Source organism: Phascolarctos cinereus, unplaced genomic scaffold (genome assembly GCF_003287225.1).
Source record: "Phascolarctos cinereus isolate Bilbo 61053 unplaced genomic scaffold, phaCin_HiC Scaffold_3;HRSCAF=262, whole genome shotgun sequence".
Taxonomy (NCBI): domain Eukaryota; kingdom Metazoa; phylum Chordata; class Mammalia; order Diprotodontia; family Phascolarctidae; genus Phascolarctos; species Phascolarctos cinereus.
In genome coordinates, this window is record NW_027555736.1 from 142,440,724 (window position 1) to 142,512,812 (window position 72,089).

Below are 72,089 nucleotides of genomic sequence, written 5' to 3' on the forward strand. Positions count from 1 at the left end.
TTGGCAGCACTCAGTAGGTGCTTAATAAATGCTTATTCTCTTCCTTTCCCACCCCCTCCCCCTAAGAAAAACCTCTTGACTCGTGCACTCAAATTGTGGAGATACCTTTCTGACGAGTTTTCTATACATAAACATTTCTAAACATAGCAACGTTTCTTCCTTACTCCTAACCTCTCCCCTCCCTGAAGTCTTCCACTCAACACTGGTTCGTACCTTCCAAAAAATGGGAAACTTTTTTAGTTAACATTTTTTAAGAGTGCTTCTCCTGCTTCATGTAAGGGAAGGAGCACTAGACGGAAAGACTTCTACTATTTTGTGAATAGTGGCAAATGGATACGAATGGAGTACAGGTATTTCACGAAGATGGCCTTTTTGTCCTGCTGAAGAGGTTCGAAAGCCCCAAACTGCTCGGATCAATGGTTAAAATGTATTTAATATTTTTATGCTTAAAGTAGTCACACTTTAAGGCAGAGAATTAGAGGGGACGGGCATGGATCCCCAAGCACAGGATTACAGGGAGGATCCAATGTGCCCTAATTTTCGAACCTATCTCAAAAAAGAAAAGAAAAGCAGAATAAGGACTTACTGCACTATGCAAACTCTGCTGTTTCTTCAGACCTACGTGACCCTGACAAGTCATTTCAGCTGTATGCCGGTTTCCTCACTGTTTCCGCAAAAAAAGGGGACGTTGGCCCAGGGCAGTGGGCATGGATCCCCTTTGGTAGCGTGGCAGAGCCTAGGGCCATATTCTCAAAATAATATTTTTAAAGGCATCAAATAAGATGTCCAGGATTACAAAGGAAAGCAGTTATACTGAAATAGTTACCAAAATATTTTTATTAAAAACTAAGTTCACTAGGATAGGAAAATGCTTCTGCACGTCTAGCGCTCTCCGTTATCAATGCGACCAAGTTTCAGGAGTGGTAAGAGTAAAGGTAGCGACGAACGACACGTGACTTTCTCTCCCCCCCCCCCCGCTTCCTTTAGGGAGTGTATGGAGTGTAGGTGGCGTTAAGGGAGAAGGTAGTGACCGCACCGGGTTCAGAGACCTCCCCCTCCCCGTTCCCCGTGACGTTTCTCGCGGCGCATCTCTAGGGGGATTTCCCGCTTCGGGCCTGGGAGGTCGGGCAGGGGGGCCGGTGAAGCGCCACGTGGCGCGCGGGGGCGGGGTCACATGCCGGCCGCGGCGTGGGGAGGGCGCACTGCAGCCGGCAGTCTCTGGAAGCCCCGCTGCCTCTCCGGAGGTGGGGGTGAGGGGGGTGCGGTTGGCCGCCCGCTCACCTGGGCCCTGCCGGACACCGCCCCCTCCTCCGCCCCCGCCCCCGTCCCGCGCCGGCAGAGTACTGGGCAGCTCGGCGCGGCGCAGCCTGGACCGCCTCGAGCCGCCGCGCGCCGCTACGGCCTCCGCCTCCGCCTCCGTCCCCGCCTCCGTCCCCGCCGCCCCGGGCCGCCATGACGGCCGCCGTGTTCTTCGGCTGCACCTTCATCGCCTTCGGGCCGGCCCTCGCTCTCTACGTCTTCACCATCGCGTCTGACCCGCTGCGTATCATCTTCCTCATCGCCGGGTGAGGCCGAGGCTGAGGCGGCCCAACGGGCCCGACACGACCCGACCCGACCGCGGTCCCGCGGCGCGGCGCTGCCGGGGCCGGGCCCCTCCTCCGGCCTCTCGGACGGGCCCTGCCGGCCTTGGGCGGGGGGCGGGAGAGGAGAACGGAGACCCCACCTCCTTGGGGCCTCCCCGAGAGGCGGTGCCGGGCGCTTTGCCTCCTGCGAGGCCTGCTTCTAAAGAGAGGGTCGTGGAGTCCCGAGAGGGCTGCGGGTGTCAGAGCCCATCCCCCACCTCGAGGATACCTCCTGTAAACCCCGCGTTATCCCATCTCCTGGGATGTGAATAAATCATAATCCCACAGCGGCGGGGTCCGGATGGGGCGGAAATCTGCCTTCAGACACGCTCTGGAAAGAGTCCAGGCTCCTTTAGTCTGGAATAGATAGGTGTTTCAAACTCCCCTTTCCCCTTTATATATATTCTCAGGCATCCTGGAGCCCTGACTTCCAGGTTACCTCCCTAACTCAAGCGACTATATGACGTTTACTTTGTAGATTAAAGTGAATTAAAATTTAAAAATAATTTTCTAGGGATAAAGTTTTACAATAGTCGTTAGAGTAAGCGAAGACAACCTGGAGGTGTTTTAAAATTAAGAGATGGAAGTAAATCCTCTAGAGCATCATTCTACTTAAATTTTTGTTAAATACGGACTTCTCGAGTAGAATTAAAGGGTTTTTTTAATAGTGCATTTTTATTATTGTGAATATTTAAACTACATTTGTAAATTTTTGAAATTTTCAGAGCATTCTTCTGGTTGGTGTCTCTGCTGCTGTCCTCCCTCATTTGGTTCGTTGCAGTAACCCTTAGTAGCACCAAAGATGAATCAGTGCAGAAAGGTTTGCTTATCTTTGGAGTATTGTGTTCAGTCATAATCCAGGAGGTCTTCCGGTTTGCATATTATAGACTTTTAAAGTAAGTTAATATTTTGCTTTGCTTTTTAAAAAGTTGATGAATAGTATGGCAAATTAGATCCTCACTATGTTCTTGGGGATTCATACCCTCTCCCCACCAAATTCTTGCTATAGAGTCAGAGAATTTTTAGCGTAAAATATATTTAGTTAATGATCCTTAAGTTTTTTTTCCCCTGTCCCTGAACTACTTTAGCAGGGCAAAGGGCCCTCTCTATGGATTACCTGTTTAATTTATTTCCATTTCCTACTCCCATCCTCTTACACAAAGATTTAAAAGATTAAACCATTTTTGTGACTACATTTTGTGAATAAATGTCTATATAACAGAAAATAAAAATTTTAAAAATACATTGCTGATGTGATTTGTAGGATACAAAAAGACCATGCAGTAAATCACTTAGATGACCCTTGGAGGGACCTTAGTGGTCTCAAAAACAAATTCAGGTTTGCTGGTTAAACTTAAGCTTGAATTTAGAGCTATAGCCTTTATTCTATGAGAGTTTTCAAAGATTGGCTATGATTTACACAACAAGCAATTAACAAGAACCTACTATGTGGCAAAAACGTTTGCTAGGCACTAGGGATACAAACACAATTAAGGATCATATTGTATGAATTTACCTTTCCTGAAGTAAATGTTTTTGGGGTGAAGACTTTTCATGAATATCCTACAGTTAACCATACAAATTCCTAACTTTCTCCTTTGAGGGTTCTGCTAAGATCTTTTCAGTAGTTAATTTCTATTTTTAGACTTTGTCTTTTCACAGATGAAACAGTTTAAATCGGAGGTGGAAACCAGGAATACTTTGCTTATATGCAAAACTCTTGGAAAAAAAAGATTTAAAAGTTACGTCTCTTTTATCTTTAATAATATCTTCGAACAATGAACATATACCTCAGATAGGAATTTGATTGGAATTGTTTTCATTTTTTGACATTTAAATGATGGTTCTTATTTGGTTAAAAATATAGACTTTTTGTGGAACCATTATCACAGACTGTACCTCTGTAGTTCACAAATTAGAAACAGGATTTATGGTATAACTTTTTCCCGAAACTTGACTTTCCCAGAGTAATTGAGCAGTTTTGCCCATCTTACCGATGCCTTCAGGCCCTCGTCTACAATCTAATTTGGTATTCACCAAAGGTAGAATCTGTTTTTAGAGTTCTATAAACATTTATTAAGGCATTGTGCTAAGTGAGAAAACACAAATTTTAGGTAAGACCTGGGCACTTTCTTCATTAAGTGTTCAGCTAGCATGGAGAATGTTAAATATAAAGAAGTAACTGTAATGCTTTATAAAGATTGATGAAAAGTGCAGAGAGATCTGTAGGACAAAGTGCTCTGTCAAGTATGAGAAGGGAAATTACTGACCGGGATGTCTGGGAAAGCTTGCTAGAAAAAAATGGCATATAAGTTGTATTTTAAAGGACGGTTAAGAATTCAACCAACTTTGGGGTTGAGAATTCCAAGCATCATGAGCAAGTGCATTGAAGTGGGAACTAAGGGGACGTAAAATGAAGATGAGTAATGAAGTTCGGCTAGAGTGTGAAGTACTTCTAAGGGAGTAGTATATAATGTCAGAAAAGGAAATGTCACATGATGTAGAACTTTGAATGCTGATAGGAGTTTAAACTTTATTTGGTGGGAAGTGGAGCACTAGTAAGGGGTTTTGAGCAGAATTGTGACATGACTAGATTTGTACATAAGGAAGATTAGTGTAGCTATAGTGTAAAGCAGGCAAACAATAGCTGCCTATTTTTGTTTGACCTACAAACTAAGAATAGTTTTATTTCATTCAAAAAATGTAAAAATTGTTTTCAGTTTGCAAGCCTTACAAAAATAGGCAGGTGGCTGAATTTAGCCGTTGGGCAGTAGTTTGCTGGTGTGAAGGGGAAATGGAGTAGATGTGGGAAGACCTTTTTAGTAGGTTTTTACAGTGATTTAACTAGGTGATAATGAGAGTCTGTATTAGGTGGTTGTCAAGGGTGCTGAAGACAAAGCTATTTTGGAAGTAGAATGGACTTGGTTTGGATTTTGGAAGTAGTAGGACTTGGTAACTGACTCTCTCCTCTTGCCCAGTTCTTATAAAGCTTGCTTCACGGTTTTTAACATAGGAAACTGGGTAGTGCCACTGACAAATACTTCAGTTAATCAGTCATATATTTATTAAGCCCCTATTATGTGCCAGTCAGTGTGCTAAATCCTACAGATACAAAAAACAGAAGTAAAGCAGCCCCTGCACTCTAGGAATTTAAAGTCTAATAGGAGAGACAGCAGACTTATAGTCGTGTTGTGTGTGTGTGTGTGTGTGTGTGTGTGTGTGTGTGTGTGTGTAATACAAAGTAGTTTTGAGAAAGAATGTACTAGTAGGTGAGTGGGAAAGGGGAAGGAGGGTTAGGAAATGCCTCATGTAGAAGGCAAAACCTATACTGAGTCCTCAAGGAAGTCAGGGCTCCTAAAATGTGGAGATAGGGAGGGAAGGCATACCAGGCATTCTGAATAGCCAGTACCAAGACACTGGAAAGAGATTGGAAAATGAAGCATCATGTGTGGAAAACAGTGAGTACACCAGTAAGGCTGGATTATATATTTGGAGGGATGTAGAGTGTAATAAGACTGGAAAGGTAGGAAGAATCCAGGTTTTGAATAGCTCCTTGACGGCTGGGAAATGTCTTTGCCTTTTTTTGTATCCCCAGATCTCAGCTGAATGCCTGACACTTAGTAGGTGTTTAAAAAATGTTTGCTAATTGATTGACCTTAGAGAGAGCAATTTCAGTACAATATTTAGTCCTAATAGATAGAAACAAGATTATAAAGGTTTGGGGAGATGTGTTAGGGAAGTAGAAGTATCTTTTTTATTTTTCAAGATATTTAGTCATGAAATAGAGATAAAACAGCTGGATGGAGTAGAAACTTTGAGGGAAGGCTTTTAATGTTAGAGAAACTTATGCATATTCATTGGGCTGTGGAGATGAGGGAGGAAGCCTGATACAAATAGTTGCATTTTTCCATTTGTAAAATCTGACAAATTTAGGAAACATTTTACAGAATGCATGGTGAAGAAAGGGCTTTTCAGAATTTCAGGTCTGTTACATTGTGTGATAAAATAACTTAAAGAATTATTATAATGAATATTTTAGGACTAACTTACAACTACAATTTTAGTTCTGCTGTTTATACTATATAAAAACAAGGACTTTAGTTTTAAAAGTTTCATTTTAACTTATCCCTTTCTAAAGTAGATATTTCCTTCCTCAGTGTGATAGATTATTTGTGAATTGGTGGCATTTTCATTCAGGAAGAAGCTATTTCAACTGTAGCTAAAATGATTGTTAGGCAATAAATACAAAGATGAATAAGACTTTAGTCCCTCCCTTCATATAACTTAAATTTCAGTAGAAAGAATGCAACATTCACAAATAATTAAAGTATTAAATAGAGTATGATAAGTGTATAGAGAAGTAAAAAGTACTATGAAGTCCTGATAGAAAAAAAATTTGGGGGAGAAGTTTTGAGAAGGCTTCATAAAGGAGGTAGCATTTGAACTGGGTTAACATTTTCTGTGGGGGAGGGAGGAAAATAGTCTTCTAGGCTTAAAGAACAGCATCAGTGAAGACTTAAAGTGATAGAGCATGGTGTATATATGTATGATAGTAAGGAATCCACTTTGACTGGAGGGCAGTAATACAAGATAAGCCTGGAAAGGTAGTCTGGCACCAGATTGTGGTGGTCTTTGAATGCCAAACTAAAGGGTTTGGATTTCATTCAGCAAGATTAAAATATGAAGAATTTATATCTGATTTATTACAGATTGAGAACCAAATAGACATCTTCATTGTGCAGTCAACTAGAAGCTTTATTCATGGATCAGACTTTATGATATAATCACTTCACATATTTAAAAAATGAATAGTAGCTTCAACACTGACAGTGTTATGTGATGAGAATTCATTTGCCTTGTTGGCTGGGATCGATAGTCCTTTGTATCTGATTAGAAATCTTGAAGTATGTCAGTAGAGACAGCCCAAAATAAATAATGGATTTTTTATCCTTTGGGGTAGAGATGTTCATAATATGAGTCATTTTTGTCATATGATAAACCTTTTAGATTGACAGGAGCATTAAATCTCAGCAGTGCTGCTGTCATAAATGTTAAGTGTAGAAGGGAATCTTAAATTTAAAGAGCAAGGAATATAACAGTCAAAAAAAAAGCAAAAAAGGAACGATTGATTTTTTTCATAAAGACCTTTAAATCAGGTTCCTATAATGTTTTTCTTATTTATTTCATTGTCCTAGAAACATAATAATAGTACAGTGCCCTTGGAACTATAAGGACATATAAAGGACATATAAGGACATATAAACTATAAAGAACTTTCTAATATAGTAAGGTAGTCAAATTGAAAACATTGACATTTTCAGCATTCTTTTATTTGTATCATCAGAAATATAGAAGTGAATCTTCCTTTGTCCTTTTTCACTTCCTTATTTGACCATTAGGCACTATTGACGTGATAAATACTTTTCTGAGTAATTCATAAGATCTGAGTTAAAAAACAAAACAAAACGCCTTTTGACTGGATATATTTTAGTATTTTTTTCTCCAGAAGAAAACTTGAAGTATACATTTTCTAGCTAGAGTAGTTATTCACATGATGTGATTTTGTTGTTGTTGTTGTTCATACACTTTGCTACATCAAATAGATTCGTTAAGAATTTAGACAAAGGAGACAGTACTAGTTATATGCACGTATGTATTGGAGAGTTCGTTATTGTTCATGTAGCATTCAGCATTGAATAAATATTTTGTATTAGCTAAGAGGCCTTTATTGGCCTTCCTGTGATAACTAAATATTTATGGTTGGATAGGAAAATTGGGTGTTTAGATTGTCTATGGTCACAGGGAAGTCCTTTGAGAAATTTTTAGTTCTTTCTTACATACCTTCTACCAAATTTTCTTTGTTATTTATAATAGGAAATCACTCTTTTCCTTTTTATTACCATTATAGTTGAATTACATAGTGCTTACAATGTGCCAGGGCACTGTGCTATGTGCTTTCACAAATATTATCTCATGTTTCTCTTCACAGCAACTGTAGAAAGTAGGTGCTATTTTACAGATAAGGAAACTGAGGTAAATGGATTAAGTGATTTGCAGAGTCATACAGCTAGTAAGAAACTGAGGCTGGATTTGAACTCAGCTGTTCCTGACTCTAGGCCCAGTGCTCTTTCCACTATACCACTGAAATGAATCTTTTTTCTCTTTCATTCTGTTCTCATTGAACATCTCTTGGTAACTTGGGAAACAATCCTGACATTCATCAAGAGGAACCTACAGCTATGGTAGAGACCTAACTCATCCTGCAAATTAGTTATTGCCTATACTCTCCTGTGTGTAGTAATCTAGGATACATTTAAGGATGGAATTTATATCTTTTGCAACAAGTGATCTCAAATTTTAGGATTTAACATGGATTTATCTTCAGCTTCAAAAGATTCATTATTTCATTGCTGCAGTTTCTTCAACAATTCAGGATTCAACTTTTCCATTCTTTAATAGGTAATCTTGAATTAATGTGGCCAAAAATACTGAAAATCTAGTGTTCAGTTTTCTGTTATTTATTTAGCCTGTTAATGACAGAATTTTAGCATTAGTGTATCACAACCTTGTGAGTGAAGCCTTTACATTTGGTAGGACCTGTTAGAGCTTGCCCTCTGCTGGCATAGCCTTTGAGAATTCTTTGAAAAGGCCATGAACTGCCCAGTAGGCACTAATCTACGTTAGTAGAAAGATGTTACTCACTGGAAATTCCATGTATCAGTGAACTCACAAGTACGATTTTTAAAAAAATGATTATAATGAAAACTTCTTTGTTTCAAAGGCTGCTGAAATTAAGGTCACTGTTATGAGTACCCATTTTAATTATACTTTCTGAAAGAATGTTATATGAGCAAATTGTTACAGTTAGTCTACCCATACCCGAAAAAGGATCCGTTCTACAGCATAGGTAATAAGTGCTCTTCCTGGCTTTGCTTGAAGACTTTCAGTGAAGGGGATCCCATTATACCTCCTGAGACACTGCCTTCTACTTTTGGATAGATAGCTCTGATTGTTAAGGAGTTTTCCTTATTTTAGGTTTAAATTTGCCTTTTTGTAATTTATACTCATGGTCCCTAGTGCTGCTCTTGTTGCCAAACAGAACAAGTTTTATCCTCCTTCCATGTGACAGCCCTTTAAATAATGAAAAATGCTATCATGTTTACATCCCCTAGAATCTTTTCCCTTCAATCTGTCTTCATATGGCATGAAATCAAAACTTTTCACTGATATGATCATCCTACTTCACATACTTTTCAGGTTGTCATTGTCCTTTCTAAAATGTGATGCTCACAACAGAACACGAGACTTTAGATATTATCTGACCAGAGTAAAGTGAAACTGTTAACCTCTTAGGCCTGGACATATGCCTTTCTTAATGTACCTTCAGCTTACATTTCTTGGCTGTTGTATGACACTGTTAAATCATTGAGCCTCCTATTCACTAAAACATAGGCCTTTTTCAAGTGAATAGTTGTGTAGTCCTATACTTATAAAATTTTTTTTTATTCAGATATTCAACAAGCATTAAGTACTAAACACTAAAGATTAAAAAACAAAAGTCCTGGTCCTCAAGAAATTTACACTCTGTTGAATTGAAGTTCAAAAAATGTTACTGTGCTGAATAAAAATGAAGCATAAGACTTTCTATACTGAAGTGCCTTACAAACAGTTGAGGAGACAAGACATACTTTTTTATAATGATACTTCATAATATTTAGACAAAGAAAAGACTAGTATTTATTATAGTAGTCTGGAAAGACTTGCTAGAAGAGACACAATTCCATTAGATGAATCTTGAAGGATATAGAATTAGAATAGGCAAAATGTAAAGGGGAGGACATTCTGTACTGTAGGGCATAAATAAAATCGCAAGGATGGAAAGGAGTGTGATATGTTTGGGAGGTAGTGGATATAGATAGCAGCTTAAGAGATTGGGCTGAATTCAAGCTTAGACTAAAATTCATTTTCTGAATTAATCCCTGATAGTTTCTTTTCTTGTGCTGTAATATATTTTAAGTAAAGCATAAAAGAATATAATTAATTGATTATATATCCAGTTAAATATTGTAATTCATGACCCAGAGCATATATGTTTGTAAACCTGAATTTGAAATGTGTTTCAGATTTTTCTGATATGTTTTCATTTTAAAAAATTATACATATATATTTCAGAAAAGCAAATAAGGGTTTGATGACTATAAGTCAAGAGGAGACATCACCCATTTCTATAAGACAGCTGGCCTATGGTAAGTTAGAATTCAATCACAAACTTAGAAGTGTATAATTTGATTTTTTAAAATCTTACTGATATCTTTTAGTTTTATATAATTTACATTTCCCGACTTACTCCCTTCATTCTTCCTTCCCCAGATAGCAATCTGTTATAACAAAGAATAAAAAAGGGGGGAAAAAAAGTTCAACAAAACTTACCAACTTGTAAAGTGAGATAATATATGCTATGTTTTACACTCATAGTTCCCAGCTTCTGCAGATAAGTCAGGGGGAATGCATTCTCATGTCTCTAATTTGGGATCCAGCTTAGTCATTGTAATTTTTTAGCAGTCAGTTTCAGCTGTTTTGTTCTCATCATTTCTATTGTATTCATTGTGTATATTGTTTTTCTGGTTCTGGTTACTTCACCATGCATCTCTTTATGTAAGTCTTCTCATACTTCTCTGTATTTATTTTGTTCATTGTTTCTATAGCACAGTAACATTCCATTACATTTATGTATCACAACTTGTTTATTATCCTTTCTTCATGGATATTTACTTTGTTTGCAGTTCTTTGCTTCCATAGAAAGTGCTGCAATAAATATTTTGGTGTATATGGGGCCTTTCTTTTGGTCATTGACCAAAAGTCACTTTATTTGCATTATTCTAGTAGTAGGCATGTAATTTTAAAAATTATATTTAGTAACTACAGTAAAAGGCATATTTAAATACAGAAAGCAGCTAAAAATTACAATCTTTTTCACTCTTTTTGATGATGATTGCTCACGTTTGTATAGTGCTTCAAGATGTGTAAAACACTTGCCTCAGAAAACCCTGTGGAGTAGATAATGGAAGTCTTCTTTTCTCCAGTTTATGGATAAGGAAACTCAATTTCAGAGAGATTAAGTAACTTGCCCAAGATCACACAAGTAGTAAGTGGTAAAGCTAGGCCTGGAACCCAGGGTTTCAGACTCAAAGCGCCTTCACTTTAGTCAGACCTTTATTGTTGCCATCAGCATTTTTTAGTTCTTAAATCTAATGTGTCACTTATTAGATTTATTCTTCCAAATATTTTTATTATCCTATATCCAGAATATATTGCATGTATCTTCTCATCACTCCCATCAGTGTTTACCTGGGCTATCATAGAGAAATGACTTGGAAAACAGAAGGTAATGAGAGTACTTCATGAGAGGGCTTCTCCAAAACCAAAAGCTTGAACAAGAAATCCAAGTAAAATGGCCCAGGAGCAAAGAGAATCTACAACACCTGTGAACGTGATTGCCAGACACCATGATTATCCAGTCAGAAAGTATCCAAGCAGCCAAGAAGAGACAGATCATACACTAAGAAATCCTAGTCAGAATTACGTAGAACTACTCAACAAATATAAGAAAACAATATGACGTAATATCTCAAGGCAAAAGAGTTTTGTACCCAAGAATGACTTATACTGCCAAGTTGAACTTAGTTCTACAGAGGAAAAAATAGATGTTATTCACATAACCAGAAGATGTTAAGTAACTTGCCTAGGGTCACACAGCTAGTGTCAAGTGTCTGAGGCTGGATTTGAACTCAGGTCCTCCTGACTTCAGGACTGGTGCTCTATCCACTGTGCCATGATGTTACAACCTTTTAAACAAAAATGCAGGAAGTGAGAGTCCTAGAAAGGTGAATAAGTTTCAGTAACTTAAAAGGTCTAAACCAGTCCTGCACAACCTGTAGCCCTCAGCTTACGGCCTATGGGCATGCCAAAGGATTTTGGGTGGCCCTCAGGGCCTCAGGTTCTGCGGGCCTGGTCTAAATAGTGATCAAATATGTCCCTACAGAGAGAAACATCTTTTGTTCCTTCAGAAGTCCATGATCACTTAAGGGTCGATGAGAATACAGACATTTCTAGGGCTTGTTCTTTTTTTTTTCCCCTCCAATACCCTTAGGACTGAAGGAGAAATTTACTGTTTTTTATAATTGGGGCACCACAAGAGAAAAATATACACGTCAAGTGAATAAGTATTTATTAATTACCTACTGTGTACTATGTTGAGGACACAAAGAAAGGGGGAAAATAGTCCTTGTGCTCCAGGAGCTCTTTAACTAATGAGGAAGACAACAGGCAAATAACTATGTACTAACAAGGTATAGACATGATCAATTGGAGGTAATCTCATAAGGCAGGCCCTAGAATTAAGGTGATTTGGGAAAGGCTTCTTGCAGGTGGTATTTTAGATGGCTTCTGAAGGAAGTGAAGGAAGCCAGGAGATGGAGATAAGGAAGAAGGGAATTGCAGCCATGGGGAGGAATAACAGGGAAGTCAGTATCACTGGATCACAGACTAGAGGAATGGCATGGAAGTAAAATGTAAGAAGATTAGAAAGGTAGTAAGGGGCCAGGTTAGGAAAGGCTTTAAAGGATTTTACATTTGCTTCTAGAGGGAATAGGGAGTCACTAGAGTTTATTGGGTGGGAGTGGAGGGGACGTGGTCAAATCTGTACTTAAGGAAGATGTATATTAAATGTACTTTTCCCCTTTGACATATGGTTCCTTTATAATTATGTTGACAAGATTTTGGTCTGATTTCATATTGGTGTGGGTCTCTATGGGTTCATGCTGAAGATAATCTTGATTGAATCACTTTGAAGAAACAGCTAAGTTATAATATCAACCTGACTTTGGGAGCCATTCCTTAAAGGGTCTAGGCCCTTCATCTCCACCTCTAAACTATCAAAGTATTTATGTAGAAACTTACTTTAAAAAGTTAAAACTAACAGAAGTTTGCCTTTCATACTTTTTTCTCCTTACTTTCCTTTTCCTCCATCTTTCTTATCTTTTCCCTCTATTTTTTAAATATCAGTTCTTTTCTTTCTCTTCCCTCCCTTTTTTTGTCATTTTGTCTTACATGTGCCTCTCAGAAATGTACCTTCTGATCCTGTCCTTTTTTTACTCTTTTCCTTCACAACCAAGCTTTGCTCCTCAGCCTATGTTGTGTCAAGCAAAATTTAGATGTGGGCAGCATCTCACAGGGTTAAGAAAATATAGGATTATAGATTTAGAGCTAGACAGGACTATAGAGGTCACCCAGACCTGTGGTATCAAACTCTAGTAGAAACAGGGGCACTAAACCATTCCCAGGCAACCCTCTGGGCTTCATATTTACTCAGAAAACCACGTATTATATGTATTTTATTGTATTTTCATTTATTGTGTTACGTATTTCCCAATTACATTTTAATGTAGTTTGGGCTCCACTCAGGAGTGTTGTGGACCACATGTGGCCCTCAGTAGAGTTTTGACTCCTTAGCTTTCATCCAGCCACCTTATTTTTCACATGAGGAAAATGAGGCCCCTAGAGGTTAAGTGACTTGCCCAAGATCACAAAGGTAGTTAAGTGGCAGACCTGGAATTTGAATTCAGGTCCTGTACTCCAAATGCAGTAATCTTTCCTTTATACCATACCTTTCATCAACAATTAACAGACCATGTTTTTTCTCTTTCAGTGTCTGGCTTAGGTTTTGGAATCATGAGTGGAGTATTTTCCCTTGTTAATATCCTGTCTGATTCCTTGGGACCAGGAATAGTGGGCATACATGGAGATCCTCCTCAGTTCTTCCTTGCATCAGGTATGTAGTTGGTAGCTGTTGATACTGAAGACTTTCTGTCTCTGTCTTCAAACGTAATTTGTAGGTTTTAGCTATTTAAGTCTCACATCTTTTCTTTTCTCACAAAAATAGCAAAGTTAGTAACATGCTCTTAGAGTGAGTTAGGGCTAGATCTGCGATAAGAACCCAAGGCATCTTTTTTCTCCACTGGCTTGATAGCTAAAGTGAGTAACAGGAGAAAATGGTAACTTTGTTTTAAGTGCATTAGGATTCTGGGGTCTAAAATAGCTTGCATAGACTTAGTTTGCTTTAGGTGGGGAAGGTAGCTATGGAGTAATAGCAAGCAAGGGCTTCTGTTTGCAAAGAAAGAAACAAGGTTTTAGTCCCAGCCAAGGGGCATATTAGTTCTCAGTCCTTGGTCAAATAATTTAAAGTCTCTGAACTTTAGTTATGTATAAAATGGTGATGATGGTGTTTGTTTTGTGTCCTACAAAGGCTCATTGTGAGAGCCAGGCTTTTGTAATATTTTGAATAACTGTATAGATAAGAGTTATTTTTATTATGCCATACTATCAGCTTTACTGTGTTTTTAATTTTGGAAGTGAATATTGATAGGCAGCATACTTCCTTAGTTTTCATTAATTTATATTTATCTTCAAAATATTTCTGGGGCTCTAGTTGGTGTTTTTAACTTATTTCTGAGATACATAATGGTGAGTACTGGTCAGACTTCTCTCTCCAATCTTACAATATTGGGAAACAAAAGATTTACAGACATGAAACAGTGCAAAATAGTAGAAGACATGGGTGTAGATTCTAGCTCTATTATTTACTGCCTGTGCTTGACCTTGCACAAATCATTTTTCCTCTTTGAACCTCGTTTTTGCCATCTGCAAAGTGAAGGGCTTCGTCTCGTGATGAACCTTTCCATTCTCTGTCCCATGTTTAAATGAAGTAGAGAAAGATTATGGAATGAGTTATACTTTTACTTTTCTTTTCTTAACCTATTTTTATTACAGTGTTTTATTTTCATGTCAATTTCATTTATGAGTAAACCTCACCCCTGTACCATACCCAACAAGCCATACGTCATAACAAAGATTTAAAAGAAAAGCTAAAAAAGCAGTCAGCAAGACTAACCAGCATCTTGACTCTATCTGATGGGAGATGCATTATTCTATACCCCCCTCTACCTTCTCTGCAAAGAAGGGGTAGAGGAGCATCTCTCAGTTCTTTTCCAGAGCCACACTTTGGCAATTATATTTTCAGTGTCACACGCTTCAAAATGTTATTTGTGGGGTATAACTGCTGTTCTTTCATTCTTTAAAAAAAATTCTTTGGGGCAGCTAGGTGGCGCAGTGGATAAGCTCCGGCTTTGGAGTCAGGAGGACCTGAGTTCAAATGCAGCCTGAGACACATGACACTTACTAGCTGTGTGACCCTGGGCAAGTCATTTAACCCAGATTGCTTTACCAAAAAGTAAAAAAAAAAATTCCCATTGAAATCGGAACTAGTCCATAAGGGTGTTTTGTTTTGTTTTTTTCTTGGAATTATGAGTAACTCATTTGGAAAAACTTTGGCTCAGCCGATTAACTAACAAACTCTTCATCCCTGCTTATACCTCCCATGGCTTCTCTTCTTCTCATACTGAACACTCAGATGAGAACTTTGCCTCATATTTTACTGAAAAAATTCAGGCAATTTAGGGAAAGCTTCCTCTTTATGCCCAGCTTCCCATCTCGCATCACTCAGATGCCTTCCTCCACTTTTTTCTCCTTTACTGCTATCTCACATGAAGAGGTGACCTCTCTTCTTACCAAGGTCAACTCCCCTACATGCCAAATGTCACAAATGAAACAAACATATAGAAGTAGAAACTTCTGTGAAAGTATTATGAAAGTATTCATCATAGCCTCTTGAATAAAATAAGCTGCTTTCTTCTAGAGGACTTGGAATTGTTGAACCAGTTCAATCCATTTCTTTTAGTTTTTGATGTATGTAACTTTTGATAGTGCTGTACTTGCTTGTGGCTAGGCAAATATATAGATAGTAAGAGAGGACTATTCAGCAATTCTTAGTATGGACGGGAAAATTTTACTGTAGCAGTAGTCAGTTGAGCTAGTATGACCTATGCTGTCATACTTTGTTATTTTTGTGATAGTTCCTGGTGGTACTATACAAGATATTATCTTCCCCAAAATCCATAACTAAGCTTATTAGCAAAAATTAGGGATTTAAAAAAAGTAAAATTTCATGTTAAAATTTTTTGTTTCTTTTTTAATCAAGGTTCATTTATAAGTTGTCTCACCTTATAAATTAATTAAATATCGTCTTTGGTGGTTACTTCCAGTTTTTTGCCTTAGTAGTTATAATCAATGGTTATGCTGTCTAGACATTTAAAAATTTTTTTTGCTACTAAATGATACTTTCTTAATGAAACATTAACTTTTTCTAATGCCAACTTTTTTCACTAGATGGTGCTGACTTACTTTAGAAAGTCAGGTAGTTCTTATCATTTTAAATCTTGCTTTGGAAAGACAATAAAAATGTTTTTAAAATATGCAGCTCATGATAATTTTAGAACTTATTTTAATCTTATTAAAATTTAAGGCTAACATTTAAAAAAAATTTTGTTGCTGTAGAGTTGTGTCAGATTCATAGATCAAGAATAAATGATGGATTTTCATCTTGTGGTAATGAAAGTTTATCTACAATGAAAGTACCACACGAGTTTCTTGATAGTTTGCTGGATTTAGTTGTTTGATCATCTGAAAAAAAATTCGGGGTGGGGGGGTGTTAAGCCTTGAAAAATAATAACTTTAAATTCTTACACATCTCCAAATGCAAGTTAACTAATTCTTCTTGAAGCCTTGGTAAAGTAATATAATCATCTCAGTTAGATTTATTGGAACTGTTCCATGGACTAAACATATACTACAATATAGTTTTTGGGTTTTAAAGTCAGAGGAGTGTTCCTAATAGTTTATTCAGATTATAAAAGAGGGAGTCTGTCACTTTGAATTTCCTCCCCATTGTATTGATCATGTGTATGAATCATATTCTGTGGAAAGACATTGGAGCTAGAATTTTACAAAATAAACATAGAGCGCCATTTAATTTACAATATTGTTAGGTTGTTTTTTTTTAATTGGGTTAGGCAGTGGGGTTAAGTGACTTGCCCAGGGTCACACAGTTAGTAAGTGTTATGTGTCTGAGGCTGGATTTGAACTCAGGTCCTGAATCCAGGGCCAGTGCTTTATCCACTGCTCCACCTAGCTGCCCCCGAGAGTTTTTTTTTGAAACTCTGAGTATTCCTAGAGTCAAACATTAAAATGTTCTTTTTGTTGTATGCAATGTATTTATCGTATTTATTTTTTGTATGTAACATAAAGAGGATTCGTTAATCTGTGTCTTTTTTAAAGTTTCATTTAATTGTTATTTATGAAGATACTGTCAGTTTTAGCCACAGCGTTTGTAAGCTTTCTGTAAAATGACTGTGTTTAGAGGTTCTTAACCTTTTTTGTGTCGTGGACCTCTTTGGCAGCCTGTGGAAATCTTTGGATACCTTCATGGTAAATAATGTTTTTGAATGCATAAAATGAAGTAATTATTTTGAAATAAATATTTAATATTTCCCACCTAAGCTCATGGACACCTTGGGGTTATGGACTCCAGGTTAAGAACCCCTGGTCTAGGATAAACAATCAGTAAACATTTATTAAACATCTGCTATGTGCCAGACACTTTGCTGGGTGCTAGGATACAAAAAGAAGTAAAAGACAGCCCCTGCCCTCAGAAAGCTTAATAGCTGATGAGGGAGACAACATGCAAACAAATATATACAAAGCAAGCTATATAGAGGATAAATAGGAAATAATTTAAAAGATTTAATTTTTAAAAATAATTTAGAATTAAGATAGTTTGGAAAAGATTTCCTGTAAAAGATAGGATTTTAATTGTGACCTTAAGGAAACCAGGGAAATCATGAGGTGGAGTTGAGGAAGAAGAGCATTTCACACATAGGGGACAGCCAGAAAAATGTTTTATTCATAGAACAGGCAGGAGGCCAGTGTCATTGTATTGAAGAGTGTGTGATAAAGGTTAAGAAGACTGGAAAAGTGGAAGGGGGCTGGAATATGAGGGGCTTTAACCACAAAACAAGGTTTTGTATTTGATCCTGGAGTCAGTAGGGACCCACTGGAGTTTATTGTGTGTGTATGAGTGTGAGTGACAGACAGACAGACATGGTCTGACCTGCATTTTAGGAAAATCCCTTTGATAATCTAATGGAGGGTATATTGGAGCAGGGAAAGACTTGGGGCAAGAAGACTCACAAACAGGCTATTCTAATAGTGTGGTCATGAAGTGATGAGGGCATGCACTGGAGAGTACTCCTATTGTACTATAGGTTTAAAGGTAGGTTTGATTAATAAGATTTTTGGCATTTGTTGATTCTGACAATTTTGAACTCTGTCAAACTGGGAGGGAAAGTTAATGCAAAATGTGAGAGAATCAAAGTTTAAAATGATTAAAATATTGGAACAATCAATAGGGGAAGTAGTATATAGTGGAACGAGAACTTGACCAGAAGTCAAATGACAAAGCTTGTAGTTCTCAGTTTCTTTATATACAAAATGTGAGTTTGAACTAGAAACTTTCCAGTTTCCTTTTTAGTTCTGTGTTTTTGTTTTGGAAGTTTTATGCCAATCCTAAATGGAAATTCTAACAAATTATTTTCTAATAGATATATGTTGTAATATTGGCTAACATTTTGTAGCAAATTATAATAGAATAGATATTTTGATTGCCATTAGCAGAAATATCCACTTAATATATAAATACAGTTTACTAGCAGTTGCTTAATAAAATCTATTAGGTTTGGGCCCTTCATTAGGCAAGGGTGTCCAACTATTTCGATTTCCTATATCACTGCAAGTCTTAACCCATTCATGCCTGCCCATCCTTTGCAACTAATTCTTTTCCAGATCCACTTGTAAGTTCAACACAGTAGTTTCATCCAATATGCTAAATATCTCCTTCACTTTTTTCTGATACTGCAAGTCTATCAATGGAATTCATAGACTTTCTGTTAGCTATCCCTTATTCTAACTGTGTCACCACGCTATCATTTTGTTTCCAACATTTCTTTAGTGGCGTCTTTTATTCCTTCATAATTACTTTTTTGCCCTCATAATTATTTTTTGTAATGTGTTACTTCCCGCTCACACCCATCATGACCCTCTCCATTGTTCTCTGGATGATACTCATTTGCAGTTCTTCAGAGATGCTGGTGTGTCATTGATTACAACCATGCAACAACCGTAGTAGAATATTGGTCCAGCTGTATGTTCTGATGTAAATTTTCTTTTTTCGTCTGTATTTATTCACAGGGCCTAGTATAGTGCTTAGCAACAGTGAGTACTACGTGTGCAGTCCTAAAGGTGAAATGGACATTGGAATTCATCTTAATCTAATCTTCTTCCCTTTTAGCTTGAGGAGTAACACAGTTTAATGGGGAAAAAAAACAGATTTGGAGTCTGGGTTTACATAGCAGCTCTTCTGCTACTTACTACTTGTGTAGCCTCGAAGTTACAGCTACAAACCCCTATAATCCCATCCAGGAATCCTCTCTGTAAACTTCTTGACAGATGTTTATTTATATTATACTTCTGAATATGTCTGCTAATGAGAAGCTTACTTCTTTGTAAAGCAGTTCATTCCATTGTTGAATAAGTCTTAATTGTGACAGTTTCTCTTATATTCAATCAAAATCTGCTTCTCCATAACTTTTACCTGTTTACCTAATTTCTGCTGTCTTGGGCAGTACAAATTAAGTCCTGCCCATGACACCCAGATATTTGCTAAGTCTTCTCTTTGCCAACTGTGCATTTCCAGTTCCTTCAAACTTTCCTCTTAAGAAATAATTTCTGACCACTCATCATAGTGGTTGCCCTCTTTTGCAAGTTCTCTCTAATTCATTATTGTCCTTCCTAATGTGTGAATCCTACAATGAGCATAAACATCATGTGGAGTTGTTACTGCCTATTCATAAAACTGAATGTAATGAGAGTAGTATATCTTGCCCCAAAATTTTGTTTTTTAATTTTTCTTTCAAGAAAAAAAAGGATTTAGAATGATTTTGTCCCAAGAAACTGCTAGGCAGAAAGCAGCAGTGTGAAATTTAACATTAATAAATAAATTATACAGAAACGTGTCGGAGTCAGTGGGACCTTTTTTTTTCCTTTTTTGGGGGAGCCAATCAGAATTAAGTGACTTGCCTAGGGTCACACAGCTAGTAAGTGTCTGAGGCTGAATTTAAAGCCAGGTCATCTGACTCCAGGGCCAGTGTTCTATCTATTATGCCACCCAGCTGCCCCAGGGCAGTGCACTCTTAAACTTTAGTGGATCCATGTTCTCATAAATATGTGTATTCTTTTTCTAGTGGTCCAGATTACGATCCATTTATACCTTTTTATCCCGTATAATTCTTGTTCATGTACTTCTAATAAGCCCTACTATGGAAAGATCTACTCAACATGCTAGAAGGAAGTCTTTTTTAAAAGAAGTGTTAAGTACATAGCAGTTTAGTATTTTGACTTTCAAGTTTTCTCTTTTGCTACATGAAGATCTTTTTTGATCATTTTTTTTGCTTGATACCTCTTGCTTTTACACTACTTTTTAATGCGAGTTACCATTAGTATTATGTTGCAGCCTTGTATGTCCACCATACATCAGCATTTATTGCCCTTAGCCCACCCAGTTTAAACCCTGGCTCTGCCATTTAACTACCTTTGTAACTTCCTTAACTTCACTGAAATTCAGGTTCTTCATTTGTAAGATTAAAAGGCTGCATTAGATGAGCTCTAAGGTCCCTTATGCCTATAAATCTATCTGTCTTTCTGTGATCCTTTCCTGCCACTTCATCCCTGTTACTACAGAAGTCTGAAGACCGTTTTGTATTTTTGTTTATAACCTAGAAGCCAGCCTCCTTGTGATAAGCTCTCTGTTTAATTAGGTTGGTCCTTGGTAAGAAGACAAAGTATGTCCTTGAGATCATTATCAGAGCCTGTCCTGTTTGACAGAACATTCCAGAGCTTTAGCTCTGCCTTCATAGTCTTTGAGAAAACAATATCATCTCCACGACATGATGAGGCATCAGAGGAAGATTTTTGTGAGGGAATGAACAGAGTAGAATAATAGCAAGAGTTCTGGATTGGGTGTCAAGACACCTGGCTTCAAATCCTTGCTCTGCCATTTCACTACCTGTGTGAACTTGGGCAAATCATACCTTGTCTGAAGGGGATCAGTTTTCACCTATCTAAAGTTAGAGGGTTAGACTAGCTGTCCTTTAAGATTTCTTCCAGCTATAAATTTATGATCCTGTGAGTACAACCTTAGGAAGCATTCATAGAAGCTTTGCATTTCATATTTAAAATGTAAATGTGACCATCTAACCCTGAGTCACTCAGATAGCTGTATTGTTATTTCCAATTTGAAGTAGAAGAATGTAAGAGAGAGACTGTGACAAGCTAGAACACATCCAGAGAAAATTAGTTGGATGTTACGGGATTTGGAAACTATGTCACATGAGGAATAATTGAAGGAGGTAAGGCTGTTTGGCTTAGAAAAGAAAAGACCAGACAGGAACTTGATAGCTGTCTTCTCATATGGGGTATTCCGATAGTCTTGATGCAGTGTTAAGCAATATCTGAAAACTGCCTGAAGACTTTTGGAATGCCATTTGTTTTAAAAAGCTGCCATGTGAAGGAAAAAGTAGATTTGTTCATTGTTGCTTGTGGGAGCAAAACTTTTGATAGAAGCTACAAAAAGGCAAATTTTGACTTAAAATAAGAAATTATTTTTTAACAATTAAGAGCTTTGTGACGGTGAACAATGGCCATGTCATAAGATAGTGAACTTCCTGCCATCTACAGTATTCAAACAGAGGCTATGTTACTGTCTTCAGACATATGTCTGACCACATTGTTCCTTTCCTTAATAAGCTCTAGTGTCTCCCTATTGACTCTAGGATCCAATACAAACTCCTGTATTTGGCCTTTTAATCCCTGCACAATCTGGCTCCAGCCTACCTTTTAAGACTTATTCTGCATTGTTTACTTTCATACACTACAGTCCAGCCAAAACAGGGACTTGCTGTCCCTCACACTAGGCATTTCATCTCCCACCTCCATATCTTTGCACAGGTTGACCTCCATAAATGAACTCCCTTCTCATTTGTGCCTTTTAGAATTCTTAGTTCCTTTCAAAGCTCAGTTTTAAGTACCATCTCCTAGGAGGCCTGATTCCCTTTCCCTCCTCCCCACCAGCTACAAGTGTTTCTTCCCCCTTGAAATTATCTTGTATATATTTTGAATCTACTCATACACATTATTCCCAATAGAATATAGGTTCTGTAAGGGAGGGTACTGTTTTGTTTTTGCCTTTGGCTGAGCCTTGAAGGAAACAAGGAAACAAAGAGGCAGAGATGAGAAGGAGAGAATTCTAAGCATAGGGGGTGCAAGGAACAAGGAAGCCAATATTGACAGAATCACAGAGGATGTAGAGGGGAGACAGGTGGAGAAAGTCTAGAAAGGTAGAAAAAGTGAGGTTCTGAATGGCTTTACAAGCCAAACAGATGATTTTATATTTGATCTGGAGGTAATAGGGAGAGCTAGTTTATTGAATAGGGGACTGACATGGTCAGACCTGTGCTTTAGGAGAATCAATTGAGTGGAGATGGACTAAATAGAGAGAGACTTGAGGCAGGGACACCAACCAGTCCAGGCATAAAGTAAGGAGGGCCTGAACCAGGATGATGGTGGCAGTGTCAGAGGACAAAAGGGGAGCACATATGAGAGAGAGTACAAAAGTAGAACAGGAGTTTGCAACAATTGTATACGTAGGGATGGGTGAATGAGAAAGACTGAAAAGCCAAGGATGACATCTAGGTTATGAGCCTTGGGTACTGAGATGGTGGTTGTGCCCTGGATAGTAATAGGGATGTTAAGAAGAGGAGAGTTTTGGGAGAAAGATAATGAATTAAATTTTGGACAAGTTGAGTTGAAGATATACAGAATACCTAGTTTGGTAAGTCCTGTAGGCAGTTGGAATGTGAGGCTGAAAGTCAGGAGAGAAGTTAGAGCTGGGTAAGTAAATTTGGAAATCACCAGCATAAAGATGATAATTGAATCCATGGAAGCCAGTGAGATCACCACTTGAAATAGTAGAGAGAGAAGATGTCCTAAGATAGAGCTTATTTGTAGGTAATAGGAAAGCAGTTAGTGGAGAGGAAGAGACTGAAGATTGATGAGAAGTAGGATTAATAGAGGGGTCAGTCTGCTAGAGAAGATAGGATGGAGTGGGATCACTTGGCATATAGAACGGTTGGTGTTGGCAAGGAAAAGGGCCACCTCTTCATGTGAGATAGGAGTGAAGGGGGAAATGGGAGAAGGCATCATTAGAGTGATGTGAGATGAGAAGCTGGGTGTAAGCCATGAGAGGTTTGATGAGGGAGGAAAAGGTTTGGAATATCTCCAGCATGTTGGTTGGACCTCCTATCAATTTAACAGTCAGGATCACTGTAAAATGTGGGACATGAAGAAGTGGAGGAAATAGTGTTGGTGAGTCTATGTAGGAGTTTTTCAGTGAAAAGGAGAGAAATTTAGGACAATAGCCTGAAGGAATGTCAAGGGCAAGTGAAAAATTTTCATAGATAAGGAGAGATTACCATTTTCTTACATATATGTTCTTGAGTTAGTCATTTAACCTCCCAGGGCTTCAGTAAGTGTAAATGAGAGAGTTGAATTAAATGTCACATAAAGACCCTTCTAGCTCTAAGTTTGTAGTTCTTTGTGATCCTGTGACCTTAGTATGTTTGTAAGAAGCAGAGAAAGAACGAAATTATAGGGCAGAATTAAAGATGAGGTGCGGGTAGGTGGAGTGATCGATGGCACAAGCCCCAGAAGACATGAGAGGAGAGTGGGCCTAGGACACAAGTAGAGATGGTTAGCTTTGGCAAAGAGAACAAGCGGTCTCTTCCTCAGAGTCCACAACAAAAGAAAAGAGAATGAATGAAAATGTAGAAGAAGTAAGAGATGTAGAGTAGGATAGACGAGGGAACTCACAGTGGGTAAAGAGAAAAAGATTGTAAGTCAGGTACTCAACTCTTTTTAAGAAAACAAAATAACCTAGAAACTTATAGGTGACAGAAATCAATGATCTGGGAAGGATCATATAGACTGAGTGTACCTCAAAAGAGAGGAGAGGTTCATGAGTTGTGTCTGCAAGAAGGAGATAAGTGGCGTTGGTAAACAAGATATATGCTGCTTCGTTCTCTTGGACCAGTGTGTTGTGGCTCATAAGAGGAGTAGCTAATGATGTGAGAGTGGCCATTGATGAAGTGTCAGCCAAATAAAGCAAGGTTTCCACAGTCAAAAGAACCATGAAAGACTGTGAATTGAAGGAGATATAGGATGAAAGGGAATTTATTAACAGTGGTACCATCAGTTTCAGAGGACAGAATGGAAGTGAGGAAGCAGAGGAAGATAGAAACTGGGTTGAGATAGGGATGAGTTTGGTGAGATATAGCAGAGAAAAGTTTTTATTTTAGCAAATAATGATGAATCTCAGAATCACAGGGACTCAGAAAGTAGGAGGTGGGAATTTGTTGTCCATAGGAAAAGGATCACTTGATGATGTGATCAATTGATAAGAGTTAAAGAAGGGAGAGAGGGGAAGTTCAGTGGTAAAGTAGGTTAGGGTAAGAAGGAAGCAACCAGTCCTGTCTCAGTCACAGTCTTTGAGAGGGGCTGGAGCAGAGGACAGTAATAGCATCAAAGACTGTGTGGTAAGTTTGGCATGTCATCTGTGGCAACATGCGTCCACTTTATTGTCACAGTTCTGTCGTAGTCCTAGTGAGGGGCTGCAGCTCTGATATTGGCCAGAGTGATAACAACATCTCTTCTCTCTTATCAATAACAATCCCCATCTGCCTTCCTTTGCCACTTGCAGCGATTCTGAGAATGAAGGTTCAGATTTTCTTTCTTGATAGTAGGGAAGGGTGAGTGTGGCTTTCATCATTAGCAACTAAAAGGGCCACATGTAGAGGCATACTCCTACTGCAGTCTGTGAGTGGAGATGGGCCTTCCCACTCTCCTGGGCTGGCTGACTGCGTAAAGTGGTTTTGCCGTTGGAAAGGGACATTGTTATTAGCAGCTTACCCTTTCTTCTCAGCCACCATGGCTCTCACATGTCTGTTGCGTTCGTGGTGGCAGGGCTAAGATGTACTCCTCAGTGATCATTATCTTTCCCCATTGTTCTTTCATTTGTCTTTCTTCAGATGCTTAGTGGAGAAATTTGGGCTGAGCGATATTCATTGAAAATCACAATTATTTATTTTTACATTTTTATTATATATATTTGTACATCACCCACATTTAGCATTATTTTATTCTCCAGCTCTCTCCCTCTCAGAGGTCAATCCCTTATAACAAAAAATGAAAGAAAAGGAAAAAAAGATTTAATAAAACTAGCCGAACAACAGCAAAGTCTAATATTATATGGCTTATTCTATATCCAGAGTTTTCCAACCCTATAAATAGGGAGGGAAGGACATTCTCATATCTCTTCTTTGAGGCCAATCTTGCCGTTACAATTCCATAGCATCCATTTTCTGTTGTTATTCTTTCTGTTTACATTAATATAGTCACTGTGTGTATGTTATTTTCCTCCTTCTGCTTACTTTGCATCATACATACATGTCATCCCATGATTCTCTGTATTTATATTTGTCCTTTCTTAAGGCACAATAGTATTCCGATACATTTATGTACCACAGCTTGTTTAGCCAGTCCCCAATTGATGAGCATCTACTTAGTTTCCAGTTCTTTGCTACTTCCATTTTACTGATACAAATATTTTAGTGTGTATGTGGCCTTTATTTTTCATTGATTTCCTTGGGGATATTTGCTTTTATCATAGAGTATAAACATTTTATTCACTTTCTTAGCATAATTTCAAATTGTTTTCCAGAATGCTTGTACCAACTCACAGCTCTATCAGCTGTGCATTAGTGTGCTTATGTTTCTCTTACCACTCCAAATTTAACTCTTCCCATCTTTTTGTCATCTTTGACAGTTTTGTTGGATGTGAGGTTTTGTTTTGATTTACATTTAGTATTTTGGAGAATACTTTCATATCGTTAATTATGATTCTTTAAAAAATTGTTCTGTTAGGGCATGGCATTAGCCTTATATACTTGTATTAATTCCTTATTTGTCTTGGACATCAGACCCTTATTAGATATGTTTCATGCATGTATTTTCCCTAGTAATTCACTTGCCTTCTTGTCCTACTTATAATTTTATTCGCAAAAAATCTTTTCAATTTTGTGCAATCAAAATTATCTCCTTATGCTTATCAAACCACTATCTTACTGGGTTAAGAATTCACCTCTTAGCCATAGCTATAAAGGTACCAGATCTGTTTTTTCATAATTTTTTATGGTATTACTTTGAACCATATATTAGTTTTGAGACTATTGGGATATATGGGGTATATAAGATGTTTATAATTATTCTTTTTAGGTCAGGAAAATCTTTTTATTTATTGTAGACAGAGCTAATAGATAAGGGTATAGTTCTATCCAAGAACAAACAGTATTCTTTTTATTTATTTTTTATTCCAAAAAAAATTTTATTTTTAGGAAATTGGGATTAAGTGATTTGCCCAGGGTCACACAGCTAGTAAGTGTCAAGTGTTTGGTCTGAGGATTTGAACTCAGGTGCTCCTGACTTTCAGGGCCGGTGCTGTATGCACTGCACCACCTAGCTGTCCCAACGAACAGTATTCTTGAACCATTTAAGGAAATTGCGTGGAACTCTTGAAGTTTTCATTTGGAATTTGTCATTTTCTTTAATCCACACCCACACTGGATGTGAAGCTGCAACACTGTGCAGTGCATTTATTTAAACATAACTATAAGAAGGTAAAAATCATATTCATTGCTTTCTTATATATATATTTGGTGTGTGTGTGTATATATGTATATGTGTGTGTGTATGTGTATATATATATATATGTATATATATATATATATTTATACACATATGTCTTGTTATGGTATTCACTAATGCATAATGCTTACATATTTCTGTTGTGAGTAATAAGAAGCAGGATGATAGCCCAAGAAAACACATCCAAAAGAACATTTCATTCTGAGAGCTTTTATATCCTAATTTTAATTTCCTTTATAGGACTGTGCACTAATATTTCACTGTCTTTCAGCTTTCATGACTCTAGTTATGGTTTTGCTGCATGTCTTCTGGGGAGTTGTGTTTTTCGATGCATGTGAGACTAAAAACTGGTGGGCACTAATCGTGGTCATCGTGAGTCATCTGCTGGTGTCAGGTCTGGTGAGTCCAGTTTATGTGTTCATACTCTAGCCACTCTGTGGAACTATCTACTTCTTCATATGCCTAATGGAGGAAATGACATTTAGGAGTATGACTTTTTAAAAAATATGAGAAGACTCTGCCTTTTCATAATTTTTTTAACTCAGAAAATTATTAGAACTCATTTTATAGTTTCTTATGCTGTTCTTTTAGAATCTTTAGTTTTCTTTAAATTCCCTTCATCTGTACTTAGTTGGTTTCTCAGTTGGTTTCTCTTAGAATTAAAAGATTCTCATATATCTGTGCTTTATTCTAGAAAACTACCTTTTAAAAACACCATTCACTTCTTATGAATATTATTTTAACTTTAAATGAGAATTATTATTCATTTATTCCTGTTTAAAGAGGGAACAAAAAGTAAATTGGGACTTGAAGTAATTTTATTCTGTTTATTATTATTACTAACAACTACTAATAATAGTAATAACAAAAGACTTCTGAGAAGAAAATGGAATAACAGCCCTAAGATGTTCCATCTTTGCTCATCTACTTTCATAATAGAAACATTTGAAATATTGAGAAACAGCAACAACAGAAAACAGTAATAAACTTCAAAAACAATCAGAAAATCTTAAAAATAAACAAAAACCAACCCAGGGCCAACCACTGTTTTTAATATCAAAGGGGAAAAGCAAGTGAGCATGGGCAAGAAACCTGTTTAAGACACCCACAATTATGGAAGCAACTATTTAGCTTCCAGAAGCCCTTGGGCCACAGCATTGCCAGACTCTGCTTGTGCTTGCCTTCCCTGAGATGGCCTTATTGATGCTGGGCCCCCCCCCCAAGAGTTAATGGTACCTCCTGCCACAAGACCAGCTTGTGATGACACCTCAAAGAATAGAGACCTTGAACTTTCTAATGACCTGTTTTTATCATTGGAATTCTACCCATCTACTGATCCTTTGCTTGGACTTGTTCTTCAATGGTTAGCCTATCTCCACCTCCTTTATCCCAACTTCTAGAAAAAATAAACCTTCTTCTCAGTGGAGGCTGTTTGCTCTATCATTCTCATGTCTCAGCATTTCCTGACCTCCGAAAGTATCTTGTGCCTTCCATCTTCTGATACATCTGTCCCATGAGGGAAGAGGAAAGTTGATGGGGAGTGAGACTTCAGTGTCCTGCTGTGCAAGTTCAACTTCCATCTCCTGTTGCACTTATCTCTTGCCTAGTCTCCAGCCTTCAGAGAGAAGAGAATTGAAAAGGGGCCATTCATCTGACCATGTGCATTTTACCTTATGCTATACTTGCCTCCTATCTGATCTCCATACTTACACCTAGTCATACCCTACACATCCCAGTGATTTTGAACCCCACTTCCTGTCCCACTCTAAAATCCTAACCAGACAATACCTGCCTTTCCACTGAACAGGTTGTAATGCCTGTTCCATTGGCAACAAAATTCTCTTCATCCTAAATTTTTCCTCTCCCACTAATTCCATCTTCTAGCAATCACTGACATCTGGCTTCCCTGTGATAACACAGCCTCCCCAGCCACCCTCTCCAGTTTTTGGGTATACCTTCACTCATTTCCCCTGGCTCACTGGTTGAGGCAGGAGAGTTGGAATACTCCTTGCTCCCTATTGCCACTTCTAGGTTCTGTCCCTACCTTTATCACTCACCTCTCCTCCTTTGAAGTTCATGAAATCCGTATCTACTACCCAATCAAAATCCTGGTAGCTGTTGTCTGTAGACCTCTAAGTCACTCCCCTTCCTTCCTCAGTGAGTTCAGTGCATGACTCACAATTTTCCTCTCCTCCTCAACTCCTGCCTTCATAATAGAGGATTTCAACATATATATTGACTGTCCTTCAAACACAGTAACCGTTACCCTCTGTTCCTTAACCTATACATTTCTCATGAGCTATTCCTCCACTCCTTTGAATCTGTCAGCCTACAGTAGACAGAGCTCACTGTATTTGTTAAACCAGTTTCTTGCCTTTTCAGTTGTTTTTCTTTTTTAAATCTTAGTCTCATTGTTTACTGCTTGTTGTATATCACATAAATTAAACATTTGGTGAAATAAGCTTGAGTTATTGAATATATTCTGTGTTTACCTTCATTTGTCTTTGATCTTTTTAGATGTCTGTTATAAAATCTTATATCACCCCAGCTAATTTACTTTTCTTTCCCTACAGACCTTCCTGAATCCCTATTATAAAGCAAGTTTAGTAGCATCATATGTTATTATGCTGCTCATGGGTATCTGGGCATTCTTCACTGCTGGTGGCTCTTGTAGAAATTTGAAACGATGCCTGTTGTGCCGAGACAAGGACTTCCTTCTTTCCAACCAGCGTGCCAGATAACATCTGAGAATTGGGACCTCCCTGAACAGCTTTCTGTGTTTTTAGAGGAAGCACAACTGTGCCTTTTTCTAAAATTTTATTTTTGGTTGAATTTAGAAGGAAAAAAATACTAGTTACGTGACTCTCATCTAATAAGGCTTCTATCCAGCAGCTGTCTGAAATGCATACATGAATGATAACTCCCTGGGGCAAGTGCAAGAATATATGAAAGGAATGTGTAGCTGTGTCTTTCTACATTCAGTGTGGTTAAATTAATACATCAAGGACATAGTGCTTGCTGAACCTACATCTTTAAGTAATGGATCAAGTCAAAGGGCCATAATTTCTGTGATCCTTTTTGTGTATGTTATCAAAGCACATCCCTTTTAGGGTTAGATTAATTAAAGTAGTTAGGGGCTTATGAGACAGATAGGCTCTGACTCTAAATACTCTTTACTCAAAATCAGGTATTTATTAATAGCTGTATTTTTGAAGATTTTTTTTTACCATCCAGAATTGACTTTGGGTATTTAAAAATTATTTTTGAAGTGTAGGGAAGTAACCTATATTTGTAATTAGAACACCAATCCTTTTTTTTTAATTTCATAATTTACTTTCCCCAATTACATGTAAAAATTTTTAACATTTGTTTTTTAAAATTTTGAGTTAAAATTCTCTCCCTTCCACCCTTCCCTTCCCCAAATTGAGAAGGCAAGCAATTTGATATACGCTATATATGTATAGTCATGCAAAACATATTTCCACATTAGTTCTGTTATGTAAGAAAACAGATACCACAGGAAAAACAAGAGAAATAAAGTTACCAAAAAAGTATGTTTTATATGCAGTCAGGCTCCATTAGTTCTTTCTCTGGAGATGGATAGTTGTCATTCACAGTTGATCATCATACAATATAGGTGTTACCATATACAATGTAGAACAAAAATCTTTAAGGATATTAGCAATTTTACCATAGATCTACTACATAAAGCATGCTCAACCTAGCCCAGATAGGTTTAGAAATTAACAAAGGTGACCTTCTCTGTAACCAGAGTCTATCCTAACGGTTATAGATGCCTAGGAAGGTATTTTAAATTGGGGGATTTTTTTGTTTCATCAACATTTTTTAGGCTTTTTTTCATTTTGAGGTTCTTCCTGGGTTCTTCTTGTGGCTTTCAGCTTAAATTGTTGAACTTTGTGCTCACTTTATATGGCAGCACTGTCTTTTATCTCTGAATGTCCTTTTTAAGTAATCAGATGGTGTGTACTTGAATAAAACTTAACGAAGTAGATAAAAGGTTAAAAGAGAACATTAGAAATGCAGACCAATAAAGTATTGACTTTTACTTTGTTCACATGATATTAAATGGTGAATGGTATTTTCTTCCCCAAAATAGCATAGTCATGGAGTAATGTAAAATTGAAATATATCTGAAATTAACATATTTCTACTTTGTGTGATATGTATATTTTTCAAAACATGATTTTCTTTTTGTTTTGAGTAGCAACTGCAACATTCCCAATTTTAATTCAACTTTTAAACCTTCTTTTATTTTCATTTTTCAGAAAAAAACCCAGCAATGCATGCTGGTATTAACTAGCAATTGTTTTAGGGAAGATGGTAATATGGAATGGAAATGATATGCACATTAAGGTGATAAATCAACAAATCCTTTGGGCTCACTAGAACTTGTAGCCAAAGGAGAAAGGAGAAATACTTAGAAGTACTGAATACTAACATGAAAGACTGATTATTCTAGCTAAACTTTAGGGAACTGGTATGTCAGTGAAGACTTTTAAAAGGATTGTAACCAGTGTCTTGAGCTAGTTACAAAGGAAATTCCAGAGTTAAACCTTGTATGTGAACTTGACATTTTTTATAAATTAAATTTTGCCCAAGATGTCTAAATTGCACATTTCACTTTGTTGAATGAAGAGGGGACTGAATTCCTAATATGCCTCAGACAGACATGCAAGGAGCCATAGCCATTTTCCTTTAGAATTATCTATTTTCCTTTACTTTAGTTCAACCCTGGTTTTTACTTGGGGTAAAGAGTAGTACAGCTTGAGTTTCTCATTTTCTTGCCTTTAAAAATTCTCAGACTAGGAGAGTTCAAGACAGAATCTGTATCTGTGGAAATGAAATCTTTGCATCGACCAGGAGTATGAGAAATACCCTAGAGATACCACTCTAGTGATACATAAAGAAGTCTAGGATATTTTTTAAATCCCCATTGCAAGAACTATACCATGATTCAGAAGAAAATTATCCTTTAATTTGAGACTGTTGATTTCGTTTAGAAAATTTCTCATTATCTGGTGATCCTAGAATAGCTGTTAGTAAAGGGTCCTTCCAAGTTCTTTTTCCTTTTCAGTTTTGCCATGATAAGCTGAAGAGTTGGGATCTGTTATTTGATTGTTTTAAATAATGCTGCTTAGCCTGATTCTAAGGAATACACAAAGGGAAGATTATATTCTTCTTTTGTGCTGTGTATATATTAAGATGCTTTTTGCCTTTGTTATTTATAAAAAGCCTTATTAGCCCTCAACGAGCTTGAGGGAGGAGATGGTGCTTATGGGGATTTTGTTCCCCAAGCAGGATCTTTGCAGCATGTAAAGAAATGTGGTTAACATAACCTTGAAATTGTGAGCACTGTGTTGCGTGCTTGGATGTATTGGCATGTAAGTGATAGAAATTAGATCATCTATTTTAAAAAGCTATATTTATCTTTAATACCTTTGAAATTGTAGCATGTTTTAAATGGGGAGATTGTGACGACCATTTGTGGTCCTGGTGATGGAAATATAGTGAATGTCTTTTTGGGTAACTGAAAATTATAATTTTGCCAAAAGAAATAAATTGCAAAATCTATAAATTGTATAGGAAATGGCTTTTTGTATTTTTCAAGTAAATGTTAAATCCTTACTGAGTGGCCAGTCCATATTCTAAAATCCTTTTTAGGTCTTCTTAACTATCAAGTAAGTGATAAGCATAAGCAGGCATTACCAGAATAAGCTTCCCTCTTCCCACTGCCCTTCCACTGTGCCGGAGCCTTACTTGGAGGTCCTAAGTCAAAGGCTAAGAAATTTTTTCATCCTAAGCAAATTCATCATTATCCTTACTGAATATGCCAATATGAGTGCCAGTTTTTAGGATACAATAGTAGTCTCTGCCCTCTGGGGAGAACTACCACATACTTCAGTCTTGCTAGTTGATATTCCCTGTAGTTAGGTAATATCCAAGAGATAATCATTTTTTCTCACTATTGCCGCCACAACTTTTTTTTTGTTTACTCTTTCCCTTCCTAACCTAAGTTAGGATATGTGTCACAATTGCTTTTCTTCTCAGTTTTAGTGCTGTGTTTTCCTCATAACTGCTGCTTCTGTATTTCCTATTTAATGAGATACTCTACTCCATTTTATTCATAATTAAAAGACAGAAATGATCTTTTAAATTTTAGGCTTTTAGAACAAATTATGTTGTCTTGGTGTAAAAAATATGCAAATTTCTATGTAAGTTGTACTGTTATTTAATATTTAATTGCAATATCAGATCTTGGTTTCAATATGTAAATGTAGCAACATCTTTCAAGCATTAATATTTATCAGTGAAAATTAAAAAGAAGATTGAGTTTGACACTTTCAGTTTTTTTTTTCCAGCATCTTCTGTCTCTGGATCTAGTGTCTCTGAAAGTGTTTCCTTCCTCATGTCACATTTTTTAGCCTTATGAACTTTGACTTTGCATTCAGTAGGATCTCTCTGACATCTCAGGTCCTGTTTCTTACTGTTGCTGTGTCCAGAGTCTGGTGCAAACGGACAATGAGTTGTGCTCAGAATTAAACAGGAGAAGAGTAGGTTGGATTACCTTTAAGTAGCAGAAGGCAGTGGACAAGCATGTAGGGAATGGGGTGCAGGCTGCAACACGTCTGAACTATGTGTGAGGAAAGGGAAGAGAAATCTATTGAAAAAGGTGGGTTGGCTCCACAGCAAGATAGGGGGATAACAATTCATGGAAAACACTTTGGCAACAAAATTGTGACTTAAAGGAGGTTAAAGGTATGGGGAGACAACCATCACTACGTGACCTTGAACAGCTTGTTTCATCTCTTAAAGTAGGGTGAAACCATCGTACTGTTAAATGACATTTTGAAAAATTCTGATATGAAGGTGGTGGCTGTGGTGAGGGTCTGCATGCCAAAACAATTATCTGGTAGATTTCAATAGTAAATTCCTTAGATGGGACCGTTGCATTTTGCCTTTGTATCTCCAGCACCTCTTACAGTGCCAGGCTTATATAGTAGTAAGCACTTAAATGCTTTTAGATTGAATCAAAGTAGATTTTTTAAAAAAATCCTGGAATATTAAAAATTCTAAAATACTTAAAGTTTAAAAACACTTTGCTCCTAAGCACCCCACGAGATAACCAAGGCAAATATTACATGACAGGCTCAGTTAGAATAAGCCAGTGATTGTGTAGATAAGTGTTGGCGATAGGCTTTAAGCTGAGATCTCCTGAATCTAGGTCCAGTGTTCTTTCTGCTGTAACATTTTGCCTTTAACAAAGCCATACACATTTGTGGCCAAGAGTTTAATTTAAGCATTAACTTACTGCAGCCATTCTCTCATTCACCTTTGTCCCATCTAGTCACTTTCTGAATCAAAATGTTAGCTGGAAAGGCCCCTAAACGTTGTCTAGTCTAATTCTCTCATTTTATATATGAGAAAATTGAAGCCCACACAGTATGAGTGACTTCCCCAAGGTCCCACAATTAGGTTTCTCTCAGGAAAATTTTTTTTTAAAATTGAGAATCTTCCTTGGTATGTATTTTTTAAATTGTCAAGGCTTTAAAAATGTAAATGCCTTCCCCTTAGCATATGGAATAACCCTGTTTTAGGTTTCCATTTACTATATTTAATGAAATATTCTCTGGAGTTAACTGCTCAAATGCTACCAACTGTTAGGCAAAGGACCCAGTCTTTTGCTAGCAGCCCCAGTGTGTTATGCTTTCACTGAATATGTGCTTTTGCATTGACCCTTCTGATTTGTTTTAGATTTTGCAGAGGGCCTGTGCCAGTTACCAACCCCAAACGTTTGACAAACTTGTGTTATGTGTTAGCTCCATACAACAATATCGTCATGGGAATATGTGATACTAGATCTGCCCTTTTCTCCCACCAGCTTCAGTGTTGCAGCAGGAGTTTCAGACATCGCCAGGCAAACAGTAGCTTATGATTTTTTAGCCAGCATGTTGAACACCACAGTTTTACTTACAAGTGATAGCCACCTTTTCTAGTGACTGGTAAGAAGCCTGAATACTTCAGTGTCAGATAAAATGAAGTAAATTTAGTTTATCAAGTATTCACATGAGCCATTGCTTTGTGGAGTAGAGTTAGATTCCCATCAGCGTGAATGATCCCTTCTGAAGTGGCTGAATCATTTGAATTTGCACAGCATATTTCCACTGGGTTGGAAACAACCACCGTATTTTACATATTTGTAATTTTGAATTGTGCAAATCCAAAAATATGGGAACCCTTCAGGGGATTCATTATTCAAAGTAATTGGGACTTATGTGTATACTGTACTGAAGCCATTGTTGAAGGAAACATAGGAGAGAGTTTAATAGAAGACATAGTTCATGCACTCAGGAATACTATAATTGGAGAGATTAAGGCATACAACTTAAAAATGACAAAGCAATACAGTAAGATGTTCAAAATAATATAGTACAGACTGAAGGCATAAGTACATTCTCTTCTCCCTCACAACTCCTTCCCCTACTACCTTAACCCCCTTTCCACTAAACACCCCCCCAAAAGCCAATTCTTTTTTAACAAATATGCTTAGTTGAGCAAAACTTCCCACCTTGGCCATATCTAAGAATTTATGTCTCATTCTGCAACCTGAATCCATCACCTCTCAGGAGATGGATAACTTGCTTCATCTTCTATTCTTTAGCATCATGGTTAGTCATTGCATTGTCCAGAGTTCTTAGGTCTTTCAAAGTTGTTTGTCTTCATAATGTTGTTATTGTAGAAATTGCCAGTGTAGGCATGATTGGAGAATGGCTAAGGTTAAGTAGGGAAATTTCATGAGGAAAATGAATTTTGATTTGGGTTTCAATAATGATGTGTGGACTGGAAGAGTAAAAACATTTAAATAGTATTTTAAGGTTTGCAAAGCACTTTCCTCACAGCGATCCTGTGGGATAGAAAGGCATGAGTTTGAAGTATGGAGACAGGATATAATCATTTGGGAATGGGGAGTAGCAGGCTGATTGTGTTGATTGGAATTGAGCAAATGTTTAGTAGCAGGATAAGCTTTGTCAGCCGTTGAGAGGTCTTCAGTCATACAGAAGAGAGTAGACTTGATCCAGTAGGTAAGAGCAACTAGTTCTTGAGTAAGAAGTAATAGAAAATGTGTGTGTGTGTGTGTGTGTTTGAAGCCACAGAATCACCAAATTTTAGGGGTGAGAAGGACCTCAAAGTCTAAGCCAACCCATACCAAAAAGGAAGTCCCACTATAACATACCCAACAACATAAGCAGGCCATCCAGCTTCTATATGATAACTTCCAGTGCAGGGAAACCTATACCTCTGAAGGCAGCCCATTCCATTTTGGGGGAAATCTCTAATTGTTAAGGAGTTTTTCTTGACATCAAGTACAAATTCATCTTTTGCATCTTCTGTCTTTTTGCTTCTACTTTTGCGCCCTCCCTGGGTTTGAATAGAACGATTCTAGTCCTTCCAAACGTTAGCCTTTCAAATGCCGGAAGACAGTTATCTTGTCTTTTTTTCTCCAGAATAAAAATCCTCAATTCCTTCAAATCACCTCCTATGAGATGGACTCACGACCCTTTATCATCCTAGCTGCCTCTCTACCTTGTCAATTTCCCTCTTAAACTGTGGGATCCAGAACGGAACATAATACTGTAGATGTGGGCTGACTAAGGCTGACGAGGTACTTGTTCAGTTGTTTCAGTTGTGTCCCACTCTTTATGACCCTATTGGGATTTTCTTAGCAAAGACACTGGAGTAATTTGCCATTTCCTTCTCCACCTCATTTTACAGATGAAGAAACTGAGGCAGAATTAAGTGACTCACCCAGGGTCACACAGCTGGTAAGTGTCTAAAGCCAAATTTGAACTTAGGAAGATAAGTCTTCCTGATTCCAGGCCTGGTACTCTATCCTAGCTGCCTGCAGAGGGACTCTCACCTCCTTATTCCAAGCAGCTATACTCACTGCAACCCCAAGATCTCATTAGCTTTTTGAAGTTAATCACACCATTAACTGCTGTTGAGATCTTTTCCTCATAAACTAGTAATTAACCCTGGCTGCTCCATCCTATACTTGTAAAGCTGATTTTCCCAAACCCAAATGTAAAACTCTACATTTAACCCTTTTGAATTTCATGTTAGTATGTTTGGCCCCATGCTTTGCCTCCCAGGAGATCAGTTGAGAGACTTAAACACAGGTTGGGATTTTAATGAAGAACTTGAAATAGGTGACTTAGGAAGCTAATTTCTACAAATGAGCTCATTCATTATACTGGTTATGTTATCTTTATCAAAAAGGCTCAACTTCTCTGACAATATGTACTAGTTGACTGGACATTGTCATGGTACTGTGCTTCTCCAGAGGTCTTTGTCCTTGGGATCAATAAGTACCCTGTTTTTGCATTTACTGCAGGTAATTAAAAAGTTAATGTTTGAAATTAATGAACAACAGTGCAAGTGATGACTTTGACTTAGAATGCTGAGAGGTCATTGTCTGCCATGTGAATGGAGATCACACTTTTCCCTGTGCTTTCATGTTTAGAGTATACAGGTGAGAAATGTCATGCCAGTCCTGAGCTGTGAATAGAAACCACTCTTCCAAATGGGCTGCACCAGAGATAGGCTCAAAGTGAGCTTGCCAGGATGGGACTAATAACAGGAGTTGGACACAACACTTTAAAGTTTGCAAAAAGATTTTCATCCATTATTACCTCACAGTAGTTCTGTGAACTGTTGTTTTCCATATTTTATAGGTGAGGCAAAGAAAGGGAGGCAGTGTGCTACAGTAGAAAGAAAAGTTGATTTGGAGTCAAGAGATTTGTGTTCAAATCTGTTCCCTGACATATTACTTGTGCTGTTATTTAGTTTCAGTCGTGTCCAACTCTTTGTGACCCCATTTGAGGTTTTCTTGGCAAAGATACTGGAGTGGTTTGCCATGTCCTTCAGCTTATTTTACAGATAAGGAAACTGAGGCAAACAGTTAAATGACTTGCCCAGGGTCACACTAGTAAGTGTCTGAGGCCGGATTTTAACTCAAAAAGATGAGTTTTCCTGTTTCCAAGTTCAGTGCTCTATCCATTCTATCCACCAGTAGTTTTGGATAAATCAGTTAACTTCTCTGGATTTCAGTTTTCTCATTTCTGAAGTGAAGGGTTGGAGTAGATAGCCTCTAGAATCTTTTCTAGCTCTAAAACTATGATCCTAAGTGACTTGCCCAAGGTCCTAGTCAGTGTCAAAGCCAAAATTCAAATCCTGTTCTGCTCCAAATTCTTACCCAAGCTCCTATTCTAATTCTTTCTAGAGAGAGACCAGGAGTTCTTAGAGACAAGCTAAGAATGGATCAAAATTTCTCTGTTAACTTATGTTCAGACTAATCCTTTTCAATTGCCAAATGACTGCTAGTGGATGATATATTCATGGGCAGTCAAAGCCTTGGAGCAAATAAAGTCATAGAAGCTCTGCCTGAGAAAATCTGGCTAGCTGGTCTAACCTGAGTATTGTGGCTCCCAGACTTCCCTATAGATGGCTCCAGCTGTTCGTGTTTTCTGACTTTTGAGCATGATTCATGACTTCTGGTGGCCATGTGTCAAAGGAAGAACACTAAATAGTAGTATTTAACCATGTAGAAGTCCTTGCATAATTTATGTCATTGGGGGGAGGTGGGAGAAAAGGCCCAGGTGTTATAGACATGACTGGGGGTTTGTTGGGCACCTTTCTGGCCTCAGCGTATGTAGGAGGAATTAATGCAGCCCATGTGGGAAATTTTAAGGGATGTGAGCTGAGTTAGCAAGAAGGTGTGTCAACACCTTTGTACCTTCTAAGCAGTGAGCAGCAGTCTGCAATGGCCATCCAAGTTTGGATTAACCTCTTGTAGTATAATCTCCTAATTAATAATAAGAGGACTTTTTAATGAAAAGAACTTCCTACACCATCCAAAGTCATTACTCTGTTTTTTCATTTTTATGAAAGCTTAACTGCCTCCAAGTACAGCATTTAAATCAGGGAGGAAGGGAAATGGTTGTGAATGTCCTAGAGAATAGGAATCCTTGAGAGTCCATTAAAAAAAATAGTAGAGAGGAGGAGTTGGGGGAGAACCAGCTTAGTGGAAAAAATTTGACTACACTGGCTATTGAGAGAACTGTGGGAATTGAGTGAACCACACTTGTGACTCGGTTCTGATGCCATCCTCCACACTATGTTCCTTCTATATCTCTTTTTCCCCTTCTCTTTTCCTCTTCCCACTCAAAATTTAACAAAACAACAACAACAACAACAAAAACCCTAACCCTATCTATCATTCACTGAGGCTGTTCTCATGTAGTTGGAGATGGTATGAGTTCCAGTAGCTTAGCCTTCCTAGAATCACAGCATTTGAGAGCTGGAAGGGACCGCAGTGGCCATCTAATTCAACTCACCCATGAAAGAATTCCCTATTATAACATGCTCCATAAGTGGCTGTTTAGACTCTATTTGCAGCCATCCAAGAAAGGGGAACCCACTACTTCTCAAGGCAGCTCAGCCCACTTTTAGACAGTTCTAATTGTTTCGAAGTTTTTCCTGACATCAAACCTAAAATAGCCCCTTTACAACCTTTCCCAGTTGCTCCTAGTTCTGCTCTTTGGAGTGAGACAGAACATATCCAGAACCTCTTTCAAGAGACAACCCTTCAAATGCTTCAAGACAGTCCTCATCCTCTCTGAGTCTTCTCCAGACTAAACTTGCGCAGGCTCTTCAGCTGATTCTTACAGGACATGAGCACCAAGTTCTTCACCATCCTGACCACTATCCTCTGGACACTCGCCAGCTTATCCAAGTCCTTAAACATCCTTCCCAGAGCCTAAGACAGTATTCCAGATGAGGTATGGCAAGGGCATTGTAAAAAATGAGTTCCTTAACCCAAATGACGTTCTAATTAGTGTAACAACCAAAGGATTAAGAAAATAGTTTTCAAATGTTTTCATACTTATACTCCATTACTTCAATGGATAGGTACAGATCACAGCCTCTCTACAACTAAGCTGTACAAGAATTAAGGTGGCTGAATAATCCATTAGCCAGCAGTCAACATGGCACTGAGCTTCTCTGGACTTAGGCAGGTCCTGGGAGGACAATCATATAGTCCATCATTGGGCACATATTAGATACATTTTCCATTTGATAACAACTCCCAGAACTTGTGCTGCTCTTCTCTGTACTCTTTTTCCTGTGGAGACTTCATCAATCGGCAAAGCTTTAACTAGTAGTTGTACAGATTTTAGGGTATTAAGCCAGGAAGGAACTTTAGACATCAGATGATCCAACCCCCTCATCCATTCAGCAAACATTTACTAAATACCTAGGATGTGCAAGGCTATTCTATGAGATAGGGAGATAAAAATACAGTATCATATAGTATAGTATAGTATAGTACAGTACAGCATCTTACAGTATATCATACAGTAATGTAAAAGGGAGACCTGCCAATGAAGATCCAGTCCTTTGTAGTTTTGGGGAACCCGTGTTCAGAAATCTGTTATGATGTGGATTGGTGGAGCTTGGCTCTCCATTTCAAAGCATGCACAGGCATTCTGTGACTGTTTCCTGTCAGCTTACTATGTAATAAATAAAAGGCAAAAAAGCATCTGAGCCATAATTGAGAGTGCATCCAAAAGGCTTCAATAGAAAAACTCTCTCTTCCTTCTTGCTGGCCCTAAGACATAAGGACAACTCCCTGACCTCCTGAGGACCAGCCGCAGTGGGAATGGGGAGGTCCCTTACCTCCACTGGCTACCCCATGAGTATATGGCCTCCCTGGTAAGTTTATCCTGGGAATAGGGCCACTTCTTGTCTGTGTCTCCTTTTCTTCAGCATAGGAACTTGTGAGCTTGAAAAAGTTGGAGAAGTGGAGGTCCAGTGATAGGAGCCCGTACCAGAGTTTGTTGGTAGCTGGGCCTAGTGCTCCAGTATAGCCTAGAGGAGTGATTTGCCTAACTTAGACCATCATCGGTTCAACCTGGTAGCCAGAACACCATGTCCTGCAGCAAGGGAGCACCTTGTCCAGCAGCGATGCCACATGCAGAAGTTAACCTGATGGGGTGATGGCTTGCAGTAACTCTGATAAGTTACAGCCCACTATCCCCAAGGGGATAGAGCACCGGGCCTGGAGTCAGGAAGACCTCAGTTCAAATGCAGCCTCAGATACTTACTAGCTGTGTGATCCTGGGCAAGTCACTTAACTCTATTTGCCCTAGTTTATATTGGATTGCTTACTGCCTCAGGGAGGGGGCAGGGGACAGACAGATGGAAAGAATTGAAATTCAAAACAAAAAAAAATGTTAGAAATTGTTTTAACATGTAATTGGGGGAAAAATTAAAATGTTTTTTTAAAAAATGAACTGGAGAAGGAAATGACAAAGCACTCCAGTATCTTTGCTAAGAAAACCCTGGATGGGCTCACAAAGAGTCGAATACAACTGAAATGACTGAACAGCAAACAGTCTCCATGGCCTGAGGTAGTAAAATGGAGAGTGTGTCCAGTGGCTCAGGGGGACATTTCTATGCTTGGTTTTTTTGCTATATCTGCTCAGTAATTATCTCTTAGTAAAAGCTAACTGATATTGAGGTGGTACTCAATAGTAGCAAGGATATCAAAGAGGTATCTGGTGACTGATATTAGGGAGAACTCTCCAGAATGGAACCTTGAGCTGATAGCTTTCGAAGAACTCATAACTCCTCAGGTGTATCCCTAGAATCCTGAGGAGAAATGTAGCCTGGCTGAGCTCTGGGAACTTGACATGCCAGTGTGATAGGGAGCTGGAATAAAGACCTCTAGAGTTTATAAAACAGGTCATAGTAAGAAAAAAAAAGTACTAGAAATGGCCTCGAATTCTTTATTCTGTCTTCAGTCTCACAGATATATGCTTGCACTGACACATTAAAGCATGGAAAAATGGTGAAGGTAAAAATACAGACCTTGATTATTACAATTTCCTGCAAATAAATGTAACCAACATAAAGCAGTAGCCGCAATGAATATGTCAAAAGAGCCTAGAAATTGCTTTAGCCAGCAAATCCTTAATCTTTTCACCAATTAAAAAGACATGGCAGCCAATGGCAAAACTGGTAACTCATTTGTTAACTACTACCAAGAAGAATGATGGATGATTCCAGATAATAGCACCTTCTAAACTGGCAAAGAGGAGTGGAATTAAAAACAGATCTATAGAAGGCTTAGCAAGAGACCCACCTAAGCCAAATCATCCCAAATTTATCCAAAAATGAAACCAGCAGGAACAAAACAAATAGAAATAAAATGGAATAACTTTTCATTATCTTCAGTAAGGCAACCACCAGATTTGGGCCCTTACACCTCAGTCGCTAATGTGTTCTACAAACAAAGAGTAAAAGGGTATAGTTAGAAGGAGCAGCTGGATCAGGCAGACATAGGAAGGAATCCATGCTGGAGATAGTACAGTCCTGTAGGCATTGAAGGATCGTGTTACAAGATATCTCAAAGAAGAGAAGATTCCAGAAGAATAGAAATAATCACAGACAGTATTAATATTCTCCAAAAGCAATGGAGAGAATAATCACTCCTGGCCCATCAATTGATGACTATTGACCCATAAGCCTATTTTCTTATCTATATAAAACCTTTCTAAAAATGATTTGCATAACCTCTTCAGGATTTCTTATTCATTCATTTCAGTCATGTCCAACTCTTTGTGACCCCATTTGGGGTTTTCTTGGCAAGTGGTTTGCCATTTCCTTCTCCAACTCATTTGATAGATGAGGAAACTGAGGCAAACAGGGTTAAGTGACTCACCCAGGGTCACACAGCTAGTAAGTATCAGGCCAGATTTGAACTCAGAAAGATGAGTCTTCCTGATTTCAGGCCCGGCCTCTATCCCCTGCACCACCTAGCTGCCCCTAGAAATCATATGTTGACATTATATATGTTCTCTTGTATTTTTATTTATTTAGTTAAATATTTCCCAATTATCCCAATTTAATCTAGTCCAGCTAGGAGTATTGTAGGCCAGTGTTTCACACCTCCATTGTAAAACAGAGGGTTAATGAAATCAAGTATGTAAATTGCAATGCAAACCTTAGAGCTCTGTACAAAAGTTGCTACTATTCTTTCCGACTCTCAGATTCTGTGATTCTCTAAGACAGTCAATTTACCAGTAATTAGATGTTGTTGTGGTTGGATGGGGTAAAATGACAGCACTGAGCACAGAGAAGGTCTCCAAAAATATGAGCTATCTGATTGGACAAAGGAAAGTACATCTGTAATTATCTCTTTTGAGCCAATATGCAGGACCTTAGTGTTGATGACAATGGGCAGCAAGGTAGACCTGAAAGTCTACAGTCATCCTGATTATTTAACTGTTTAACACATCCTCTTTCAAACTGCCTAATCCTACCCTCAGCTCCCAGTTGTTAATATTTTCTCCTTTTCAAATTATCTGATACATATATAGGGATATATATATATATATATGTATATTTGTGTATACATCATATCCTCCTGACTCTCTCCCCAGCAGAACGTCCTCCAAGGCAGGGATGATTGTGTTTTGGGTTAGTATCACCAGAACCTAGCACTGTCCCTCACACTTGGTAGATGCTGAACTAATATTTATTTTCAGACCCCAAAGGCTGAAATGGAAAACATTTTATTTGTAATCTTTTGTGTTTACAATGTATATTTTCATGAAAATTACTCATAATACAAAGGTAGTAAGTATCTGACAATGGAAATGAGAGGGTTTTTCATCATTTCAATCAGATATCATTGGAGAAACTGGGCAGAGAGATCTAGATCCCTGTTGTAATCAGTGGGAAGCATAAGGAGGATGAAATCTTGGGAGGTTGCTTTGGACACACTGAACCCCAGTGATAGTTTTAGGGTAAAAATAAAAACATATTATCTTCATTCATTATCATATGTCTTTCCTTGGAGCTAAAGAGATTGGTATTTTAAGAAAAAAAAAGATTCCTAAGTTTGTTGCCTATCTGCAGGAGGGATTTGATGGATAGGAAGGGAGCTTTTGACTTTTTGCAACCTGATTTCCATTTCCTTAGGTTTATCATTGCTGTGGGGTTTGCTGTCTTTTGGGGCCATGCAGTCAGAGTTTTTAGAAAGAAAAGGAAAAGGAAAAATGCTGCTATGTCTCCACCAAACAGTAAGTTTTTTATTTTATGAATAGCTCTTTTGCCAGATACAATGATTGATTTTTCAGTTCCCTGGCTTAAAACCCATCTATAAAGTGTGTAAAGAATATTTTAAAGGGCCCTCATTCTGCTGTGTAATAATTGTGCTCACTTCTGATGGGCTGCCTTGGGACAAGGCAGCCCATCTCATCGGTTTCACACTGCTCATTAAAAAAAGACTGTAACTACTATTCCTCCAGAACAGGGTAAAAAGGGTCAAATTGCAAGATTAAGAGTCTACTAAACTGCTAAATAACAGTGCTTGGATCCCTATATCTTCCTCAACTCCTGGGTTCTTACACAACAGGCTTCATTAAGAATGTGGTGGTGTCCAAAGCAGCTAGATATCTAAGCCCTGTGGAGAATGACAGGTTATTCCCAAGTCTTCCTAGCAAGACTGAGCTACCAAGTCCTGAGAAGTCCCACTTGTCAGCAAGAACGCCTGCGGCCGAGGGAGGAGAAAGTGGGAGAAAAGAAGGCTCAGGAATTACTTATGTTGGGGGCCCATGAAGGGGTGGGGAGTTAGCCTAAATGCAGGCTTCTGTGACTGAACTCCTGTCACACATTGTCACTGTCACTACTCTGAGGGAAAAAGTGAGAGAGGGGATGACCCCTTCAGAAAGAACCTTGTGAACTGAACAAATGCAATAGCTCTATTTGGTTGGTGCACTCAAGAAAATGCCCACACATGTGTTAACTGACTAGAGTCCAAGAACACAGCTAAAGAAGTTGGATGTTTCTTGTGGATGTGTTTGTTGCAGATGCATTTATCTCTTTATTTTGTTGGGTTGCTTTTTTTTTGGTGAGGCAATCGGGGTTAAGTGACTTGCCTAGGCTCACACAGCTAGTTAGTGTCAAGTGTCTGCGTCCAGATTTGAACTCACATCCTCCTGACTCCAAGGCTGGAGCTCTATCCACTGCGCCACATAGCTGCCCCCTGCATTTATCTCTTAGTGAAACACAGAGACACATGACATCTGGCTCTGGTCATAAAATTCTACCAACTCTTTGCTTTTGTCTTTTTCCTTAAGATCCAAAGGTAATTTGAGTCCCCATCTGATCTAGTATGGCAAATAGCAATGGTAAATCGGTTGGTTTTTTTTCTTTTAATTTTTAGACAATTGGGGTTTAGTGACTTGCCCAGGGTCACACAGCTAGTAAGTATCAAGTGTTTGGTCTGAGGCTGGATTTGAACTCAGGTCCTCCTGACTTCAGAGCCGGTGCTCTATCCACTGTGCCACCTAGCTGCTCCAGTTGTTTTTTATTTTTGCTCAGAACCTTTGATTTCTTCTGTGTAAGAAATTCCTGGTGAGGAAATCCTCTCCCGATACAGATAGCAAGCACTCTGAAGTCTCAGAGAGTTGTCCGGGTCTCCCCTGACTCAAACAACTCATCCGTAACAGATGGAGAGTTGGAACTCCATCATCCTGCCTGATACCACCCCTCTATCTACTATCCCAACCTATTTTTCTAGAGTCCAAAGTATATACCTATTTTTTAAGTCTGAAAAACACAAAACATTATTGTCTTACCAGAAAGTACCCTGGGTAGGGCTGTACCTAGCTAATTTTTAGTTTTCAGGGGCTTGGAAAATGCCTTTGAATAACTGAATATTCAGAACTTACACAAAAATATGCATGAAACCTAAAATTTCTAGGTTAAGCACCACTATCCACCGCACATACAAAAACACTTAGATCCTGGCCACATTGTTGTCAAAACCCAGGATCAGCATCCCTGACTCAGTGCTTCTACTCTGAAAAGTCTACAATTAATTAGCATGCAGATATTAACATCCAGTTTGCTTTTGGAGTAAGAGAGCATAACTTTTCTCGCCCCACTTCTTCTCTTTGCTATGATATGTGTGAATATTTTGTCATTGTTCAAAAGGAGTGGAATGGAAGACAACTCTTCCTAACTATAGTGGAAATGATTCCCACAAACCAAACCTTGAAAAGTGACTATTCATTTTAGCCTAACCGGAATATAGAGGAAAGAGAACTGGCTTTGGAGTCAGAGGACCTAGATTCAAATCCTGCCTAGGATTATTACTACCTGGGTAACTTTTCATGTCACTTCATCTCCCTGGGACTCAGTTTCCTTGCCTGTAAAATTAGGGGATGGGACTAGATGTAGATGGCCTTTGTGGTTTCTAGATCTATGACAACAAAAGGGTCACAGACCTTTCAAGTGAGGTTTAAGGGACAAATGCATTCCCTAACAAATACATTCTTTGTCGTGAGATTCAGAAGGTTATAAAAATGGGAGTTGTTAGTAAAAATGTCAAGTCTGTGATTAAAGTTGGAGGTCTATTCTCTGCCTCTTATAGGGCTTTAATTTTAATACTTTTTAACGCTATGCAGGTAATTAAAGGCAAAGGTAGTAAAAAAAAAAAACCAACCCAGAATCTAACTACACTCTAACTATTTTTAAAAGTAGATGGCAAGAGCATAGCATGATATGTAAGTCCCTGATACGTGGTCTAGTGACCCTATAGTTATCTTTAAGGTACTGTAGAGGTTCCTTAGCAGAATGTAGTTGGGCTAATCTAGCTGGATTGGTGGACAGCTCTGCTCTGCGCACCAGGGTGTGCCTGAGTGTGTGGCTCCAGAATCCAGATCATTTCAATATCTTGCCTAAATTTGCCAAACGGCTCAGTGTTCATGCTTCCTGAAAGGAAAACTCTTGCTATTGAAGCTACCAAGAGTGAAAACTTGAGGGGATGACTTTTCACACCTGACTCAGTCCTTAAGTCACATCAAGAAAACAAGACCAATGGGAGTGTTTGGTTGATCTGCTCTGGAGAATGCCTAGCAGCCCCAAACTGTCCAAGGCAAAGGCTCTTCCCTTGGATGAGGACCTCAGAGGAGTCGAGGGTTCTCAGGCATTGATATCAGCCTCCTTCTTAACAGCAGGTTTGTAAATAACTCCTTTGTTTTCTTCTTTCTTGCTGCTCGAACAAGGAAAACACACAAATCAAGTCAGCTGAGAGGAGAACTGTAAGCACCAGGGCTGATGTAAGAATGAGGCTAGCATTCTAGGGGAGGCCATGCCTTTCTCCAATTATGAATGGAATGGCTAGGCTTGACATAGGATGCCCTAAAATAGGACTGGCCAAGCCCTCTCATTCCTTTTTACAGGCACGATCATGGGATAGTATAAGGTGTGTCAGATTTGTAGTCAGAGGTCTAAGGTCATTTTCTCCTGAAAGAACACAGTGAAAAGACCACTGGAGTCAGAGGACGTGGGTTCAAATCCAGACTCTGCTACTTACTACCTTTGTTACATTGGCCACGTCACCAAACCTCTGGATCTTAGTACCTCTTCTGAAGAATGAGGGGGTTGAACTAGATGGTTCTGGAGTTCTTTCCAGACCTAAATCTGTTATCTTATAAGAAATCTGCATTTGTTTATGAAGAAGTCCCCTTTATCCCACCCTGTACCTAACCTTCACTGGACTTCAGTGACATATATTTTAGTGCCAAGATAAGCTGGTAGTGTAAGTACCACCTATAGAGAAATGGAATCTGTTTTGGCCTTTCCATAGTATCAGAACATGATGACACCAAACCAGCTCACCTCTTCTTCCGTCGAAGAAGCCAAATTGATAATGCAAGGATAATGGAGACTCCTAAAACACCAGCTATTGCCACAGAGAGGATGACTCCTGGTGATGAAAGAATCAACACACAGCATTTAAACCTTGTCTTTTCCTTCCCCTCCACTTAATCTTACTATAAATAGACATGAAGATGAATCACAGTTGTAAAATCACTCACAGAGAAATAAATTGGGAAAACAACATCTGATTCCAGTGCCTTGTCTTAGCAGGACACAATTAGAATCCTCTAGTAAGGCATTTGAAAGGAGGCAACTACAGACTTAACGATACTGCAGAACTATGTATTGTGTTTTTTTTTACTTTGGCTTATTTGCCAGATTCAATAAGATTCTGCAATTCCCACGCCTGATTACTAGTAAAAGATTACAAAGCAGAATTTCAAGCATCCACAGAACAGTGAGCAGCCCACTCCCAAGGTTATACACCCAATCAGCAGTTTATCTTTGGCTCACCCAACCTTCATCAGCACATCTTTAGGAGATGGCTTCACATCCCGGACAATAGTGAGCCTAGGAGAGAGACTCTTGGGAAATATACTACTGCTTAAAACTTTCATTCAGTGAATGTCTGATTGGTAAGTTAATTTTGATTTAAAATGAGAGAATTACTCCACATATAAGACCCACTGCAAAGACATGGAAAGTACCCATAGCAACAGCACAGAAAAGCAAGTAGAAAAGATCAAAATTACTACAGACACAAATCACAAACAGAATCACAAAGATCACTCTGCTGGAACATGCACAGTTGGCCAACCGGCCACATACCCATACTCAGTCCTGCGTAGGAAATGTCTTGCTCTTAAAAAAGGAGGGAAAAAAGTGGAAATTAAACCAGAGTCAAATCTTTCCTGATGGGACTCCATGTGTTGAGTAGGGGTCTCTCCCATCTTATTTTTGGGGAGGTCTTGAGGTTATGCAGATCTAGGAATGTTTCAAACTTAGAGAGGGTTTTACCACTGGTGGGGATAAATACTGTTCCAAGAAGGGAAGAGAGATTGTCATTCTACCTAGAGACTCCACAAGCATTCTTTTCTATTGAGAAATCACTGTATTACCTTGTTAGAACTATTCTTCAGAGGAAGCTCCCTGCTACTGTCATAAACAGTGCTGTCGAAGGAGGAAAGAGAGATGCTTGCTTGAGATCTAAGAAGGGCTGAGTTAGGAAGCAGGCTAACTTGGGAAGGTCAGTTGTCTACTTCTCTAGACTCAGTCCCAGGGCTTTTATTGTCTGCGCTCTAGAGATTTTTACACTCTCTCCCTTGCCAATTTCATCCACTTCTAACGCCTCAGTGATCACTTTTAGGTAATTAGAGTACCCTTCCCCTTCCCCTCAGTTCCTATCCTGGATTAGGAAACTCAGTAGATAGAGTCAGAAAGGTCAGATTGTGACCCTAAGCAAACCACTTAATCTCTGGGGAGCCGTTTCCTTGTCTATAAGTTGAAGAGGTCTAACACAATGATTCCCAAGGGCCCTTTCAGTTCTAAATAGATTATCGATCCTATGAGCAACGAAGACCTATGGCATTTCTGCCTGATATTCTGTTAGCACCTCAAACTCAAAATGTCCCCAGACTGAATTCATCTCTTTTCCCAAACCAATGGAAAGAGTACTGCTCCTACAGAGGACCTCGTTTTGAATCCTACTTGAGATGCTTGCTCTCTGTGTGACCTTGGGCAAAATCATTTAGCTTCTCCAGACCTGTTTCCTCGTCTGTAAAATGATGGAGTTGGAGTCAGTGGCCTCTGTGATCCTATCATCCTTTCCTCCATACCTGCCTTTTTCTTTTGGTGACACTACCACTCTTCAGGTCAGTTTTGAAACTTTGGCTCTCCCCCTTCTCTCCCTCACATCTAATCAACTGACAAATCCTGCCTATTCTGGCTCTGAAATCTCTGTCATAAACTCCTTGGACTTTCTCTGCCTCTATGGTCACCACCCCGGGTTGGGTTCTTATCACCTTTCGCCTGGGCTGCTGTGATGACCTTTCTGTCTCCTTATCTCCAGCCTCTCCAAAATTGCAATGCATACTTCGTGGGATTGAAAAATCACTTGACTGTACATCATTTTCTATCTATACACAGAGAGTGCTAACCTCCATAGTGCTTTGCATATAGTTGATATTTCATAACTATCTGAATGAAAATCTTCCAGACTTTCTCAACTAGGAATGCCCTAGAAACCTTTTCACCCTGGGAGTATGCTCCATCTCTGGCCTTCTCACACTGGAGATTTCCTCTTCATCTCGATTACCTCATTCCTCTCAGAATCTTCATTCTAAGGAGGTTGCCCAGGCCAGTCACGTCTTCACTCTTCTCCAGGCTGCGCTCCTGAATCTCCCTGACTTTCTCTGCTCACCCTCTATCTCTTCCTTTTTAGCTTCTGAAGGGCATAAGCTTCTGCTTATGTTTGTATTCCTGGTGCTTGGCACATGTAAGCACTTAGTAAATGCTTGTTGACTTCACTTGAATGAATCGAATTTCTAAGAAAGACAAACGTCCTGTTTCAACATCATTTCCCTGACTTGATTTCCTTTCCTGACTTCCTTCCTTAGGCTTACTTCAATAATTCAATGGATTTGTGATGTCATCGCGTCAGGGGTGAAGATTGCAATCCATTCCTGCTCATCCTATGACTCTTCTCTATATCCTCTCATAAATCCTCCATGAGGATTGCTTAACACTTGGAGGCTTTTCTCTCTTTTAACATTACATAGGTCTTTTTTTTTTAACATTACATATGTAGAGTGTAGCACTTGAATTATCCATCCATTATCACTCTATGATCAGCCCACCTCATTTTCTTTTTATGCATCTCCTGGATTGTATCTTTTATGCCACTTCTTTCACACAAGTCATTGTTAGTAACTTGCCGCAGCCTTGTTATGCCCACCATAAACCTCCCGACCCATGAAGGAAAGAAAGAAGGAACATTTATTAAACACCTACTATGTTCCAAACACTGTGCTAAATATTTTACAAATATTATCTCATTTGATCATCACAACCCCAGGAGGTAGATGCTATTATTGTCCCCATTTTATAGTCGAGGGAACTAAAGCAGACAGAAGTGAAGTGACCTGCTCAAGAGTCACACAGCTAATATCTGAAGTCAAATTAGAACTCAGGTTTCTTTGACTCAAGGGTCAGTGCTCTGTACATTATGTCCTCAAGATGAAACAATACTCATTCTCAAACAAACTGGAGATACACTTTTCATTCTCTAGAGAAATCTGAGAGGTCTCCATTGACTTTGGATTCAATTATGCACATAAATACTTTACCCTTTCATTTAGCCTAACCAAACCTCTGTAGATGATGACTTTTCCCAGAGAACTTTTTGCTACGGGGCTGAAAAATCCCAAGGGGCCACATTCCTCTTCTCCCTGAAGCCAAATTATTAAGGTGAATATCATAACATTCAAAATAGCATGGGTCCCTTTAGTGAGGATCCCTGAAGTACACTGATTCATTAATCCAACTGGGTATCAGTTCTATCTACTGCAAGGATCATGGTCATAAAACTCACTGAAGGCCATCCTGATTCCTCCTGTTATACTCAGCCAAGCTGTGTAACAGTGTCACATCTACTTAAGAAATATGGAAGCTTCAATTCAAGTCAACACATGCTTATCAAGCGCACACTACGTGCAAGGACTTGAAGGGAGGGGCTTCCTCCTTTCTCTTCCCAACACTGGAGTCTAACTGTCCTAAGTCTTTACTCCAGTGTCCTCTCAGATTTGTGTCTTTAACCCATATATTTTCCCTTGTCTTGGGTTATTCTATGTGATCTCCTGGCCAGTTTATGTTCCTCTAGCCCAGTATTTAGCTTCTCATTGTGATAAGCAGATATGCTGGAGAGAAATGACCTAGAAGTGTGTCACCCACCAATGGGAGGGGCAGTCTACCTCATTTACCACTCAGCCCACATCTGCCACAGCTAATATTCCTGTGTAACATGAAAGATAGGGTTGGCTCCCTTGCCCAGAGCCATGCCCCTAGTAGTTCTTCCCACCCCTGGACACAAGGACCTCACTGTGGCTTAAGGAGATGCTGTTCCTTACGGGAGGGTTTTATGCTATTTGTATCACCTGGGCTCTGAACCTTTGTGGCTTGTGGCCTTGGAATAGTATAATTTGGGTTTTAGATTTGTTTTAAGGTATCCAGAGGCTTCTAGTCATGGCATTTGGGGAGAAAAAACCTTGTTTGTGGTTTAAATTTCCCATTTCTTTGATGAAATAGCCCTTGTTCCTTGTTCCTCAATCCCAAGATCCCTACTACTGCCAACCCTTTTCTCTCCACATAGGACTATCATCGTCAAGTCTGACTGCTTGCCCAAGTCTTCCAAACTGGAGAATTTCTAAAATTGTCCCTCTAATAAACACCTCAAATACCACAAAAAGTAGAGCAAATAGCTGAGAAATCCCAGTCTTGGCTGAATAACATAGTGCTCTCCATCCTGTCACCATGGGGGCATTTAATAATCCCTTTTCAATGGGAATCAAGCTTTTTTTCATATGTAAAGAAACTGAGCCACTGAGAGATGAAGGGATTTTCCGTAAGAACACACAGTCAAGACTCCATGACTTATCACGAAGAAGAATCCAGCTCTATTAATCTTCCATAAGGAGATCTTTACCCTCAAGAGCTATAATCAGCCCCATATTACAGTGGATAGAGGGCTGGGCTTGGAGTCAAGAAAATTTGAGTTCAAATCCTGCCTCAAATACTTATTAGTTGAGTAATCCTGGGCAAATTACTTAAATTCTCTCTGTCCCCATTTTCCCTTTTGTAAAATGGGAATAGTAATAGCACCTATCTCCCAGGATTGTTTTGAAGATCAAATGAGATAATATTTGTAAAGCACTTTGCAAACTTAGAGCACTATATGAAAACAAGCTATTATTATTGATAGTAGTATTACTACTACTACTACTGATATGCAGCATTTGTATGAATACCTGACAAAGCTGCCCAATCTTAGCGTACAGGAAGGATTTAGAATGTAAGTCCCAGAGAAGATATAAGGAATACCGACAGAGAGACAGAACTAAAAAAACATAAAATTTCAAATTATAGAAATGTTTTCTCCCTCCCCAGGCTCAAAGCTAAGCAATACTAGTAGGAATCTGGATTCAGGAATGATGCCAGATCATTTCCTGTCAAAAACCTTGAGATAGAAGACCAATCTGTGATTCTAAGACTTTGGCTCCCTCTAAGATTCCAAGAAGCGAGGAGAAGAGACAAACAGATTTTTTTTTGAGGGAAATAGAATAGCTAGGGGGAAAAAAAAGCTGGTTTAAGAGGTAGTTCACTTATATGACCTATGAAATTAGGTAGTTTAGAAAAGAAAAAAATGCTTTCAACTCAGCAAAAGGGCATGGTAGAGTTGATTGCTTAGAGCATCAATGTCTCGTAGATGCAGTAGGTGGGAAAGTCGAGGCTGAGCATCCTTGAAGGGCACAGGGCACAATAGAGAAGGGAGCATACAATACACAAAAAAGGAAAGCTGTACACTGAAAAATGCATAGACAACTTCATAAAAGCTGCAATCTCCAGCAAGCTACAGAACACTTTTAGGAGGCTGGATGAGCCTGCCACTTGCCACACTGCTCTGTGAAACTGGCTCCATGGTTACAAGAGCTGAGTTCTTCTACTGGCATCAGGCAGGACCAACAGAAACTGGTTAATTGTTTTTTAAGGATCTTCTACAGCTCTGAAGGGCAAGCACACAAAAATCCAAAAGGAGGGACACGCACCTCATTTCCACTGCTCGTGGTTCCTGGATCAATCTGGCATTCTTTCTCTAAGAAGATCTCGTATTTGAATTAAAGGCAAAACATAGTCCTTTTCCTTTCAGGGAAATGTCATAAGACCCTTCTGCAGATAACATGTGACATAATATTGATGGGATATGATGAAAACAACAGGATAATTCTCAGTGACTTCTAGACATATCACAGAATTGAATAAACTGAAGGTTGAGATTTCAGACATACCTTCTGTCAACTTAGTCTGCAAAACTTTTGGAGAAATACACCAGATATAAGCCATGGCTACCAAATTCCTAAAATATTGGTTCCCTTTGGATGAGTTTTTGCCATAGAGCTAAACCCATCTCAAGGAAAATTAGACTGGGTGAATGTGGAACACAAGGAACAGAACTGATTTTAGAATTTATATTGGGGAGCAGCAAGGTCTTCCTTAGTCATATATTGCTCCTTCATCATAATTCTATTATGATATCCTATTTAACCCTGACCTCTTGAAGGCCAGAGTTCAAGCTCTATAAGTTCTTTACCAAATTGGCAAAGCTTTGAAAATAGGACCAATAATGGATTTTATGTCTGCCATTATAAAACGAGGCTTGCTAAGTTTGGAGAGGCTTATCACCATAAGACTGGCCACCCGTTGAATTTTTCTTCAGCTGCAGGAACTCATGAAGAATGAGGCATGTATAAATAGTGGTCTGTGTCAGTAGAGGGATGCCTCCATTGATGAGGGCATAGATCCTTGAAGTAGTGACATATCGAATATTTTGCTACTTTTCAGGTAATACATTCTATATCAGGAAAGTTCCTAATTCAGTCCCAGAATAACTCATTTGCTTCCAGATTCTAGGAAGATAGACTCAGAATGGGATTGAAACTTCTAAAAAAAATTCTCCCTATTGGAAATTTTTAAAAGAGTGAATGCTATGTTATTCTGCGGTACTTAGTTCAAACTAGAAGCACTTTAGAATTCCCAACAACCTTGGGTCAATGATCTCTAAAGATGCTAAGGATGTTTGTGGTGGGAGGACAGATGGATTTTAGCATTAGAGTCCTTTTTCCCCACCTTTCCAAGTCAGAGCAACAGTAAGATGTTATGAAGTCAGTAGGAAAATATCTCAAATCTGTAAATCCCATAAAAGAGGATTATAGAAATTTAAGAGCCTTATGGAGTTTCCACCTATTTAGATCTTAATTTTTCTAAATGAACAGGTCATTTTAACACCATTAGCAAATTAATACTCCTACAAAATAACACTTATGTAAAGACTGAAGTTTGGATATTGAAAAAAAAATTTGCATTTAAGATCAATTTTCCTCAAGGATACAGATTAAGGTATTGGGTGGTTCTTGGAATTTAGTCTACAATGTTTGTCCATGTGTCTCTGCTACTCAGTACCTACTTGGACTATCCAGGGGCAGACGGCCAACAACTGAATGGCTTTTTCAGGGCATCTTCTCTGCTCAGTGAATTGCATTTCCCTGGCCATGCTAGTATGCGTAATAGGTGCTCAGGAAGTAAATGTAGCATTCATTTAAATGCAGTGATTCTTCCTTTGCCTCTGGAAAAATTTGTCCAATGCTCCCTGATTTGGACATCCTATTTCCTGGTTGAAGTATCTGTGTTGTGATGACTTGAACTACATGGATAATATTAAGGACTTTGAAGCAGATCCCAACCTCTAATCTGTAATCTTAGAGAGCTGCCTGAGGCTTAGGTGACTAGTCCATGGACACGCAGCTAGTGAGTATCAGAGATGCAATTGGAGCCCAGGTCTTTCTTACTCCGGATAAGGTTAAGAAATTACATATATTTTTAAATCTACCTTGCCACTCTCTAATTTGAACTAATTCAGGGAAAAAAATTGTGATGCACTAATTACCATCAGGTGTTCTTTATTTGCAAATGATGAAGCCTCAAGACACACAGCTTCAAAAAAATAATAATACTCCACAGACAAAATACTATAACATCAATTAAAGTGGTTAAGTTCCCTGACAATTCCAAAATTAGCCATCTTAGCTTTTTTAGGTTCTCTGGGGAGTTTTTTTTGCTGTTAGGTTTTTAAGGAACTGCAAGATTGATTAGGGCTAAGCAAGACCAAACTTTACTAACTTTTACTAGGCCAAGCTGCAAACCAGTTCACTCTGAAATCATCTCTCACCTCATTCTCATTCTCCACAAAGGTTTCATCCCTGAGAGCTGCGTTGAGAATGAATTTCTCTTTTAGCAAGGTTTTATAAACTCCAGAACACTTTGTATAGAATGGTTGACCAAAGTCCATTGGGTAATTTGGGCATTAACATTCTAACTGTTGTTTCACAGACTTGGTTTTGGGAAGAAATGGGTTCACGTGACCTGCAGCTGTGAGGCTGATCGTGAGTGTGATTTAGCTGGGCTCCAGCCTCAGCTGTCGATTACATTTACCAACAATATCCAGTAAGCAAGCTTAAGAACATGGTTATAGAAACTATTGGGCCCACTCATTCATGTTAACTTATCTACTTAATATTTTGCCTGCTCCTGACATGAAAGCAAAGCATGATATTACTATCTTTTAAGGCTGATTGCTATTTTGCTTTGTTTCCCTTTTTTCATTTAGACTCAATGTTGTGGTCCTTGGTCTAAAGAGTCTCCATTGGAATTTGGCCAAAGTACAGAACATTGGGCCCTCAATTAAGAAGCAAGCTGCATATTCAGTCCCTGTCATCTTTCTCATTTCCACACAGTAAAATAGGGTTTTTAACTTACAGAATCTGGCTCTAAATGAGAGCCAAAGAAGTCACAGCATACATCTTTTTATGGACCCTAACTTGACAAACAAATCTTTTTTTCAAATCTTATATCCTACTAATGCCTTAGGAAAGGAATACTTTTCCAGAGCAAAGAAAACACCTAGTATGATTCTTACCTCCAAAAAGGTATTGTCTGTAAACAGGAAAGGATTTGGTAGAAAAGATATAAAGAATAAGAATGGGAAAGGAAAATCAGAATAATAGAAGATATAAAATCCTCTGAAACTGGGCTCTGTGCTCTTAGAATTATTATCATTATTATTATTGGTCCAGGCCAGGGAATTCCTTATTATGAAGAACTCTCAGTGTAGAAACTTTCTCCACTGATGTAGTCAGTCTATAATTTATAGCCTTGGAAGGTTGCCTAGGGCACTGAGAGATTGGGATTTGCTTATGGTCAAATAGCCAATACGAATCAGAGGTAAAAATTAAACTCAGGTCTCCCTGATTTCAAGGCTAGCCCTCTAGTGCACTGTGCTGTGTTACCCATTTGTCTCAAGGTTCTATGGGCTGAATCTCTTCTTACTATCTCTTTATCTCCACAGTCTTCTCCACCTATATTTTTAAAAATTGCTTCAATCTTTCTCGTTGTTTTCAGCACCTAGCATAGTGCTTGGCACATAGTAAGCACTTAAGAAATACTTGGTGAGTGATTGAATGGTCAATATTATCAGACTCTTGATTTCGTGTCACAGACGCAGTAAGTGTCCATGCATATCATGGAAAATTCTCAATTTTTTGTATGATATTTGGTTGGCTCCTTGTAGCTGAAAATTTTTAAAAATGAGTCCTAGGAAGCCAATTTATAAACAAGCCCCCAAATTAAACTGCAGGTTGTAAGCTTCTGGAGGTCAAGTTTATCACATCTCCTACTTCTGTATCCTCAATTGAACCAATTAGAGCTGGGTACCTTGTGAGCCCTTGTTGATTAATTAATTTCTACACTAGCCCTTCAGCTTTCTCCTTCTTTGAATTAAAAAAACACAAACAAAAATAATTAACTCTCCCTCTTCTAGGGACTGCCCTTAATGACTGATAACTCTCACTCTAGCTGTTTCTAGGGCCTAGAGCTCTTACTTAGTAATTTAAATGAATATTGAATATTTTACTTAATATTTAATATTTAAATAAAATAGTTCTAGGTTTAATGGTCCAGGCTGCTGAACTCTAATAGTTTGTAATACATTTCTATAAGTAGATTTGTACCATAAACCTAAAATTGCATGGGGACTTGTTGATGTTAACTGCACTGATAGGGAGACTCCTGAATATGAGCAGCTTTCAACAAGTCTTGGATGTCATATTTCTGATACTGCTTCCTGATAAATACTGGAAAAATAGCCCTTCTCCTAACTCTGTTTTTAAAAATCAGAATACTGGGAGAATGGAGTGTCTGGCCAAGTTTCTATAATCCACCTTCCACTGTCCTGGATGGTCAGTTTCCATCCAAAGAGAGTTTAGAACCAGCCTGGGTTTTCTGAAGCAGCATTCACAGCTGAGCTATGCATTAGCAAAATTGGCAAAGCTATGTTGAGACCTTCATTTTTCTGCTGTTCTCAAGAGCAAATCTGACTCCTTGGGGCTTCCACCTCTGTAATAGAGTCACCCAGCAGAGCCAGAATAGGATACCAAAGCACTTTCTAGCAAGCCTGACAATTCTGCCTGCGTCTGAAGCAATGACCTTAGACCTGGGTCAGGTCTAAGAAGATGGCTAATTTTTCTCAATACATCAATTCAGCATTACAGAGTAGTGGTTACATTTAGATGGCAAACCCAAAGTCCTGCAAGCTTTCTTCTGATCCTCTGTATTTGCCCTCATAGAGTGACCCTGCAATGTAAAATCAGGTTTGGATTCATAAATATCCACTTTGCCTACCCACATGTGGTTCAAATGGAAGACATCTGGGGGGAGGGGGAAGTTTCCTATGGGGGCAAGGAAGATAAAGTAGTTTATATTGGTTCAAGTATCTACTGTTGGTTCAAAAAATAATTTACCAGGACCCTATTTCATCTAGCTTGGTATATTTCCCTATCTCAAGGAAAAATTTTAGTTTTTACTTAATTAAAAAGTAAGTCAAGTTTTAACACTTACAGACACTTAATGAAGTATCATTCATTTTTTAAAAATGGAAAAGGAGTCATATCCTTGCAGGAGCTAATGCCAGGCAAATAAAGCCCTTTCAATTTCCCAAAGGACCCCAAACGCTGTCATTATGATGCAGACTCACTTTCTTAGGAGCCATTAATGTTGGTAGATGGAGTTTTCCAATGGAGGAACAAAGAGGAGAATATAATTGCCTGAGGTTACAGAGATGAGAACTTAAGAAACTAGCACACAGGTACTTCGCCTGCCTCTTAGGAAACAAAAATAGATTTTCTCAATATACCTTAAACAGAACAAAAATGCAATTGATTAAACAGAATATATTCAGATAGATCCCAAAGCTCTTATTTTAGAACATTTTCCAGAAAGTGTTTTTTGAAAAAAATCCTCATCTGTTCAATTAAACCCAATATGTAAATGTTATCATCTTGGCGTCAAAGAAAAGACCGCTGCCGAGTGAGAACTATGTTAAGTCTAAAAAGAGAGGCCTGTCTTCTGACAAAGGATAGATAGTGTCTTCTTTGTATATTCAGGAAAGCTCCACTATTCCACAAGAGATTGAAAAGGGAGTTGGAAAGAAAATGAGAATCATCCATATCTTCAGTTAGGGAGGGAGATGGCAAAAAGAGATGCGAGCCCCAGGAAGACCTGAGCCCACAGCTTTAGGCACCAAGGGAGGGGAGATGGTTATAAATGGTAAACTCCACTTTAAAAGAGAGAGTGTAATCTTTTATGTTGGTGCGTCACTTTATATGAGATAGATCCAGCTAGAAAGAAGAGTCAGGAGTGACATTTGGGAGCAGAAACACAGAGGTCTTGTCTGTAACAGACAAATGGAAACTAGATTCTGACAAAAATTACCTTTAAAATCTGAGGTAGCATAAAGAACATCCTTCAAAAAATACATTTCTCTGCTGTAGCACATCAGAGGAAGGACTTAATTTCATCAATGTTCTCTCAGAAGCTGCAGGATGTGAGGCAGGGAGGAGGATAGTTCCAGAGAGGGCAGGGATTCTTAACCTAGGATCCATGAACTTGTATTTTTCTTAATATTTTGATCACTGCATTTCAAAAGAATTGCTTTCCTTTGTAATTTTGTGGATTCTTATTTTATGCATTGAAAAAACATTGTGAAAAGGGTTCTCCAGGACACCAAAAAAAGGCTAAAGAACTCTTGGTGTTAGATTTTTTTCCATCAAGCTTGGACATCATGGCTAAAAGGAAAAACCAACTCCTCTTTATTATGGCATCAGAAGTAAAAGCTTCCTTGAGTTTAGATATATATGTTTAAGTATGCTTGTGCTTGTGAAGGAACTCCAAGGAAATTTGGTAAGAGAGCAGCAAATAATGAGCCTCGTTGGTTTGGAGGACCGTACTAAATATTACTAACATCTTTGCTAAGGGAAAGCACTCTGGTTCTTGTCAATAATCTAGTACCAAGTGCACTTGAGCACATGAACACAAATTGTGGAGAAAATGACGCTAAACCTCAGCTGGTGGTGGCAGCGGCAGAAGGGCATGTGAGGCAGAAAAACAAGAATCTCACATCAAAAGTTGGCCTTTATTTCATTGAGTATCTCAGGAATTAAAAGAATTCCTTGACTTTCCATGGCAGAATTATGACTTCAAGGCCAGCCCTAGAGATGAGGGGCAATCCTAGAAGGGCTCCATTCTGACTGACCCACGAAAAGTCTTTCTGAGTTAATAAGGGCCTGAGGTCCTGAGCCATTTACTTGGAATTCCTGATTTATGCTCCATTAACACCAGCTGGAAAGTGGGCAATCGAGAGATATCAAAGCTTTCTAAGACCTCACAAAATTGTTTGTCAAGGTACACAAGTCTTCTGAGCCACTCCTAGTGTTTTTTATCTCAACTTCTGAGGTCAGACAGCTGTGGAAATAATAGGTCCTTTGCCTCCCTGGTTCATAGAGGTCTCTCCATCACTCTCCCTTCCTTCCCTCCCCCACCAAAAAAGGGCTGCATCCCCTTACCTTGGTGGAAGGAGACATGTACAAGCCTTTCATCAAACTTTTGGACTTCTCGGAAGTTGTTGACCAGTTCCTGAGGTGAGGGGTCATCTATATGGGTGCAATACAGAGCTGTCTCCAGAGCCAGCAGCTGTGAGGGAGTAGAGACACACATTCTCAACTTCTACTGCTACTATGAGGTGCAAGAAGCAAAGTGACTCAGGCTTTTCTTCTGTTGGGTGAAGTGTGATACCAGTTGCACTGGTGTGTACATGGGTGTCCTCTTTCAGAGCTGGAAATCAGAAACAAGAAGGATATCTACTCTCCCAAGCTCTTGCTAACTCTACCCTTTACATAGACATGGAGCATTCTGAGTAATCATTTTTTTTTCTACCAGTGAGGAAAGTCTTGTGCAAATGCACCAGGCTTGAACCCTGGGTTTCATTCAGAAGGGTGGCAGTTCTTAGCCCCTGAGAGGCTCAGGAAAACAGCTTGCTACACAAGTTACAGTGTATTGTGGAAGATCAATTCAAAAGTGAGCATTTTTCACTCGAGGAAATCACATGGCTGTTTCAGCCCCTCTACATTTGGCTGTCCTTCCATCTTACCAAAAATAATTATTGATTCAGTATTCTACTTGTTTCCTCATCTCCACTGTATGTCCCAAGAAGAATTGATTCTTTAAAAATATTTCTTTGTTATAGTTGAAATCAGACCTGACTATGGATGGTTTTAGGTGACGTGGAGGAATATATTTTGGTTTTAGGGTCATAGGTCATTGAGGTGCATGGATTTAGATCTAATAGGGACGACAGAGGTCATCAAGTCCAACCGTCTCATTTTACAGATAAGGAAACTGAGGACCAACTAGATTTACTGATTTTCCCAGGGTCATATAGCTGGTTAACCATCTAAGGCAGGATTCAGATTTAGGTCTTCTACTTTACCTATATTGAGGGCAGAAAATCCAGAACTGTAACAAAAAGCTGTAGATGAGATAAATCTGTTCCTAGTAGGTTTTTCCCAAAACCACATTAAATTATACGAAATAATTAGGAGGGGCTCAAGCAGATGTGTGCTGGAGCCAGCTGCAACTGAGAAGCAGTGTTTAAATTTTCAGTGTGAGCATTTACAGCTTGGAAATTGGCAAATGCTATACATCAAGGCTTGATTTATTGTTTTGTTAAATGTCTAGAGTTAAAAAAGTAAATGGAAAAGACATAAATAATGCAGATTAAATTTAAAAGTATGTCACATTTTTTTTTCTTTTTGGTGAGGCGATTGGGATTAAGTGACTAGTCCAGGGTCACACAGCTAGTAAGTGTTAAGTGTCTGAGGCTGGATTTGAACTCAGGTCCTCCTGACTCCAATGCCAGAGCTCTATTCATTGTGCCGCCTAACTGCCCCCACACTTTTTTTGAGAACCATTTGTTAAACATTTACTAGCATACCACTAGGCACGAGTTTTTTGCCTATTATTTGTATATGATTTCATGAACCCATGAAAATTATACAGGGGCAGCTAGATGGCTCAGTGAATAGAGCTCTGGCCTGGGAGTCAGGAAAACCTGAGTTCAAATCCAGCCTCAGACACTTAACACTTACTAGCTGTGTGACCCTGGGCAAGTCACTTACCCCCAATCGCCACACCAAAAAAAAAAAAAAAAAAAGAATTATGCAACCTCTTTCAAATCAGTTTTGAGTTGCTAAATTAATATTTCACTACATAAATCATTTATTTTTTTTCTTTATTCCTTCCTGCCAACCAAGTTTATTCAATGAATGTTTATTACCCATTGATGTAAACCACTTGCACCAGAAGCCTACAGCAGAGAAGAGGCAATGAACCAGGAGAAAGATAAGAATATGAAAAAGATGACCCAGTGATATCTTTGCAAATTGTGAAAACTAATATTTATATAGTGCTTTAAGGTAGGCAAAGTGTTTTATATAAGTTACCTCATTTGGCTGTCACAACAACTCTGTGAAAGTATAATATTATTGTCCCCATTTACAGATGAAGAAACCAAGGCTGAGAACAGTTAAATGAGCCAGTAAGTGTCTGAAACAGGATTTGAACTCGGGTCTTTCAGATGCTAAGGCCAGCTTTCTATCCTCTAGACCACTGAACTCCCTGATAAAGAGGGGTCCACTTATTTTCCTGAGCTTTACTACCTTTTATTTTGTTCAAGAAGGCAACGGTTGACCTAAACTAATCCTATCCTTAACTTTAATCCAAAACCTGCCTACAGGAATGGCTAGCCTTTTACTTTCTCCTGTGAAAGAGGTCACATTCACTCCACTGACATGAGTTATGTATTGAGTAATGTTTAAGTAAATAAAGAGGCAAGGCAGGGCCCTTGGAGGGTAAGGACTGCTGGGCCTTCTCTGTTCTATATTCCTTCCCACTTTCTTATGATCATTTTTCAAGACCTGTTGTGGTAAGCATTTGTGATTCTCACTCTTCTTGGTATCTCCCCTTCCAATACCACTTTTATGTAGGAAATAAGAGGGGCATGCTTTGCCTCTGATTTTCTTATGGTTTTCTTCGACTTATCCAAATGACAGGCTCCCAAGTAGCTCCTAAGTTACCTGGTCCTGGGAGATTTGGACAGGGTTTCGGAAAACTGTCCAGAGCACGCTGGGGAAACAAGGAGGAGTGGTGAGAGAACCTTGGTAGCGGTAGTATTCATTTAGGTTCTGAGGAAGAAGGTCTTGGATATTAAAACCTGGAATTTGAATTTTCTGATCTGAAAGAAACAAAATGGGAGGGGGAGGGGAGGAGGAGGAGGAAGTGATATTGGCATCTTTGTAATGCATAGAAATGTTCTTCTGATAAGAACCCTAAGCATATTTCTGTGTCTACCACCCTAAAGCTGCTCTATCACTGTTGACCACTCCACAAATTTACCACTGACTTCATAATAATAGCTGACGTTTATACAGCACTTGCAAATTATATCATTTGATCCTTATAACAGCCCTGTGGAATAGGTACTATTATTATCTCCAGTTTACAGATGGGGAAACTGAGATTCACAGAGGTTAGGTGACTTGCCCAGAGTGACACAGCTAATAATTGTCTGAGCTGGAGTTAAACCCAGGTGTTCCTGACTCTGATTCTAGCACACTTCTACACCAGAGGTTTCGAACACCAAGGCCAGAAGGCCACAAGGTCACAAGTGGCCTCAACCCTCCCAGGTTTGTCCCAAACCAGATTAAAATGTAATTGGGAAATATTTAACAAAATAAATATAATAAAACAGATAATGTCATTATGTGGCCTGCAGGTCCCTGTTGCTATTTGAGTCTGACACCAACGCTGTATTCTCTGCTGTGTCACTGCCTCCCTTCACAATATCTCACACACTTCCCATTGCCTTGCTGCCCAGCCTACAGACTTCGCCTCCTCTCCACAACATTGGACTCTGTCCCCATTTCTGCCAGGCAAGCTTTTTTCTTGCCAGACCCTGACAGGAGAGCTTTTACCTTGTCAGGAATTAGGCCTCTATGTCCTTCCTCTGCCATCTCCACATAAAACTATTGTGGCCCCATCCTCTTTCCAGCTCTTCTTCAAGCGTTAACCTTCTCTCCTTAGAATGTGAGCCCTTTGAAGGTAGGCAGGGACCAGCTGTTTCTCATATCATTTCTACAAGCTTCTGACCGTGGACACCACCACCTGTATTTTTCTTTGTCATATAGAAGTGGTTGAATCCTGCCCCCAGAAAAGACTGAAGGATCAAACAAGGGACCCTTTGGCCACTTACCTTTGTACTTAACATCTTGAAGGTAGCTGAAGATGTTGTCATAGGAAGGACTAAAGGAACCCATCTGCAACACGTAGGACATGGTTGAGCTACTTGGACTAAGGGAGATTCCAATTGTGGTAGTTTGAATAATCAAATTCTTAACCTTTTTTTGTATCATGGACCCCTTTGGCATCTGGTAAAGCCCCTGAAGACCTCTTCTTAGAATAGGGTTTTTAAATGCACAATAAAACACATAAGATCATACATAAAACCAATCGTGTTGAAATAGTTATCCAAATATAGATGTTTTTAAATATGTCAATGGACCACAGGTTAATTACTGCTGGATCAGAGGAAGCTCAGTCATTAGCAAGCAATATCCATTTAGCTTTTTCTTATCAGCCTTGATTTGAAAGATCCACTTTGATAGAACAACTGGGGAAATCATGTGAGATTGTTCTGTTATTAGAGCACTGTCACTGAGTTCCTGACATTCTGCATCCCTTCACAAGTCACGGCCTCTGAGTTTCAGAAGCATTGTACTCAGTGCTAAATTATACTGCTTTATTTTGCTATAACATTGTAAAAATGGCAACCAAAAGAAAATCTAACCCAGAATTTGAAGGGCTGTGTTAAGAACAAAAGTTCATCTAAAAATGTCCTATTTAAGAGCTCTAGGTAAAGTTATATTTATTCTTTCCCCCCCACCCCAGTATAAAAGGATATCATCATTACTGTAGGCCCTCCTCCTCCCCCATGAAGAAAGAAAACATTACTTCCAAACTGAGGGAATCTGCTAGAAAAAGCACACTATATCACAAAGGCCTTTTTTATGTGAAGAACACACAACGCCGCCAGCTGAACCTTTGAAGTAGGAGTCCAGGGACAAAACTGCCAAATTCCAGCTCTGATTCATATTTGAAATCGCATTCGGAACCCTTTAAACCAAAAGACGGAGGGGGAGGGGACCAGTGAACCTCTTACCTCAATCAGCACAGCCAGAACAGCTAGTCCGTCTGATTTCTCCCTGGCTGTGGACATATCGGGGTATTTGTCCGAGTTATAATGGACAATATGTAACTATAATGGAGAGAAAAGGCCCAAATATCAGTGTCAAAGGAATACACAACTTTCGTTCCTGTAAAAAGTCATGGAAAAGCTCAACTATTTTAGAGAAATTCCATTCCTTTCTTCAGGCTATGACTAGACAGTCTTGATCCCATGGCAAGTCTGTGTTTATTATGTAGTCCCCTTAAGCTCAGTTACTCCTAAATACCGCTTAATCTAGAGATGCTCAAGGTCTGAAATGAGAACCCTCCAAGCACCAGCTTATTTTCATTCAACCTACAAAGCCAGTATTTGCCTGTAAGCTATGAAAACATGGTTTTAAAAGAATTTAAAAGGCTTTATCAACAATTTTCTAAGATTCCACAGAAACAGAATATTACTCCATGAAAAAAAGATATTTTTCTCTATAAACTACAACATTCTCTAATTTCCAGGGGAGAAAATTTTTTTCCCTTTAAAATAAGCAAAAGATATTTTTATAGCACATTCTGAGAATTTTATCCTCTTTGTGGCTGCATTTTATTCACAATTATCATGATTATTTTCCACAAAAATTAGTATTAGTAAATTTATTTAGATCTCTGTCTGTTAAGGCTTTGGCAAACATTGAAACTGTGTCTCTCAGTCTTTCTTTCCCTACCACCCTTTCTCCTCTCTGTATCTCACCATAATTGACTCTAATACAGAAATTTAATGTGTGTGTAAAGGTTACATTCAGTAAATATAATATTTCTTGCTTTAAATTTTAAACCTGGATAAACAGAACATGAAAGAGCTAGGTGGTATAGTGAATATCATCCTTGGAGTCAGGAAGACCTGAGCTTGAATCCCACCTCACACTTATTAGCTGGGTGACTCTCCCTATTAACAATCGCCTTTAATTCCCGCATTCCTCCTGCTGATTATCTCCAGTTTATCCATATATACATATATCTTGTTTGTGCCTAGTTGTTTACAGGTTTGTCTCTCAAGCTCCTTGAGAGCAGCCACTGGCCTGCCTTTCTTTGTATCTTAAGGTACTTCGTACAGTGCCTGGCCCTATAGAATGTAATCATTTAGTGAATACTTGTTGACTGACCTTAGTCTCCTCGTCTGTTAAATGGCTATAATAATAAAGTCATAATATATATCAATAGCTACATTAACAAAATATACTAATATGTTACTATATAATTAATATAATACATAATGATACTTATATATGTTATATATATAAATAATATAGCTATAATAATAGTGCCTATCTCACAAAATTGTGTTGAGGATCAAATGAGATAAGGTATGCAGAGAACTTTGCAAACCTTAAAGTGCTATATAAGTGCTAGCTATTATTGTTATTATTATTATTAGAAAAGGGTTGGACTAAAAGATCCCTAAGATACCTTCTGGCTCTGATAGTCTATGAGTCTTTGAGAACATTTGACCTGATCCTCCCCAAATTTGGAAAAAAAAAAAAGAAACTTTAAAAAAAATATGTAGCCCTAATTAACTTTTTTCCATGGGTCAGCTACTCAAGAGAAAAGTGGCTTTCCACTCAGCCTAGGAGTTCTTCCCCACAACTACCTCCCCTGCGAAAGACCTAGCTTGTGGCAAACCCCTAGACCAGCTCAGCCCTGTTTCTTCTTGATTGACAAAACGGAATTCTGACTGCTTTGGCTCACTGGGCTAAGAAACACAAGCTTCTGTCTGCAGCAATTATACTCTGGGTTGAATACTACTATAGGGTCCATGAAAATCAAAGAAGACAAGAAAGTCTTGTTAAAAAGAAACAGAAAAAGTTAACAAATAATATTAAATTTATTTGGGTTTGATTCCTTCATTAGGCTTACTTCCTGATTTTTTTTTTTAAATTGAGACTCTGCTCTGGTTAGTCTTGGGTTCTGTGCCCTTTCATGGGTGGCTTAGTAAGCCTATAATTTAATATTAATGATGTTTAGATAAGATCTGGAGTTTATTTGAGAATCTGCTACAGGCATCAAGATTTTTTAATTTTATAAATAATCTTTATTTGAATTTGATCATGAAGCTTAGTTTTTCTCTTAAGGAATTGCCATAAAGAATAACTCACATTTGTAGCGTCCTTTAAGGTTAGTCAGTTCAGCAGATGTCTCTACTACTCTGTGCCAGGTACTATGCTAGGTGATAGAAATAAAAGAAAGGCAAAACCAGTTCCTGCCCTTAAGGAGCTTACAGTCTAATGGGGGAGACAATATACAAATAACTGTGTACAAAATACATATGTGTATATATATATATATATAATATATATATATATGTATATATATATAAAATATGTGTATATGTGTGTGTATGTCTAATATATATATATATATACATATGTATATATGCATGCACACATACACACAGACACAGGGTAAATGGAAGATGATCTTAGAGGAAAGGCACTGCGGCAGGAAGCATGTTTGACATTGTACAATGCAGATTATATCTAATAGTGTAGAGCAGATCTTAAACTTTTTCCATTCTTGACCCTTTTAGTGCTTCTTAAACTGTGGGTCTCAACCCAAGAGCTTCTTCCAGAAAATGTTCCTTGTGTTATATGTTATTTACAACATTTTTGCCCATTTTCCAGTATCCCAGTGGGTGGTGTTCCTATGGTGTCTTCCTTGATACTTTTTTTTTTTTTGCTTTTTAGGCAGTTGGGGTTAAGTGACTTGCCCAGGGTCACACAGCTAGTAAGTGTGTCAAGTGTTTGGTCTGAGGTCAGATTTGAACTCAGGTCCTCCTGACTTCAGGGCCGGTGCTCTATCCATTGTGCCACCCAGCTGCCCTGATACTTAATTCTCTTAATCTAATCATATGCTGCCAGAAAAAAAAAAAGCTTGTAATTGAGAGAGTTAAATAGAGCAGACTTTTAGTCTGTAGGTTCCTTTTTAGGATAAATCAATCTGTCTTTCAGGTTAACATATAACAAAATCTCGACATGCTTAATTAGTGTTTATTTGTTATTTTTTTGGTCACACAAATACGGACCTAATTTCTAGACCAAGGTAGTTTCCTCAGTCATCTCAGGGATAAAATATACTCTTTAACTCCATATCGTCAATATGACCTTTCCTAAAACAACAATCTAGGGGCAAAGAGATGAGAGGGACCATAACTTCACCCCTTCTGTGCCTTAGGATGTTGGCATCACAAGGACACTTACGGTCTTCTAGACACATTTTACCAAGTTTTTGAGCCCTTTTAAAGGTACTTTAAAAAAGATAATCCTGGTCATGAGAGATAACTTGGCATTTCACTTAATTAAAATTAAATATTTTCGAGACTTGTTTTCTACTCAGAAAGGTGATTAAGAATCAAATCTCCTGGGGCAGCTAGGTGATGCAGTGTGTAGAGCACTGGCCCTGAAGTCAGAAGGACCTGAGTTCAAATCTGGCCTCATATCCAACACTTAACACTTACTAGCTGTGTGACCCTGGGCAAGTCACCTAACCCCAACTGCCTAAAAATAATAATTTTAAAAAGAATCAAATCTCCTTACAATTAGGTATATATTTGTTATCTTTAGCTATCACAATGACTCAGCTCCAACCCCAATTACATTTTTTACTTTACTTAAATTTTTTGTAAGTAGTGTCTTACAAAAACTCTATAAGGGAAAGTAGCATAAGAATTATTACCTTCATTTTACATATAAGGAAACTTCGATATAGAGAAAATAACTTGACCAGGGTCACTTGGCACTTGACTAGTGAGTGTCCCATCCAGGATTTGAACCCACTTCTCCTGACTCCAAAGCCAGTCATGTTCCTATTACACTACAATGCTTCTTTTTAGAAAACTATTTCTTCATACACACACACACACACACACACACACACACACACATATACAGACATATGCATACACACATATACACACCCAGATATAAGATATAATAACTTGAGCCTTCATAGCAGAAAGAAAAGCAACTAGAGTGATCTACAGCTGCCTAAACCCTAATTCCTACCTGTACCCTAGCTTCCTTATATTCCCTGGAGGAAGGGAAGTCTCGACTCAACAATTAGCCGAAATAATTGCAGCCTATGAGATTCAGAAAGGGGCATGAAATTGTGTGAGCTTCTAATAGTACCATCATACATCAGGTCCAGAATTATACCCCACCTCACTTGTAAGTAGCCCTATAATTAGCCTGAGACATGAAACCATTTAGCGGTTATGAATAGTGGAGAATCAACACATAATTATTCACTGTAGAATCCGTTGCCTGATCTGTGGTATTTACCCCTTGTATTGCACTATAAACATTCGCAACTGTTCCCCTGTGCTCTGGCTTGTAGGAACTAAAAAGTGGAGTGAAAAGCCAACAATTACACAGTTATCACTAAAGGAATAATGCTCTGCCCCTGCTCCCATTCTCTGCTGACATTGTGGATTTGCACACCAGGGTTACACAGTGCGACCTAATACAGGGTGGTATGTTACAGCTCTGAGCTACCTCTCAGCAGATCTTTAAGCAGAAAACATGACTCCCTCTACCAAAGTTTAAGGTAGTTTTGTGTTGTTCCCTTTGATATTCTGATACTGTTCATTATTATCTTCTAAGAGTCTGTTGTGGTAAAGTAAGGATTAGGGAGTAAAACAGGTGGGGTTCACCCCAACCCATTCTCCCGTTCTATATCACTAAGGCTCCAATAAAAGGAGTAACAGCACACTCCTGAACAGGTCTGGCATAATAATAATTCCTGGCAGGGGAGGCTAATTTTCATGATGCTACAGAATTGTGGAATATAGAGGTTATGGGGACTATTAGTATCTAATGTGATGATATTAGGAGTTCATCGCCATTTTCAATGGAATATTATAGACTTTGAACTGGAAGGTACCTTAGAGGTCATTTTGTCTAAACCCCTTATTTTACATAAGGATACTGAGACTCAGAGAGACTTGTTCAAGACCGCACAAGCAGTAAGTAGCAGAGGTGAGATTTGAACTCGGGGCTTCTGAGTTTGGAGGGAGGGACAGTAGGAAGTAGTGGAAAGAGCACCTCATTAGACCATAAGCTCTTTGAGGGCAGTAATTTTTTTTTTAGCCTTTCTTTGTATCCCTGGTGCTCAGCATGGTGCCCTGCACTTAGTAGGTGCTTAATAAATGCTAGTTGACTGACTTTGGTTGGGAGCCAGAAGCCTGGATAGTGGATCTGACCATTACTAGATGTATCGCTTAATCTCTCTTTGCCTCTGTATCCTCATCTTTGAGATGGAGATAATAAAATGTGGACAACCTGCCTCCACATTCTCTGAAGTAGTTCTGCCCTCTCTGGACACCTTGGAAGATTGTTACATGTCTCTATTGTCCTTCTGGGAAATGGGCAAATCACAAACCTCCGTGAAGTATTCACCCTGAGTAATTTATTTAAATAGTAAATGTAGTTCAAAGTAATTAAAATGAAGAGAAGCTAATGTTTTTGTCTGTATGATGGTGTATCCTCCTTTCATCCTAACCTAATTTTTAATTAGTCACGTGAAGGCTTCAGGACAGGCTCCCAGCACATTCGCTAGAGTATTTTAGCTTAATTGGGGATGGGTGAGGGAGAAATAGAGTGAATTTTCAGATACCTCCAACCCATCAACTGTAGCTTGACTGCTGCCCAAGACCTACTTATCATTCACATAACCAGGCAGTATAGGGGTAAATAGCATTAACATTTGAACGGTATGCCTCCAATAAGCACAACCATTAACCCCCTAAGCGTGTGCCCATCAGAGGCCAGATGCAGTTCCAGACCAGCATCAGGGACAACCTGAGTGCTGGCCTCAATCTTCCCTCCCACTCCACTTACCTCAGCTGCAAAGTGGTTCCCATCAACTGTGTGTTCGGAGCCACGGGGATTATTCTGATTGCCCCAGTGCAGGTGAAGTTCTGTTGCTGTATATCTGGGACCCAGGCTTTTAATGTACATATTTGGAGGCAGATCTAATTTCACTGTGAGAAAAAAGCAGTAGATTCATTAGTATCAGTGCAGGGAACAGGGGTTTAAAAATAATGAGATAAGAAAACTCAGTGACCCAGATAAGTAGAGATAAAAGAGATTTGGGAATCAGAGTCCTTGGCTTCTTCTTACTCTGGTAGGATTGCCAAACTCTGTAAACCCTCAGGGTCTGAGTTTTTCCATTTGTAAAATGCTTTTGATGATGGTGAACCTACTTCATAGGAGAATTTAAAAGGGATTATTAATCTATGTATTTAGCATCTCAGTAAAATAATGTGCTCTCAGTTAGGCATCTGGTTAATTAACCTTTACTATCATTAGGCATCTCAGGTTGTCAGTAGGAGCCAGGACCTGGTATCAGTAAGTCATCTGAGCTGAGTGGCTGAGAAGTAGAAGCAAGTCTCTTGTTACTGATGCTGTTACCAGTATAACTAGGTGATACAAATGCTCTACACTAGGCATTTTCCCCCAGAGACAGTCTGCAATTCCTAGTATAGTTCCCGGTGAAATTCTGACTGAAAGTGGTAGGAGACCCATGTTTATACCATTTAAACACCATTTGTTCAAAGCAACAAAGCTGGTAGAGATGTGGGGCAGTCACACTTCTATTGAACAGAGCAAAGGCACCACAGACACGAATAACATAGGCATCTGGTAGGAGCACTTGAAGGAGGAGGGAATGAGGGAAGAATGGTGAGAGGTGGTGGTAACTGCATGGAAGTTAGATATAACAAATCCCAGCATACTTCTGCTGAGTAGACTGACCACTAAGGTTTTAGGGAGATGGAACACTGAGCGCATCATTGGAGCGCTGTGTGCTAGGAAATAGGGTTGTGAGTTTAGAGTGAAGACACAGCTCTCTGTGTTATTAGGATTGCTAGGTCCTCATTGTACTGGATGATTTTTATGAATCCCTGGTATTTCATAAGATCAGAGATCTAGAATCAGAAGGGACACTGAGAGACCATATGGTCCAACCCCACAGTGACAACTGGGTACTGAGTCATTGGTAGCCATCTGCCCCAGGGCCCAACTAATTAAGCTACACCTTCAGCTCTGCATATAAGATCAGGCTAAAGTGTTGAATACAGGTAGAGCTGCCAACCTCTAACCTCTACATGCCAACCATTGCTTCCATACCAAACATTAACCTATCCTACCCACTACCCAAATGATAGGCTGATAGTTACTTTTTTGTGAAAAACCTTAATGTCCAAGGAGAAACCATGTTACTTTGCTAACACTACTATGAGATTAGATTCAGAAGCTGTGATCTGCTTCTGGGATAACTTTGCCATAGGACTCAGCTTTCAGACTTTGAAGGCCCTGGATGAAGGCAGAGTATGTAGGGTGGCGATGGTGGTAGTTGCTTGGTTCTTTCAGTCATGCCTAACTCTTCATGATCTCATTTGGGGTTTCT

General features: G+C 38.7%; 2 protein-coding genes across 4 annotated transcripts in view; one reads left to right on the plus strand and one right to left on the minus strand.

Moving 5' to 3' along the window:
* Positions 1–1,179: 1,179 nt before the first annotated feature.
* APH1B (aph-1B gamma-secretase subunit) lies at positions 1,180–32,045 on the plus strand. The gene is made up of 6 exons (XM_020968644.2): positions 1,180–1,565; positions 2,348–2,518; positions 9,795–9,868; positions 13,330–13,452; positions 26,716–26,843; positions 29,018–32,045. Exons 1-6 carry the CDS (start codon positions 1,453–1,455, stop codon positions 29,183–29,185), a joined length of 777 nt encoding a protein of 258 aa, XP_020824303.1. The 5' UTR covers positions 1,180–1,452; the 3' UTR covers positions 29,186–32,045.
* An 11,038-nt stretch (positions 32,046–43,083) lies between these two features.
* CA12 (carbonic anhydrase 12) overlaps positions 43,084–72,089 on the minus strand; it is an 80,066-nt gene continuing 51,060 nt past the window's right edge. Inside the window, exons 4-11 of one of the 3 annotated variants that reach the window (XM_078151194.1) lie at positions 70,520–70,662; positions 64,630–64,725; positions 63,664–63,727; positions 62,489–62,646; positions 59,921–60,047; positions 48,027–48,059; positions 47,217–47,304; positions 43,084–46,587 (exon numbers count right to left, since the gene is read on the minus strand). In XM_078151194.1, the coding sequence (XP_078007320.1) occupies positions 46,518–46,587; positions 47,217–47,304; positions 48,027–48,059; positions 59,921–60,047; positions 62,489–62,646; positions 63,664–63,727; positions 64,630–64,725; positions 70,520–70,662 (779 nt within the window). In that variant the 3' untranslated portion in view covers positions 43,084–46,517. Of the gene's footprint in view, positions 46,588–47,216; positions 47,305–48,026; positions 48,060–54,908; positions 57,654–59,920; positions 60,048–62,488; positions 62,647–63,663; positions 63,728–64,629; positions 64,726–70,519; positions 70,663–72,089 lie in introns of those variants that run through there. The other 2 variants (XM_078151195.1, XM_078151197.1) reach the window with 2 other exon arrangements.

What these genes read in the sequence shown, in the direction of transcription:
- APH1B (XM_020968644.2), top strand. Translation starts at nt 1,453, where the DNA reads ATGACGGCCGCCGTGTTCTTCGGCTGCACCTTCATCGCCTTCGGGCCG. An exon ending in ATCATCTTCCTCATCGCCGG is followed by an intron (nt 1,566 to 2,347) that starts GTGAGGCCGAGG and finishes TGAAATTTTCAG; the next exon opens with AGCATTCTTCTGGTTGGTGT. An exon ending in GCATATTATAGACTTTTAAA is followed by an intron (nt 2,519 to 9,794) that starts GTAAGTTAATAT and finishes TATATATTTCAG; the next exon opens with AAAAGCAAATAAGGGTTTGA.